Genomic DNA, 69,331 nt, shown 5'->3' on the forward strand with positions numbered 1-69,331 from the left:
CTGCACTTGGACAGCATTCGGAAGGTGCTAAGTGTCTTTATTTATTGCTGAGCCCAGCGCATGGCATCTCATTCTGCTTCTGATTTTTCTCCATTAACTTCTACATTATTCTGAAATCTGAATTTAAGGGACAAAATTGTTGTCAGCACTTAGAGGCATAACAAATAAATCAGCTACTCGGTTAAGATGCGATTCCAGTTTTCCTCCTGCAATGAAATTTTGAGCAACACTGACTGCAATAGGGAGAAAGACGTTGGAAGCATGAGCACAGCCTTGTCTGGTGTGAAAGGATGCTGTTGTGTGTTGCACCAAAGAGAATTTCGGTTTCTTGTGCAGTCATAGTTGAGTTCAGTTGCAGGTAACGTGATTCCAAACATAAAAGTTTTCTATTTTTTGTCCGAATATTTAGACTGTTTCAAATTCAGCTTCCGATTTTGCATACTCACTTTTGCAAGCTCAGCTGCGTGCGTACTCAGACGCGGATGCGCACCAGTGCTACACATGCAAAGCTTTCAATTTCATACGAAAACTGTGCAGCTCGGAGCTCGGTTGTCTGATTTGCATATGCAAATGATTATTGGTGCTCATCCGTTTTGCAGATGAGCACATTGTGAGCAGAATCCATTGCACCTGCAAAATTGGAAAGAGGGCGGGAAATCTGTCACTGAATGAAATAAGAAATGCTCCAGCCCCGAGAGTAGGCTGCAGTGGGTGTTCCATTATCACTAGAAACAGACATAAGAGTGCCCACGGGTTTGAAAAGCAAAATACAGAATGGGCAGATAAAGGGACCCTATTTGTACTGTGAATGCCTGCCACCTGTGTCTGGCTGAGAGAGGCATGGGATTAAGGAAGAAAATCCTGCTCTTACTCATAGCTGGTTTCAGAGCAGCAGCCGTGTTCGTCTGTATCCGCAAAAAGAACGAGGAGGACTTGTGGCACCTTAGAGACTAACAAATGTATTTGAGCACAAGCTTTCGTGGGCTAAAATCATCTTCCTACTGTATTTTCACTGCATGAATCTGATGAAGTGGGTTCTAGCTCACGAAAGCTTGTGCCCAAATACATTTGTTAGTCTCTAAGGTGCCACAAGGCCTCCTTGCTCTTTTTATTCATAGCTGGGTGACCATGCTGGGTGACCTCACTGGCTAAAGCAGGGCTCTGTCAGTGCACCAAAGGGCGGGGCGGGGCCTGGTCCCATTCACTGGTGAGTTCCCATCAGGGTGGAAAGTGAAGTTTTGCCATTTTCCCTTTCTCTTTCTGTGAGGCTGCTTGCCCTGCTGCACCGAAGACTTATTGTCCACTAATCATCATGCTGTGGAGACAGAAAATCATCAGGAAATGGAACTTAATTCAGGCTCTACATCTGGAGATGTTCAGAGCTTTAAGAGGAAATGTATGCTCTCATTGCTTCTTCAGGGCATGATTTAAAGACATTTGATTATGCAATAAAAGATCTTAGCAGGTTTCGGCCATTTACATGTGATTATACAACTTCGGTATCCAGATTCCTAAGACAGACCGTTAATATGTATGTTCCCTGCATGTCACTCAGCAGGTACGGACCAGCCAGATAAGAGAACACCTGGCAGGACTGGGCTCTCAGTACCTAGGGACAAGGATTCCTACCGGTATTCAGTACGCTCACCTATTGGGAGGCTTTGTCCATTACCTTAATTAAATTATAATCATCATATCTAGCTCATGTAAAGCATGTCTCATCTTTTGATCTCAAAGTGCTTTACGAAAGAGGTAAACATCATTATCCAGATTTTACAGACGGGGAAACTGAGGCATGGAGCGTTGACGTGGCTTTTCCAAGGGCACCCAGTAGGCCAGCAGGAGAGCTAGGACCAGAACCGGGTCTCCTGAGCCCCAGCCCATCGCTTGAGGCTGCACTGCCATATGCTTGTTCCACACTGCTGGTTTCTTGTTCCAATTGTACTTGGCTAAAGGCAACCAGTGCTCATGTCTCTGGCTGTAAAGTGATTGTTGCCAGGACTGGGGAGTTTTCCTCCGTGTGCCACTAGCTGCAGCTAGTCACATGATCGTAGACTTATTCTCGCTGCCTTCTGAATCTCTGCACACGCGGGGCAAGCTTCTGCTTTCGCTAGACCCTGCCCTCCACCCCCGTATTCGGTGATCTGGTCAAATGCAGCAAATGCGCCACGGAAGTGGGAGTCTATTGAAATGATTTAAAACTAGTGGGATTCCTGCACAACGGGACTGATGCAATGGAGATGCCCTCACGTTTCTACAGCCAAGGCCTCCCTTGAAGTTCGGAGACAAGTGACTCCCAAGGTTTTGCCGTAATCTGCTTAAAACTTCAAATCTCCCTAAACTTGCTCAGGCTGCGGCGAGGTTCCAAGAACCCGTCCACCGGGAACTCCTTACGCTTTGCCTTTGATGCTGCTGCACTTTTGATGTTACAAAGCAAGAACCTTCTGAACGGCAACCAGCTGTCTGAGCATCATAAGATACAAAACTATAAGCTGGCCAGGATGATCAATTACTGTACTTGATTCCTGCCCCCGACACCCAAAATCCTAGAGGGAGTAACGAACCTGAGTAGAGATCAATGCTATCTGGTCTGTTCTTATGGGAGATTTATTCTGACATGTGGAAAACGTTGCAGAATGCAGAATTTTTTTTAAACCTATTGATCTGTAATGTTGGTACCACCCTGTCAGTAGTTACACGGGCTATAGTACAGCGCTGGTTTTAGCCAGACCTCCAGGGACCTGGCCTTCCAGGGTGGTAATGTGAAAAATACTCTTGCCACTCCTGCAGGAGAAATCCCACCGAGCGAGGGGTGACGAAATACTGTTGTATTTTCAAGTCCAATGTGAAGAATCTCTTTGAAGAGTGGGGGGAGGTGTCTGTCATCTCTCAGCGATACCGGACATAATCTGATTCTGCCTGTTTAGCGGGAGAGGAAATGTCATTTGGATTCCTGTGCAGTACACAGAGACCATCATAGCCGTGAAGACAGTAGCTGTGACTTGGAGAGGAAGCTTGGTATTTAGAGGGGTGATATTTTGCCTGCCGGCTCCTATTTGTGGTTTCGTTACCTTTTTTGAGCAGGTCGACAGAAGTTATAGGTCAGGGCCCCTGAGTGGGCCTGATTCTGACCCCTTACACTGGTGGAACCTGGGGAAACGCCACTGATGTCAGTGGAGTTACTTCTAGATGTACGTGGGTGTAAATGAGATCAGAATCAGGCCCATTGTGTTAAATAATTTCCCGAACATCTTTTATATCAAGAAAGTGCCACCGTGCAAAGCGTCCCTCCTTACTCACCCGGGCGTTAGAGTGTATGTGACCCACACCTTGCGGCCCTGATTCGGACAGCAGGCCCACTGCTGCTGACAGGAGCCTTGTGAGGCTGAGTGAGGATTTCAGGATCGTACCCTTGCCGTCCCCAGCACCATTACAATGCATTGCAATACTAGTTACAGAACGGCCGGGCTAGAGCTGTTGGCTTGTGCTCAGCCCCAGTGCTGGCTGGGATCATGCAGCATCCCCAGGGCTAAAGCAAACAGGGGTGCCTGAGTTATTGCCTAGTCTTTGTGAGAGCCTAATGCTGCCTAGTTATCTTATTTCACTATAAATAATATATTTTCCACTGTGGGGATGGGAACGTACATCCAATGGCCTGTCTTCCTGTAAAATACCATAATGAAATCATCAAAACAGGATTTACTTAGATTATGGCTGCTTGGTAATACACAGTGGATGGAGAATACTTCCAGCCTTGCATTAGAGCCTATTAAGCTTTTTGTTATGAAGAGGAACTTGCTGGAGTCGTGATATGTGACACACTTTCAAACTTCCAGGAGAAATCCTTCCTGCAAAAAGCTGTGGGTGCTTCCTGCAAACAGCCTCCGGTAATGCAGTGTTTAAAATCGCACGCCCCTCTCTCTGAGGGGATCCGTTTCTATGTGTTACTGCATTCACTGTAATAGACTGAGCCACATGTGACGAAGTGGGACTGTTCTGAATGTTTCTTCTGAATAGTGTGGGGGTGCCTCAGTTTCCCCTATGCAGTTCTTAAGTATCTAGGTGGTGGGATAAGGGTGTCTGATAATTGCAGAGCCTTAGAGGGCAGGTGTGTGCAGGGGTCTGGACACAGAGAATAGCCGACACCCTGTTTCCTGGCACCTGATGGCCTGGCCCTTCACCCCTGCGAGGTAAGAGCTAAAGGGTTGGAGAACAAAGGAATCCGGTGACCCCCTGGCCCGGGAAAGGAACAAAGCCCAGGGGAGGGGGGCTGGAGGGGCACTCAGTTGGGGGCTGGCTGGGGATGTGAAGTGCAGACGTGGTTGTCTGGCTCACTGCCCCCAAAAATGGACCCAGCTGAGGGGTCCGGTTCTCTGCACCTACAAGCTCTGTGTTAGACCATGTTCCTGTCATCTAATAAACCTTCTGTTTTACTGGCTGGCTGAGAGTCCCGTCTGACTGCGGAGTTGGGGGGCAGGACCCTCTGGCTTCCCCAGAACCCCGCCTGGGTGGACTCGCCGTGGGAAGCGCACGGAGGGGCAGAGGAGGCTGAATGCTCCGAGGTCAGACCCAGGAAGGTGGAAGCTGTGTGAGCTGTGTGTCCTGCAGACAGGCTGCTCCCAGAGAGGAGACCCCACCAGAGTCCTGCCTGGCTTCATGGGGAGCAGTTCCAGAGCATCGCCCGGCGACTCCGTGACAGTAGTATAATTGGAAGAGTTTCCTCTCCCTCCCCTGCCGCTGGAAAACAGAGGATGGGATTTATCTCCAACTTCCCAGAACGATTTCTCCTTCAGGCACAGCCCCACCATGGAAAACGTTAGACCCAGGGGAGGGAGTAGGTTAGCAGCGTGTGCACACGGGGTTTTGCTGGAAATTTTGGTAACCTTAGCTCTGGTGGGTGTGGCTGAGCATGCAGAAAGGACTTGGTCCTGGCCTGTGCTTCACTCTTGAGCATGATACTAAACTGGGAGGAGTGGTAGATACGCTGGAGGGGAGGGATAGGATACAGAAGGACCTAGACAAATTGGAGGATTGGGCCAAAAGAAATCTGATGAGGTTCAATAAGGATAAGTGCAGGGTCCTGCACTTAGGATGGAAGAATCCCATGCACCGCTACAGACTAGGGACCGAATGGCTAGGCAGCAGTTCTGCGGAAAAGGACCTAGGGGTGACAGTAGACGAGAAGCTGGATATGAGTCAGCAGTGTGCCCTTGTTGCCAAGAAGGCCAATGGCATTTTGGGATGTATAAGTAGGGGCATAGCGAGCAGATCGAGGGACGTGATCGTTCCCCTCTATTCGACACTGGTGAGGCCTCATCTGGAGTACTGTGTCCAGTTTTGGGCCCCACACTACAAGAAGGATGTGGATAAATTGGAAAGAGTCCAGCGAAGGGCAACAAAAATGATTAGGGGTCTAGAGCACATGACTTATGAGGAGAGGCTGAGGGAGCTGGGATTGTTTAGTCTGCAGAAGAGAAGAACGAGGGGGGATCTGATAGCTGCTTTCAACTACCTGAAAGGGGGTTCCAAAGAGGATGGCTCTAGACTGTTCTCAATGGTAGCAGATGACAGAACGAGGAGTAATGGTCTCAAGTTGCAATGGGGGAGGTTTAGATTGGATATTAGGAAAAAATTTTTCACTAAGAGGGTGGTGAAACACTGGAATGCGTTACCTAGGGAGGTGGTAGAATCTCCTTCCTTAGAGGTTTTTAAGGTCAGGCTTGACAAAGCCCTGGCTGGGATGATTTAACTGGGACTTGGTCCTGCTTTGAGCAGGGGGTTGGACTAGATGACCTTCTGGGGTCCCTTCCAACCCTGATATTCTATGATTCTATGATTCTATGCTGGGGTGTGTGTTTGGGGGGGACCATAAGGAGTCTTGTCCCCAGCAGAGTCAGATCTTGCTACAGTGCATTAGAAAGTGGGACTAGGTAGCAGGGCCCTGGCCCACCTGTTAGGGGCTCGAGCAGTGGTGAAAGTAGTGGCCAAGAGCCAGTGCACCGTACTGGGGCAGCCCGGCTTCCCCGGGGGCAATTAAATTGCCTCCAGAGCCCTGCTGCTGGAGCCCTGGGGTAGCGGCTGCAGGGCTCCGGGGGCTATTTAAAGAGCCCAGAGCTCCCCTGCTTCTACCGCCCCGGCCCTTTAAATAGCTCCCGGAGCCCTGGGCTGCTGCTGTCACCCCGGTGGGGGGGGGGGGGCGGCACTTGCGTAACAGGATGGTCTGGGGCTGGCTCTGACCCCCTCAACCCCGCCCCTTCCGGGGGCCAGAGCTGGCCCCAGCGTCCTGGTAAGTCACTCGACTTACTTTCACCCCTGGGCTGGAGACCGGAGATCTCGTTCTGCTGCATCAGAGCAGTGGTTCTCAACCTGTGCTCCGTGGACTGCCAGGGGGCCACGGACTATGTCTAAGGGGTCCACAATAGACTTAGGCTGCAGACTGACTGAACAGACGTCAACTCTATATACAGACAATAGATTTCCAGAGGGGGCCGCACCTCCACTTGACATTTCCAAAGGGGTTTGCAAATGGGAAAACAGGTTGAGCCCCCATGCACTAGGGTCTATATTACCACCAACAGCAAATGCGGAGTTTGCAGATAGAGCCAGGGCCAACGGAAGGTTCCCTAACTGTGGGGGGGGGCCACTGGTGCCTGAACTGTGGCCCTATCCCTGTGCCACCATGCCCCCCAAGGCCCTGCCCCTGCAGCACCCCTTCTCCGTGAGGCCCTGCCCTGGGACTGCCCCTTCCCCTGAAGCCACGGTCCTGCCCCACCTCTTCCCCCCAAGACCCCTCCCCCCATTCGCTCGCTCATATGGCCGGTAAAAGTGGGAGGGGCCATTGCCCCCTGGCCCTCCTGTTCCGGCACCCCTGGGTAGTGATGCACACGCTGCCCCAGTTTTGAGCAGCAGCAACGTGCTCCCTGAATCCACAGGGTCCTGGCAGCAGGATCTCGGGGAGAGAGTGACCGGAGCTGCTCCTCTGCTTCTCCTTGCGGCAGCAACCAGGGCAGGATTTGGCTCCAACCCCCCAGCAGCTGTTAAAGGACAAGGGAGAGAGTGGAGATGGGGTGACTGCAGACCCCTGCTGAGAGAGGGAACTAAAACCTCTGGCCAAGCTTCTCACCCCTCAGTGCCTAAAATTAGGCTCCTCAATCCATCGGTAGGCACCTTAAGGAAGTGACCAAACGTTTGAAAGTGCTGAGAATTGACCATTTCCCACTGACTCCACGAAGCAGGACCCTAATTTAGGGGTCTAAATAGGGACTTGAGGCCCACTTGAGGCCCGCAGGTTTGGGGGGCTGGGGCTTCTAGTTGGAATGGCTTCCTGAGGCCTGTAATGCTGAGAGGGCCTTGGGTATCGTGGTGCAAAGCAGTGCATAGAACTAGGCAGGTCTAATGCTCTTCTTGGGATAGTCCAAAGAGTTCTCATTAGGATTGTGTATTATTCTGGGCAAAGACAAATTTAACCTGGACACGCAGGGAACTTCCCCTCCTAAGGAGGTTTGTGTGACTCAAATTGGTCCATAGGAGAGCAGCACAAATCCTGTTGCTTGCAACATGAAAATACATTAAAAATGAGTCATTACACTAACTAAAAACTATGTCCCCATGCTAATTTCCCCCCTACTGTTACTCACACCTTCTTGTCAACTGTTTGAAATAGGCCATCCTGATTATCACTACAAAAGTTTTTGTCTCTCCTGCTGATAGCAGCCCACCTTAATCGATTGGTCTCATTAAGAGTTGGCAACCCCCATTTTTTCATGTTCTCTGTATATATATTTATATCTATCTCCCCACTGTATTTTCCACTGAATGCATCCGATGAAGTGAGCTGTAGCCCACAAAAGTTTATGCTCTAATAAATGTGTTAGTCTCTAAGGTGCTACAAGTCCTCCTCATTCTTTCATTAAAATATTCTAACCCCGAGTGCAAGCTAGCCAGACCTGCTGATTTTGACCCTAGATGTACAGTACTTTCCTTCTTAACTTGTGTAAATTTGATTTTAAAATTAGCGTTAAAAATTTTAAATCTGCTCTTTAAGATTCCCCCTGAGGTGCTAGTAGAATGGAAACCGTGTTGTTATACAACCACATCATCTGTTCCTCCCACCCCCAATACTGGACAGAAATATTTATTGAACACATCTGCCTTTTCTGCCTTATTATTGATAATTCTAGTAATGCACCAATAGAATTGCTGGGATTCTTTTTGTTCCTAAAATACTTTAAGAATTCCTCATTTCCTTAACTCTGCAGGCCAGAGCTTTCTGTGTCCCTTTGCTTCCCCAATCAATTTTCTACACCCCCTACCTTCGGATTTATATTCATCTAGGCAAAACAATAAATCCAGGCTTCCAGTCCCTGCCTTGGTGTCTTCAGCACTCTTGAGTGTTCTCTGGGATTTGGTCAGAGTCCCCTCCGGTTTCTAGCTCCCCCTCCTAGACCTCACTCTTCCAGCTCCGGGCCAGAATCTCCTCTTTGACCTGGACAGCCAGACAGCTTCCTCCACTTCGGACGACACCGCAGTCAAAGGGTCCCCCTCGCTCAGGAGGCATCTCTCTCCTTTCACTTCTCCAGGTCTGCGTTCTTACAGGCCTGCACGCACGCCTCTGTCCAGCCTTCCCCCTCCCCTAGGGAAGCTGCTACAGCCACCCTTTGTTCTGGGAGGGCAGGGCCTGCTCAGCCCCTCTGTTGCTGGTCTTCACCCCCAGGCCGCTCAGAAGCAGGCCCCCAGCGCCGGAGGAACACAGCGCCGGCAGCCACCCGCACCCACGTTCAGAGAGTCCAGAACATCCCCGCGACTCCAGAAGCCCAGACTTCAGAAGAGTGTTGTACAAAGCCAGAGCCGCCAAATCGTCGCAGCCCCTGTTCCTGCCCCGGGCCCGGAGGGGCAGAGTCTCGAGCTGCCTGCTGGGACTGGGGTCTCTGGGGTGATTTCCCTGGAAAGCCCTAGGGACAGTGGGATGCTGCGCAGGGGAGGGCGAGCGGGGTGAGCCCCAGGATTTCATCCGGGCCCAGCCCCCCTTTCTCATTCACAGCAGGTAATGAAGGGGGGAGGCCAGGCCCCGCCCCGGGAGTGAACTGGGAAGCGGTGGGCTGCCCGCTCCTGGCCCGCGGCAGCCGGGGCCCTGGGGGGATCCGGGGCCCTGGGGTGACCCCCGGTCCGGTGTGTGTCCCTGGGCTGGGGCCAGGATGTTGCACCGCCGGTTCGCTGCCCTCCAGTCCCGGGCCAGATGAGGCTCCCGGAGCCGGGCTGGTTTCGCTCTGAGGCCGGCTCCGCGGCTGCCGGGGCGCCCGGCCTCCCCGCACGTTAACGCCCGCGGGCTGGTGCGCGGAAGCCGGGTCCCCGGGACGGTGCCAGGCCACCGGCGGAGCCCAGCGGCCGGGGCCCGGGGTGACCGGTCGGGCCCTGGGGTGCGTGGCGGAGTCGGGATTCCCAGGACGAGCCCCGGGGCTGCGCGGGGCGCCCCCTCCCCAGCTGCGCCCCCGGCCCTTCCCACGCATGGCGGCGGGCGGCGAGCCGGGGCGGCGGGCGGCGAGCCGGGGGGGGCGGGCTCCGAGCCGGGGGCGGCGGGCGGCGAGCCGGGGGGGGCGGGCTCCGAGCCGGGGGCAGGGCTGGCCCCGCAGAGCGCCGCTGGGGCCCCGGGCGCTGTCCCTGGTGCTGAGCGCGGGGCAGGTCGGCGGGGACCCGGGGCCGCCCGCCCGCCCGCCCAGCTCCCCGGCCTGGGGGCGCGCCCCGGGGACCCCCCGCTCCGGGCGCCGCCGGGGGCCGGAGACGCGCACGGGGCCCCACAGCCGGGCCGGGCGCGGGGGTCCCTGCCGGCCGGTGCACGGCGCAGCGCGGGGCTCCGCACCCCGACCCCCCCGGGCCAGCTGCCGGGACGGAGGGGGGCGCTGCAGCCCCTGGCCGGGGGGGGGTAAATCCGGACCCCCGGGCCAGCGGGGCTGCCCCACGCCCCCCCCCGTGCCTTGGAGCCCCCCCGCTGGGACCCGGCCCGGCTCGGCTCGGCTCGGCTCGGCCGGGCCGCGGACACCCTGGGAAAAAACTTTGATGCTAAATCAAGCGCTCGGATCCCTCCGCCGGCGGGGGGAGGCTCTGGGCGAGCCGCGGCACCGCCACCGAGCGCGGAGCCTTCCGCGGCAGAGAAGAGTCCCGCAGTCTCCGGCAGCGGCGCGGGAGCAGCCCGGCACCGCGCCCTGGCCACGGCTCTGCGGAGGGGCCCGAGCCCGATGTGACCGGGCGGACGGACGGAGCCCCGAGCACCATGGGGGCCCTGGGCGTGACCCTGGGGATTCTCCACTACCTGGGGCTCTACCTCCAGCTGGGCGCCCCGGCGCGGGCCCCCGCGGCCAACGGTGAGCCGGGCATGGCGGGGACCGGGCACAGACCGGACGGGGGCGGGGACCGGGCAGAGACCGGACGGGGGCACAGACCGGACGGGGCAGGGACCGGGCACAGACCGGACGGGGCAGGGACCGGGCAGGGCAGGGAGGAGGCCGGGGCGGGGGCAGCCTCCGGGGGGCAGCGCGGGGCTTTGGAAACTTCTCCTCCCGGGGCGGGGGGCGCAGAGACCGGCCGGCTGGGCTCGCCGGGGCTCGCGGGGCGCGAAGCGAGCTCGGGGCGCGGGCTGGGGGTGCTGCGCGGCCGGGGGCGGCCGGAGGTGCCGCTGCGCGCTGAGCCCCGGGCAGGGCCCCCGCAGCCGGTCCGGGGCGCTGGGCTCCGCGCTGCGAATGAGCCGGTCCCGGGCTGAGCGCGGAGCCCGCGGGGCAGGGACCCGGCACAGCCCAGTGGGCCAGAGCCGAGCCCCGGCGGGGTCCCGGAGCGGGTTTGCTGCCCGCGGAGGGAGGCTGAGCTCCCGGGCGGTAAGTTTGTGGGCGCGCCCCTCGCTCCAAGCCCCGCTGTGGGTCGGGAGCAGCCGAGGGCGCCCGGAGAAACCCGGGGACCTGAGTCCGCCGGCGCAGGAGCTCGCGGGAGACCCTGGTCTGCCAGGAGATTAGTGAGGAAAAGTTCGTGACCCTTCTCCGGGGCTCAGCCTGCAGCCCCTTGGCAGCTCTGCCTCGGGGTCAGGGTGGGGCGGGGGGCAAAGAGGCCATTTCCGATCGCATAGTCTTATGAATGTAGCTTTGGCCACCTGGCACCCTGTGTGTCCACACGGACACCGGCAAATGGTCTGGAGCCACTGCAATGCCCCGTCCTCGCTCCTCTGTAGGTTGCTTCATCTTGATTGCCAAGCACAGCAGCCCGGAAACCCTACCTCCCCTGGCCTAGTTCCAGGAGCTGGGGCTGGCTGGAGCAGGGGAGAGCCCTGTCTGTGAACAGCTCCACACATTCATTGTCTGGTTTCCATGAGAACTTCCCAGGCAGCTCCCACCAGGAGCCCATCCCTCACCGGAGAAGGAGGAAAGGAGACACTAGCTTCTGGTTTCTCCTGTCCCCTTTGGAGCCAGGGAGCTGGATGTAGGTTACATTCCTCGCCCTTCACTGGGGAGAACCAGGAGCTCACAAATCCAGCCATGTCAGGTGGTGGTAGCCTCGTCTGCTAGCCTGTCTTAGTTATTGGTCTTCCGGCAGTGCCTGGAGCCTCCGTCAGAACTGGGACCCCAGCAACCTGGAGTGAAAGCTGGTCCCTGCCCTGAGGCACCTCCAGTCTATGTAAGAGCCGTGTACCATGACTGTCTTGCTGTGCAGAGGGTATTGTTACCATGCCCTGCGGTCTAGAATAGGGATGAACAGCAATGTGTTGTCATACTTCAGGAGTAACCTGTCATTCGTGCTAGTGCCTGGAAGACCAGGAGCATTTCCTGGAATTGCTGATCTTCCTTGGGTGCTGTGAGAAGGGGGTGCTAGAGACAGAGATCTGCCTCCATTACCTCCACTGAAATTCAGCAATAAACAACTAAGTACTGAAATGGTTGCTGTAAAGGAAAAAGATCTGAGTGGCTGAGTGCATTTAGGAGCCTTGTTACAGGGCTTTGTAGCACGGGCAGTTCCGCAGCAACTCACTTAATCACAACAGAAACCTTTATTAAGGATCCTGAAATGCAGTGAATAAGTGGGTCATGTATAATAAGCCATTTGTGTTCAGCAGGTGAATACCAATTTGATAAAACCGGTGTGTGCTGCAAACCTGGATAAATTGCTGTTTAGCAGATTGGAGATTGATCATTTCATTAGTCACTGGTACAGCTTTCCCCAGGCAGCGGGAGAGGATGGGGGAGGGAGGGGAGAAAAGAGCCCTGGAAGCCTCCCTGAAGTGAACAAGTGATCCTGCAGGGCAGGGCTGGAACCAGGCCTCAAGCAATTCAGGGGGCACGTCAAACTGGTTACTCCACAAAATGTCCTAATTCCGGGCCCTATCCTCCATGTGCCTGTTGACTTCGGTGGGTGCAAGCCGGGGCCGTGTAGCCTCTGGAATGGGAGGCCTGGCTTCCGAGAAGTCCATCCACCTCTGACCTAAGTTGAAGCACAAGAGGCTTTTGGAGGAGGGACCAGCAGCCCGAGTGCCCCTGTCTGCAGCTGAGCGTTTGAACCAGAACATGTGCTCTTGTGGATGCAGAATTTTAAACCTGTCCCCAAAGGCATCAGCTGGGCGTCGGGATGAAAATACGCCATGCACTCACCAGGCTTCTGAGAGGTTTGTTATGAATGGTCCGTGACTAGGGCTCCCAGGAGCGATGGTAATACACACAATACGTCTTCCTTTACGGGGCTATGTGGGTATATTTAGTCCCCCCATCCTCCTCTTGGTTGCGAGCCTGAGCAACGTGATCCCAGCCCACCTGGCTGAAAGAGGCTGTTCTGATCAAATCTCATTCAAACTCCCTCCCCATGCCCTCATCACAAAGGGTTTGCTTTGAGCTAGTCGTGCCTGTCTTTGTGCGGAAGCCCGCCCTGGCACCCCCAGCAGGGAGCTGCTACTGCATTGTACGTCCCTGTCACTCCTCCACAAACAGCACGGCCTCGCTCTTCCTCAGCTAGTTCCTTCAATTATTCATGCCCCCCATTGCAGACTGTTTGCACGCAGGGCTGGTGCCAGCGGCTTTCAAACGTGCGTTCTTCCCAGTCTGTCTGTGTGCACGGAGCCGGGAAGGAAAAGAGCCAGTTGGTAAACAGCGTGCATTCCAGAGCATGAGAATCCAGCGTTCTTCTTTGCATCAGCTGCAAATGTTAGTGTCTTACATCAATAAGCCAGTTAGTTTAATGGCTGAAGGATTAAGGGAGCGCTGCCCTGATTCCCCACAGTGCTGCCCTTCTCCTTTGTCACACACACCAATGATTATTCTAGCAATTACTTTCAGAAACACTCTGCATTCTTCTGGATTTTTTTCAAGCTTCCTGGTGGGAATACTCCATCCGATGTGTTTTTGCTGCTGCTGCTTGTACAGTCGTTCAAGACAATTACTTCTGACACCCCTTCCCCATCAAATGTCTGTGCTTGCCTTTCCCTGGAAGAAGGCCGACATATAATGGGCAAGACAGTGGGAATTATCACATTAGGATAATGACAGCTAATTGCCATTTAAAAATTCTCCATGAACCAGGCAGCGAATCAACTAGAGGAATGGGTGCCTTTCTCAAGAATCTGGGAATCATGAGGCAGACAGGGCTGGGACCTTGATTTAACCAGGACCTGGAAATTCCCTGCTTCCGTCTGTGTTGTCTCGGTCATGCTGCTCTTTCAGGGTGGTGTGACTTGGGTGGTGACTGGGACAGGCGGCTCTCTCACTCTGGCCTAGTCCGGGTTCTCTCTGTTCACATCCCCGGGAGTGGAAGAACCTTTTCTGCTGAATGGTGCAGCCTCTCCCTGCGCTTGGAGAGCGTGCCCCTTTCCAAACCCAGACCATGCCACCTCGTCTGCCTTAAATTTGGCCTTAAGCCAAGTTCGCGTTCCTATCTCCCTCTCCCATCCCCAGCAGCCCTTGGGTAGAGCTCTGTGCTCTGCAGCATGCTGAGGCGGAGGCTGTGATAACGGTCCTTGGTCTTTGGACTCACCAGGGCAGAACAGACCAGGCCAGTGGTTTCTGGTCCTTCCTTTCACGCTGACTTAGTCCTGATCCGCCCTGGACAGGCACGCGCCCCCCAGCCAGCTGCACGGACGGACGTCGGGTGGCGCATGTTATTTCCTTCCCGTCACCAGACTTGGTGGAGCGCCCAGGTCCCGGGGACAGGACGCAGCAGGCGCTGGTGGGACCAGAGGTGCTAAGAGCAGCGCTCGGAAGGGGCTGTTGATATCTGGGCCCTTGTTCATTTTGGGTGCCCAGCGTGAGGTGACGTGGCCCTGGCTTTCTTCCCCCACCGCTGCACTGGGAATAATGTGGCTCTGCGGGTGCCTGCAGCTGAGCTTCCAAATCAGAGGCAGCTTCTGGCGCTTTGGCTGGAGGAGTCTTGCCAGGGGCCCCTCGAGAGTCACTGGCAGAGTTTTTGGAACAGTCCCAGGTGTCCTGGTGCCCCGTTTTCTACTCTAACTGCTTCTCCTCTGCCTCTTCTGGAAGCGACTGGTGGGAGAGACGGGAGCGTGACCCCCAGACTAATTCACGTTCAGGCTGCTGGGTGTCTCTTCCCTTGAAGCATCACCTCTCAGGAGGGCCAGAAACAGGGGGGACAGGGATGGTTTCGGCCATGCATTCCTTCCCTTGCAACGGTGAAGCTGGGCTGGGAAGACTCCCTTGGGGACAAGAGGACTTTTCCTCTGTGCGGGTAGCAACCCAGCCAGGAGCAGTGAACTGTTAGAAATACACACCGGTTCAGGCTTAATTCCAACTCTCTGGCAAGGTGCTCTGGCTCTGGTCAAAATCCCCAGGTTAGTTGCACGTTTTGGGTTTTTGTTTTGTATAGTGCATATCACAAGGTCCTCCCCTTGCTGTAGTCAGTGGGAGTTTTGTCATTGACGGTGGTGGAAGCAGGGTTGGGCCCTGTGGTAGTAAGGCATTTGGGGATCTTTCTGGGTGACAGGTGTGCTCCACAGCTGAGATTTTATGTTTTCCTCTGGGGGCCTAGGGCTAATTTCAAGATTTGCGGTCTGTAGCTGGAACTGTTTGTGTGTGTGTGTGTGTTTGTGTAGCCTTGCACATCATGGTATTAATGAAGCGAGTGACTTACAGATCACTGAGCAAGGACTTCTGCACAGGGACAAAGGAGAAAGACACCTTCTGTTTACTGGTCACTTTCGGAGCTGAATCCCCTTTGCCCCACTCACAGCTTTCGGTGCCCCCTCTGCTCAGGCCTGTGGCATAGGAAGGCATAGTGCTGTGTTTGTGCATCCGGCTTTGGGGCTGTGATGCATTCTTGATGACCCAGCGTCAGCGTTCCCCGGGAGCAGGCTCATTAAAAACAGATTCATTCAGAGATTCTCGGGCCAGACAGCAGCACTGTGATAATCTAGTCTGACCTGCACAAGGCAGGCCAGAGAACCTCGCCCAGACCGTTTAGGAGAGAGCACTGGCACAGCATGCTGAGTGTATGTGGAGAAATGTCCCTAGCTCAGATACCCTGGGTGCATTCTGGCATCAGACCTGCACGCAGCCCCGACCCCACTTCCATCCCTTGGTCCAGGGAGAGAGGCTTGAAGCAGGAGTGAGCAGCGTCTGCACAGGCTAGAGGGTTAACTGAAATTCACAGCAGAAATAGGGATGCATTGCTTTAAATGTGCTATACCCCCCTCTGCACACGCCTGCCTAAGCACCTTGGCTCTTCCCTTTGCTCATTCCTTCCCCGTGTTTCATGTGAGCGATGCACGGCAGACGTACACCCAGCCCGTGAGGTGTCTGCCCCTCGGACGCAGAGCCATCTCTAGCCAGAGATCAGGGAGTCCAAGGACTGGGTACCATGGCAGAGCTGTAGGGCAGAAAAGGCCCGTGGTATGTGGCTCAGAGTGTGCTGTATTTACTCCTTTGGCAGCCCCCCGGGTTCACAAACACAGCGCTGGGAGCGCTGGCTGTGGGATCAGTCCCGCTCCTGAGGAAGTCAAGGGAGTTTTGCCATCGGCAGTAATGGGAGTAGGAGCAGGGGCTCTGAGACCAGCTCCTGTGAGTGATGAGTGGCCTCCCCTGCCCCAAGCGCACTGGGGCTGCAGGTGAGCACAGCCCGTCAGGATCAGGTCGCTGTGCTCGACGGGAGCAGGGGAGTGGCGGCGACAAACCCATTGGATTCCCTCTGTCAGAGTTCGGTATGTGCCCAGTAGCTCCAGGGGTACTTTGAAGAATATTGAGTGTGCATGGGGTGGGGGGGTGCCTGAACCTGAGCCATGTAATAATGAGCACCTGGCCCCTGCTTGCTGATGCCCCCCGTGAGCTGCCGGCTAATGGCTCCAGCCCAGGAGCAGCTGCAAATCACTAATTTAAAAAAATAAATAAATCAGGCTGCCAGACAGATGTTTCCTCCTCCCTCCAAACGTGGCAATTCTCCCCCAGAATTACCCAGCTTATGGGGGAAGATACAGGCCTGGGCCACTGGGCATGAGATTGTCCCAGCTTTAGATTGATAAACCCATGCGTTATGGGGAGCATAGGGCTGGGGGCTGGGATTGTGGTGCATCATGGGTAATGGGAGCCCTGTCTGGCTTCCCTCTCCTTCAGTCCCGGAAGAGCACTAGAGAGCTGGCCTCCGGACAAGGGAGGCGCCTGGCTTTCCAGGTGGAGGGAATGAAGGGTGACCCTTTCTGCAGTGAAGGGTGACCCCCGGGGGTGGGGAGGGAATGGCTTTATGGGCACTCGTGCAGAGCTCTCGGCTGTGCCCCTGGTCAGTGATGCTGCCACCCCAAGCTCCCGCTGAGAACCCTTTGTCCCAGCCCTCGCTCGGGGGGAGGGGCAGGGACGTGCACGCGCGTGATACGTGAATATCTATAATACACCGAGTACGCTCCGGTCTATCCCCAGGCAAGTCGCTGTCTGTGTGTTTGGGGGCATAGGGGTTGCTTGAGGGGGACTTGGGGGCGGGTTCATTTAAAATACGAGTGCTACAGTTTGAGGCATGTCGAGAACTGGTGGGTGACTGCCCCTTTAGCACTCCTGTGAATCGCTATGTAAGAGCCCATCACGCTGTCAGGAGGTGGGTGGGAGAAGGAAGCAGAACTAGCTGTTTGCTTGCCGTGGTTTAAAGCCCAGCCCCCCCACGGTGGCAAAAAACTCCCAAGCTGGGTGGGTGCCATGTGCTGGCTTCCAGGTCTCTGGTGAGAAGCATGGCATGTCACGACACAGCTGTGCGGTCCACGCTGGCGCGCAGCTGCTGGGATGCAGGGTTGTCTCTCGCGCTGTGGAGTATGCGGCGAATCAGGATTGGGTCAGGTGTCTCCAGCGCAGCAGGTAGATTGGGCCAGGCAGAGCTGATGGCCGAGGGGAAGAGCAAAGGGTTTTCTACCCTGGGTAAGGGCTTGTCTAAGGACTGAGAAATGTGGGGAGAAATCCCCTGTTGGGAGTTTGGGGATGGCCCTGGAGGGAGCTCATGGCTCCTCACCAGCACCTGCCTTGACTCCAGCGCTCCTGCTCCGTGCCAGGGAGAGCAGACCTAAGGCGCAGGTTCTCCGATGAAACACCCATGGATCTCCATGGCACAGTCCGGCCCCAGCCTCGTCCCTTGAACAGCCTCCCCCCACAACTCGCGTTCTGTCTCCTTCCCACAGCACTGCTGGCTGAGAGCGGCAAAGGCCCCCTCTCGCGGGCCTGGGGGGCTCAGTGGCGCAGGTTGGAAGTGACCTGCACTGGGCTGGGGGAGTGGAGAAATGTGACCAGCCAGGACTTGGAACCGATGGGTGAAGTCAGAGTGGTTAGCGGCTTGGTTAGTTTTAATTAGACAGGCCCAGGCCTGGCAGTTCCTGCAGGCTGCTGATGTGATGATCCTAGGTGTTTGTGCAAGTAACGTGTAAACGTGCGCACGCACGCATGCACACACTGCTGCAGAAGCCAGAGCCAAAGCCCCTGACCCCTCTCTGCAGAGGGGCCCCTGGAGGGAAGCTCTGGCGCTTCTCCCCAGGCCCGGGCATGGCCCAGAGGGGCAAAGGGGCTGAACTGCGAGGTGATGGCGTCACGCCTCGGCCGGGAAGTGGCGGGGCCCAGCTGGCATGGCTGGGCTGGAGAGGTTTCCCAGGACTAATGGGAAGGTGTACATTAAATCGGGCGCCTTCCCCATGTAGACCCCAGGCAAACATTTTCCAAAGAGCTGAAGTGGTGGAGCAGCCTAAACCCCACTGATTTCTGGGAGACCCAGGCCCCCGAGTGCCCAAGTCACTTTCAAAACCGGGACGTAGGCTCCCGACTCTCTAGACAGGGTGGGCGATTTTACCCGATGCGCTTGCTCAGCCCTCAGCCGCGTGAGCTGCCTCCGTTCAGGCTCCCTCCTGGCCACGTCCGGCTGCGTGTGCTGGCTCACGCAAAGCATTGCTGTGGAACTTGGCCCTAAACACCTGGCCCCAACTCTGCCCTCATTTACCCCTCTGCCACCCCAGCAGTAGGCTGCCGGGTGCAGCAGAAGGCAGAACATGGACGCTCTGGAACGCAGGCCCCAGGGGTCACTGGGATATTGATGGGCCAGCACCTGGTCAGTGGTACCTCCAAGCCACACTGGGCTTCCCAGGGTCCATTCGCACGGCCCTTGGCAGTGTTGGCTGGAAGGTATAATTCAACCGCAGAATCCCAGCTGTCGCTAGGGAGCTTTGCTTTCTGACCCCCGCCGGGAGGAGGGTCAGCCATTGTCGGACGGAGCGGTTTGCTCTGGCTGGTGTGACATGGCAGTAGTGCCCGGGAGGGGGGATAGCTCAGCGTGCAAGTGAGACTGAGCTGGCAATTAGTTCTATGAGCATCATGACTCACTGAACCATCATAAACCGTGAATTATGACAGGGAGTTCTGTGAAAGGAAAGAATAAGCCGCACTCAATCACAGCCCAGCACATAATGACCGAGATCAGCGGTACAGAATGTACGGAGAAATTAGAGAACTACTGATACAAAGTCCTGCTCCACCTTGCTTTGTGTCTCCCCGCTCTTCCTCTCCTTTCCTCGGATTAGCCTGCCTCCCTCGCTCCCTCCCCTTCCTTTCAGAAACCTTTCCTGCCTCTGCATCTCCAGCTCTGTCTACATGTGAGTCCTTCGTGGTCCCTGCTAAGGAAACGCTCAAGGATGTCAGCCTTGAACCTTCTCTCCGAGTGGCCCAGGTGCCTGCCTTGTGCTTTCCCTACAAACCTGTCAGTGGCTGTCTCTGCTGCTGGAGTCAAAGGCCTGTTCGTTTCATTCGAGCCCCCTCTTGTTAGGGCTGCTCCGCACCGCAGGTTGCCATCAGCCGCCTGAGCCAGGGAGCAGCTTTTATCGTCCCAACATGGAAAAATACAGTTCCCCGGCTCCCCGGCTGGCTGTAAGTTTTCAGCGCAAATGGAAGCGGACGCAGCTCAGAGGCTTTAGGGTCTCTGTAATTCCGACTCAGCTTTGTTGTTATTTAGCCTGCAATGAGCCTGTCTCATGATTCTTTTTCCCCTCCAAGTTCCCACTGACTCCAGGAGGGCCAGGATTTCACCCCGATATTCACAAGTGCTGAGCATGTACATCTGTACGACTTGCAGGGACTCGGCACCTCCCTACGTAGTGGGCACTGGCGGCTTTGGGCATTTCAGAAAACAGCACACTGAAAACCAGACGCATTTGTGTAAGAAACCCAGTTCCCTGTACAACCGCCACGCTTCCCCAGGGACGGCGCCAGTTCACCATGACACGGGTCTGTTCCGGAAGAGGTTTCCATTGCAGACTGCACACAGCTCCAGAGGAGAAGCTGTCCGCTCATGGAGATGTAGCATGATACATATGATTGACTAGAGTTAATAATGGTTCATCGGGGTAAATAATTCACAGGGCAAGCTAGAGCTCTAACTTAGTAATTAATATGCCTTTTGCAAATGTCCACTACATCTTTAATTGTCCTTCAATACGTGTTTACACAAATATTAACCTGTGTCTGTCTGTGTTTGTCTGAGCTACAGCGTTCAGAACACATCTGCCCAGGGTGGTTATTAAGGGCTCATAGGAGGCTCTGGGATGTGTGTCTGTCCTCGGAGGAGACACCGCAGAGCATCAGCTGTGCATGCAGCCCCCAAGCTGTCCCCATCTGGGTGCCCAGACTTGAGAGAGGGGCCAGATCCACTGTTTCTTCCCTCCTACCAAACAACAGTGTTTCATCGAAACCAAAATGAGGTCAGGTTCGAAGTCTCTTCTGACTTGAAACGTTACTGGGGGGAAACTTTGGAACTGTTGAATTGTTGGTTTTTGAGTCAAAAGAGTTTTTGGTTTTGAAATTTTAGTAAATTCAGACACAGGTTAACAAAAGAGAAGGTCCAAATCAAAACTCATCACTTCAAATGACCCAAAGGGAATTTCTAGTCATTCATTTGTTTATTGGAATTCTTGCTTTTTGAACATTTTCAAGATTTCAACTTTTCATCCCAATTCGGACCAGGAAAATTTTTCACTATCTTGAAAATGTTTGTGGAATGGGAAACCCATTTTCCACCGGCTCTGGGGGGCAGGGGTGGACACAGAACTGCTGCCAAGCAACTCCCAGACACATTAGGGCTGGAGCTGACCCTGAAAACTGCAAAGCCTTTAGCAGCTTCCTGATGCCCGCACTCCCACGCTGAACAAAGCTGGGCCCAGAGGCAATCTAGTCTTTGTCTCCAGAGTCCGCCCAGTCTTGGGCTCTCTGGGAAGGCTGCTGCTAAGGGCCCCAGTTGTGGGGAAGGATTTTGTGCTGTGAAACCGGAGAAGTGCTCAGCCACCATAGGGATGGGAACAGGCTAAACGATGGGCACACACTGGAATCACCAATTCATGTGCGCAGGCCAGCACGCTGCTGTCCGATGTCGCAGACCCGGCCTGGGTTGAAGCCGGGCACTGAGAATTGAAAGATCTCCAGCTGGAGGCCCCTGCTCTCCCATTGCAGAGTCTGAGTACTCACGCTATCGTGGAGGGGATTTCGGTGAAAGGCACAGGTGGGGCAGGGCCCTGGTACTGTCCTCAGAATTCCACCCGCTGCCCGCAAAGCTTGTTCTCAGTAATACAGACAAGCCATTCGATTGCTCCATGCACTAGCCAGCCTGTGTATGTCTCTGAGCACTGGCTTCTCTGCTCTCACCCCGAGCTGGACTGGCCACCGGCTGCCTGGGGACGGGTGTTGATCTCGGCAACAAGGGCAGCTGCTCCCGCCCCAGGCTCCGGGGAGGGAAGAGGCCGAGGAGACAGTGAACTGGATTTGTTTTCAGCTCAGCACATTGAATCTCTGCCCCCAGTTGATCTGTTGCCAATGCCAAGTGGACAGTAATCAGAGGGGACCCTGTGGCTGCTCAGAGCCGGTTCCAGCCAGGCAGGAATGTGTTGATCGAGCGAGTTTTTCTGTAGACCTGGGCCTGGCTGGGGGGTTTATTGTTAGGGTGGAAAGAAGCCACAGCAGCAGAGTGGTGGTGAGTTTGGTGATTTCAGGCAAGGCCTTGGCATTGCAGGGGCTCACCTGTCTCTTGGAGCATCCCCTCTCTGCAGACGCTGGTGGACTCCAGTTATCGCTGATTAAACCCACCTGTGTAGGATGAAATCAGTCGCCCGGAGGGAGCCGCAGCAGCTCTGCTGCCTGCTGCTGAAGTCCGGTACGGTTCTACCCGAATCCCCCCTTGCGTCCCTCCGCCCTGCTGCTGTGCTTGGCTTGTGATCGGCACCATCCTCCCTTGCTCTGGAATTGTGAGCCTCTCACTCCCTGGGCTTTCCGGTGTCCCTCACGCCCCGGCTTTGCCACTCCCTTCGCTTCGATAGCTGCAGACTTTCCCCCTGGATGGTTTAGTATTAGGGCCGGGGCGATAGATTTTTCTCCCTCCCCGGGCCTGCTTTCAGCACCCCCTGGAGTAGGATGCCGCCCAGTAAGAATCCCCTCCCCCTCCCCCCTGAGCCTGTCCAGTACCGTGGTATGAAATCCCACTGGGGAAGCCTGCTCAGTGAGCACAACCCTGCAAGTGCCTGAGTGTTTCCCCCCTTAAGGCTCCCTAGGTTTGTAATTCGCCTGCAGGGCTGAGAATGCTCCTTCCCCTGCTGCGTCCTCCCAGCCATTGCCGTGCGTCTCCTTGCTTGAGGAAGGGTGTGGGGCTGGGTGTCCCTCTCTCTTACCCACTCGCCCTCAGGGGACTGAAGCCCCCAGGCAGGGGGGTTTGTATCTTTCTGCTTGGATCCATGAGAGATAAACCTGCCTGGTGAAGCTGAGTCCGTCTGTGATGCTCGTTTACAAGTTTATGGAACAAACCCCAACCCTTGACCCCCTTGTGTCTCCAAGTTTCGCCCCGTCCCCCTTGCATCTCTAAGCTCGTTGACCGTGCTGTTCACGGGTGCTGTCTGGAGTTCCTCTCCGGGCTGGTTTCCGCCCCTCGCACTCCACTGGGGCCGCTCTCCTCAGAGTCCTTTCCCTAGCCACATCGCAGAGCCAGTGCTCAACCCGCATCCCCGCCTGTCAGCTGCCTTGGATGCTGCTGGCCAGGCTCGTCTTGCAATCTGGTGCTCTTCTGGCTTCCCTGGCTCTGTCCTCTCCTGGTTCTCCCCCTACGTCTCGAATCACTCCTTCAGTGTGTCCTTTGGCAGATCTGCCTCTTCCCCCTCCAGCTTTCTGTGGGGCTTCACAGGGCTGGTCTTCGGTCCTCTCCTCTTCTCCCTCCCCACCTTCTGTCTGGGTGATCTCATCCACAAAGTCAGCGACCATTTCTCTGCTGACGCTCCATAGCTCTACCTCTGTACTCCAGACCTGTCACCTTCCGTCTCCCAATCTTCCCCCCAAAGCCCTGCCTGCTACCGCCTTTCTCCACTGTTCTGCCTGTCACTCAGCCCTCTCGCTAGGGCGGCAGGCTATGTCTAAGGCTTGCCGGCTTTTCCTGCGGACCGGCTGTAAGGCAGGCCCTTCCCCTCCCCTCCACACAGTTACATGCTCTCCTCATCTTGTGCCTCAATTACTGGGGCATGTTTCTCTCTGGCCTTGACACATGCAGTCTTGCCCTGCTCGTCTCCTTGCAGAATGCTGCTGCAAAGATCATGTTCCTGGCCCGTCACCCCTCTCTCCGCATCCCTCCACTGGTCCCCCTCTCGACTGCATTGAACATAAGCTGCCTGTCTTCGCTTTCAAGGCCCTTCACAGTCAGTCCCTGCTCTCCCTGTCATCTCTCACTTGCTATCGTGGCATCAGTGGCCATTTTGAATTGGCCACTGGCACCAGCCTGCATCGCCCGCTGGTTACATTTTGAAACAAGCAGGCTCCTGTTTTCTGCCATGCTGCCCCTCCCGCCTGGAGAGAGCTCCCCAAACATCTGCAAAGCTAACGCACTCGCCTCCCTCAAAACCCTCCCGAAAACTTTATAGCTGGGCAGAGCCTGCTGCCTGTCACTCTGACCACTAGTCTCATTGCTTCCTTGTGCTCCTCCTTTGGTCTGTCTGCAGCCATCTGGTGTCACCTGACTTAGACTGAGATTGGAAGCTCTCTGGGGCAGGGATTTTCCTTTTGGTCTGTCTGTACGGCACAGGGCACAGTCAGGTCCTGGTCCAGGCACTCTGGTAAAATGAGTAACTAATCATACAAATGCTACGTGATGGGCTACCGCTAGCTGCCTAGACACGCGAGAGTTAACCGGGGATTAAGCAGCTGACCTTACAGCATTTCCATTAGCCAGGAGTGTTGAAAGCACCTCGGGGCCTTTCACGGTGGGTTTTCAGCTGTTTTGAGTGAATTTCTGTTGAAGGGAATGTGAACCCTAAAACTGAGCAATGGCCCACGAAACCCTTGTCCCACGCTCATTCTGAAACCGTGAGACTTGCTTTCATATCCCAGCCAACAGACTAGAATTCCGAATCTACCCCACCATACAACGGTTTTCCACCTTTTCAATGCCGTCCCCCTCCGTCCAACTGGGATCCAGCCCAGCCCCCCCTCGCTGGTAGCAATGTGAGAAGGCAGCTGGCTGAGAACCCCTGCCATCATAGACCTCACCCAGCATGGGCCCTAGGAGTCTGCTGGAGATGGAGCTGTATCTTCTGAGGTGCCACCTCTGGAAAATGGTATCCAGGAAAGGAGGCTACACCTTGCTGTATTTTTCCGAGTATCTCGGGAGTCTAGGCACCAGATGGGAGGTTAATTTGTGAAATGTGAAGCTTCCAGGCGGGTTATTAATGATGAGAAGAAAGGTTATTTAATGCATGAAAAACTTCTAGGCCCAGGTTGTTAGAAAAGGACACACGCAGCTGTGGCAAATGCCAGCGCAGTGAGCTGCTGGGTGTTCATTTGCACAAGCATTTACTACAGTTGCGACTAGAGCCGTACAACTTTTATTCTGTAAATAGTAAATTCACAGAAAAATACGGTTTCAGGGCACTGAAGCTTGGTGCATTCAGGCAGAATTGGGTGAATAGTTTTGGTTGAAAAAAACCTGAACAGCAGAGGTTTGGAACTGCGGCTTCGATTTGCCGTTCCCCTGAGCAAATTTTTTTTTCATTTCATGGTGGGGAAAAAGGAAACTTTAGCGTTGGTTTGAAATGAACGGACTCTCTTTGGATTTGTCAGTTTGTCACCCAGCTGAAACAAAACCCGGCTCAGCAATAATTGTACCAACTGCATCCACCCTGCCGGGGTCACTTGGCTGTTGGGGGAGGGGTTCCCGCTGGCCTCTTGTGGCTGATAATGGCCACTTGGAAAAGTCCTTTGCCTTCTAGGTAGCTCCAGGAGTAGCCTGGCTTCTGTTAGTTCCTCTGACCCCTGCCTCGGGGCAGCTTGCCTTCTGTTTCGGTTTTTCCTGCTTTTCACGCAGAGCGTTGCTCCAGAGTGCAGGGGGTTGACGTGAATTTGAGGGTAGGGTTCACGCGACTTACAGGTTCAAACATGTAAATTAGGGCCTCAAACTTGGTGGCAAGGTTGTCCCTCCCCCAGCTGGGAGGCTGAGTGTGAGCGCTGGTTTGGTCTGTGTGCGTAGGGCTGTCAACAGCCAGCGGGCCAGTGTCATGGGTTTATTGCCTCCTGCAATGACCGAGAGGCTTCTGTGTAGAGCTGAGCATTGTCTTTGCCTCCTGGCCTGGAAACCGAGACAGACAAACTCCTCTCTGACCCACCGGGCCGGGGAAGCGCCTGGAACAACAATTGGGTGTCGTTACTTTCAGGAGAATTTAGCTCTGCCTTCCCTCCAGGGTATCCGAACCTGCGTGGGGGACGATAGGTGAAATGCAGGCACAGCACTTCGGGACGCTGCAAACCCTGCCCTCTCCCCCGGCCGGCCGCAGTTATGCTCTGCAAGGAAAATAAGTGAGCCAAAAACCTGACTGGGAAAGCAGTGCTGAGAGATTGCTGTACCTGAGAGAGAACGGGCCGGAGAGCAGGCCCCCAGCGCTGCAGGCCTTAACGAGCTCTGCTAATGAGCCTCCAGACAGTTTAGCCTCTTGGAACTATTCGAGCCCTTGGAATCTGTGTATTGGCCTATAGCAAGTAGCCTCTGCCACGAGCTGGGCTGCCGGGCTGGGGGAGGCCCCATTTGTTTCCTGCGGGAGAGACAATTACAGGGCACCAGCACAAGTTCGTTGTTCGCTTTCCGTCCGCTCCCCCCCCAGTAGAGCAGCGATGTGACGATGGCAAAGCCCTTCAGTTATGAAACTGTCCTTCCCTGGGCTGCTTCAGCCTGTGCTTTGTCAGCTTGGCAAAGGCAGTTCGCAAGCGTCGCCCAAGCCCCTGCGACAAGCCGGGCAGCCGGCGGCTGGTGCCCCAGCTGGTCCAGCGGGGATCTCATTATCTCCGAAGGAGGCTCTGCTGTGCTGCCTGCCGCGGAGCGGGGCGCGGCTGGCACGTAGGCGCTGGCGTGGGGACTGGAAGCTGTCTGTGCTCTGGTAGCCCCGGAATCTGAATGTTGGGTCCCCAGGTCTGCACAGGTCTGGCAGGCCCAGGGGGCTGCTCCTGCTGAGAGTTTAGGTGGAATTGGGAGGAGGAGAGCTCTGCCCACTCCCACGCAGGGCGGCCGTGTGCCCAGCGCGTCGCAGAGCACAGGGCAGGCTCCGAGCTGTCACCGCCTGCGTCCCGGGAGCAGCTCCACGTTTACTCCTGTGCAGCTGCGAGCAGAACGGGGCCCACTGCTGCTGTGAGATGGTCCCTGGCCCAGCTGTGGGCCTGTTTAGGAACATGGCGAATCTCCTGCTAATGTCAGAGGGAGCAAGAGCCAGCCCGAAGGGAGATGGACGTGGGAGGAGCAGGCAGTGTCGCTGTCGAGCGAGGACCCGCTTCCCCCACACAATGGATTCGGGGCCATTTCTGGAAGGCCGAGAGCTTGGCCTGGTCTCTGTGTCCCTCCCGCTCCCCCTTGAGCCCTCAGCAAGGGGGAGCTGGTGTCGGGTCCTTGTGCTCACCGGGCGTCCCGTCTAGTTGAGAGGCGAACCTGGCCTGGATTGCGGATCGCCCCAGGAACAGAGTGAGGGGCAGCCTCTGCAGGGAGAAGTGTGGCTAACCACCTCCCAGGAAAGTGCTGGTCGCCCCCCCCCAGCTTCTCCCCGGGGGTCTCATTCTGCCTTAGCTACCAGGAGCTCCTGGCTGTGCTGAGCGACCCCGGTGGGTTGGTCTGTGCTGCCCTCCCCTGTCGGGAGTTGGGCTGCAGAACGGATGCTATGCGACGGTGGGGAGACAGCGAGCCGACCGGTATATCTCAGGTTTATGACAGCACCAGGCTGTCCCAGCAGGCGTTTTCAATTCCGTTTATCTGTGTTTCCCCATTGAGTTCATTTTATTTCCCCTGATTTTTGTTTCCTGGGAGATTTATCGATCCTGGTTTCCTCGGTTTATGACAGGCAGTGGCTATAAACCATCGGAGCACTGAGCCCGTTAAAGTCACTCTCTCCTTTGCCTGCTGGCTAAGAGGACACAGCAGCAATGTCAGGGGAGGGGGAGCAGCGCAAGGTGCAAAGGGGCCAGGGCTTCGGAGCTAACCGGGTGGGAAAGGGGCAGTGTGCTGGGCACTTCCAGATCTTGTCAGGGAAGGGCTTATGGCTCAGCATTTCTGGAGCGCTTTGCAATGTCCATGCACCATCCTCACCCATCTGGCCCTCCGGGCTCCCCAGGGAAAGCAGCCTTCCCCTCTCTGCCCTGGGGAGAGCAGGGGTAAGGACCTGCTGCTGTTTGTGACCCTCCTTATGAATGGGGCTACTCACAAGAGGAAGAGCCTTGCCCCAGGCTGCAGTGGGAGCTGGGATTAAAGCACTGAGGTTCTGGCTCCCACCACAAGCCAAACCTGCGGACACACAACACCACAAGTCAAACATACAAACCATGGCCAGCAACTCCATCGGCTGTAAGGAACAGCACAAGAGCGGCCACAGAGGGTCAGCGCAAAGGCCCATCTGGCCCAGTATCCTGGCTGCTGACCGCGGCCAGGGCCAGGTGCCCCAGAGGGAAGGAACAGAGCAGGGAATCACCAAGTGATCCATCCCCTGTCGCCCATTCCCAGCTCCTGGCAGTCACAGCACCCGGAGCGTAACAGCCAGTTCTCCTTGTTGGTGACCGGCCACTAGTGGGAGACCGTCGCACCGGCGAAGCTCGTGCGTTACACTTAGTCCACAGCTCTGCAGCCTCATGCCGGGAGAGGAGCATTGGCCTGCATGGGCATCCCACTGAACGTTTCCTTTTCTGCTCTGCCCTGGGCACAGGAGTCGGAGTCTGAGAAGGCAGGATCCTGCCATGTCTGTTCTGGGAAAACCGGCTTGGGCTGGAGTGAGAGCTCTGAGCAGCTACAGAGTATATGTGGGAGGAAACCAGGGAACTGTCGGTCTCAAGCTATCCGTAGTTTTTAAGCCGAGGCGTCCAGCCCTTGTCTCCGCCTCTGGCCTGTCACGAGTGGCAGCAGGTTGGGAGCGTACATCCGCACATGCCATTCGTTACACTGCAGATGATTGCAGCTCCAGTTTCGTAATGAATTGGCTTCCCCCGTGTTCTCGCTCAGTGGACACTTGTGCGATCCGTTTTCACCAGGCCAAATAGTCCTGGAAAGTGAATTTCATGCACAGGCTTTTGTGGAAACTGAATTTTAGATTCACATGCACAAGTATTTGCAACAGGATTGCAGCAGAAAAACAGCAATGCCAAGTGCTTGAACATTTATCTAGCCGAGGAACTGCCCCCGAGCACGACTAGCCAGCATGGCCTGAGCAGGGAATATCCCAGATACACGGGGACCTGCCTGGGAAAGACCAAAGTTCCCAGCCAGTTTTAATGGATGAATCGGTGAATTTCTGACCTGCTTCTAGACCTGAGCAGAACGAGAAGCGCCTTTCCCTTGCTGGCCACCGCGATCTGCCGCTTTGAGAATGTGGCGGCTTCCCCCAGCCCTCGTGTAGGAATGGCACAGGGAGGTCTCTGCTGAGCAGCCCTGGGCTGGGCTGTTGATCCCAGAGGCAGGAAGCAAAGGCCTCGGGGGCTTTTCTATGAAGTGCTCCCACTTTTCTCTCTCCCGCGCCGTGCACTGTGTTTTCGGAGTGCTGGTGGCACAGCAGGTTCAGCGGAGCCGGAAAGGGCTGTCGGAGAAAGAAGAGTCCGCGCTGCATTGCTATAAAAGGCCTCGCAGTATTGCTATAAAAGGCCCCTGCAGTCATCCTTATCGTCGCCTCCGAAGGCTGCGCCACTATCAATCTTTCCTAGGATTTCCCTCCAGGGGGACCCCAAACTGTTTATCACTTGCCTGGACCATTCTCCAGCTCATTGCCAGGGGCCAACTTCGCTGAAACCGACACTGATCAGAGGCAGTAACATCATAACCCTCATTAAAGCAATTCTTTATTTTACCTCTGATAGCAGCTGTGTGATGTGATGTTCCTGCCCTTTGCTTCCTCGTCTACCACTTCGTGTAACTGGAACACTCCATGTGGGTCTTTTGGGTTAGTTTACGTGTGTGTGTGTGTGTGTGAGAAGAATGCTGCAAATCCATATTCACACATGTTTGACTTTAAGGAGTTTGAGCTTGTGCCCTGGTCTGTTTCATGTTCCATGAACGTTTGAGCATCTAGCTTTTCATCTGGGGACCAGCTCTGTGCCTTTCAGTGCAGACCCCTCCGCTCCCATGGGAACCAGTGCCTTTGCACATGAATATAGGGAGTCACGAGCCACACTTTGGGTTGGAAGTGCTTGCACAATCAGTAGCAACACCGTGTAATTTAAGTGACCAGTCATCCTGCAGATATCAGTCAGTTTATGACAGTCCGCGGGCAGAAATATGTCTGAAGAAATTGCTGGAACAACCGAACCAGCCAGGAGATGCCTGCTCCCTAACAGGAGAGAGGGCTGAGTTTGTGAAATCGGTCTGTTGCTTCCTGTGAATAGTCAACCCTAATCCAAAAGGAGTACTAGTGGCACCTTAGAGACTAACCAATTTATTTGATGCATCCGATGAAGTGAGCTGTAGCTCACGAAAGCTTGTGCTCAAATAAATTGGTTAGTCTCTAAGGTGCCACAAGTCCTCCTTTCCTTTTTGCAAATACAGACTAACACGGCTGCTACTCTGAAACCCTAATCCAGTGTCCTTGTGGTGTTCTGTATTTCCCATTGTGTTTCCGAGACACCCGTCCCCTCCGCCCAATACCAGACCCACAGATACAGAGGCAAGACCTGCGTGTGCATGCATGTGTGTGTGTGAGCGTGTCCATCCCAGCATCTCTCTGTGCGGTACCGACGTGGTCCATCTCCATAGACCTGGGCCTGTGGATGAAGCTCATGTACACACTCTGAATTAGAAAAGCAGAATCCCTCCTTGTCTGCGTCTGGCAGCCCCCAGCCATGTACAAACACTGCCAGCAGCGGGCGGCTCATCCACCGCTGGCAGGGTGGGCTGGAGCCCTCCCCAGGCACAGGGCCTGCAAGGGCACCTCTGTAGCCCAAGGGGCCGTGGCTTCCGTTATAGAAAGCTCTATTTAGCATCTGCCAATATTGCCGAAAGGTTAAATAGCAACTAACAGTGAAAAAGGCTCCAGTGAAACGTTCCTCTGGAAGGCAGGGATTGCACCCTCTGACTGACCCTGACCCCAAGCCCCCCTTGATTTATTGGGGGCAGCATGGGACCCTTGAATAGGTGGGTCGTTTGGACCCAGTCTATTTTTATTTCTTTTGTTCCCACCAAGAACGGCCCCCCCAAATACCCAGCTAACCAAGGGGGACTTTGACCTACTGAGAACCATCTCCAGTTTATACCACCGTCAGCAGAAAGCCCTTACAGAACATGGTGTCTGCATCCCAACTGCGTGCATTCGGTCTTGCAACACCGCTGCAGCCCCCTTCTGCTGCAGACTTCCTGGCTTTATCCTTTAGCCAGCTGGGCTTGATCAGCCACTTTCTGAAATGCTATTCTCTGCTGGTTGTACCTACTGGGGATTGCAGTTCCACACCCTCTGCCCGCACTGGTTCCCAGGGAGGGTGGCTAGATAAAATATCACCTACAGTATCTCTCTGTTTCCTCTGTCACTGAGCCTTCATCCCGAATTTCTCTCTCTGTCCATCACCTTATCACTAATCTAACACCCATGCTATTGCGCTGCCTTCCTTTCACTCACAGACACAGTGTCTCGCTGTCTATCTATCAGCCAGACTAGCGCGCTCCATCAATCTCAAACTGAGAAGTCCTGATGTGCTGGGAGTTGGGTGGAGCGTCACTCCCCAGTGCTCTGCAAAGGGAAGAGCAGAGAAGCCCAGGGCAGAAAGACTGCATCCAGCCCACGCCTTTGCATCTCGTCTCTGATGCCAGTTTCTTTGCAGTGCATTATGGGTAGTTGGGACGGGATACTTGGGGTGCTCTGGTTGGGTCTGCGTGAAAGATGATTATCTCTAGCTGTTAGCAGTGTTTAGACTCAGACTTTGCTTTTAAATGTAATTTGACAAATGGCCCTTTTCAAATAAATGTGAATTTCTCATTTCTGGAGTCCCCTTTGTGTTGGGCCTGGGCTCCTGCTCTTCTGAAATAGCGCCAGTTCTAGCAAAAACCAATTCCAGAAAGAAGGCAACATGATTTCCAGCCCGGCTGGTCTCTTGTGGAGTTTGTAATGAAATGTGAGAATTAGTGCAGTTAGTCAAGGCCTTATGAGCAGTTTAGATTTTTAGCTGCTAGCCATTTCCCTGAGCCGTCTGCGCAATCCCACAGAATTTAAAGGGACCTCCGGTGATTCTTTCTTTGCTTCCTTTGTTCCTGCACCAGTGACATTAGAGATGCCAGCAGAGTTCTGCGGCGGGTATTTGGTGAATGACTTGCTGTTGCAATGCCAATGCGGGGAGGGCACTTTACTCGGCATGCCCAGGAAATATGGCAGCTATTTTATACTTTTCGAAAAGGACGGCTAGTGCGCTAGGTCCAGGCTTTCCGAGTACTGCCCGTGCAAACAATGCACGCACAGCTTTGCACACGCCGTGACGGTGACTGAGCACACACACGTGATGATCGTGTGAGCAAACGGTGAAGTGCAGTTGTTCATGTATTTACTGTACTTACCACGTTACCCGCCCGTGGAAAGGAGCTGCATGCCCGCAAGTCAGAGTGCAACGTAAGTCACCTCACGGGGGTCTGGGTGTGACCAGCAGCTGCGAGCTGGCCAGAGTGCCCGACGCTAGGAAGTGAGGCTCTGCCATCCCCTGCAGGGACACTGCCCGGCTGCGACGTTCAGCCCTGTGACCCGGGACACACTGCGCTTTCCCCAGACATTAGGCCACATCCAGCTTTTGTGACCATATTAATCTTCCTGGCAACGGGTTATGATCTAATGAGCAGACAGTGCCCGTGGAGCCAGATCGACAATGAAATGGACGGGCCGTCTCTGCCACTGAGAGAGGAGATGGGGGCACGAGACAAAACCCTCAGTTCGGAGGTGGGGGTGGGAATGGAGGAGATGAGCACGGAGGAGAGTGAGACGGGGCAGAAACAGGGAGTGGGAAAGGTGGGAGCCAGGATTAATGAGAGGCTGAGAGAGGTGGTGGGGGTGAGACAAAGGGAGACTGGACTGGCCAGATGTGGGGGTGGGAGGAAGCCGGGGGGAAAGGAGCAGAGAATGAAGTGCTGGGGCGTTGGGGCAAGCAGGGCTGCAGTGGGGGGAGGGGGAGGAACTCCCCTATTCTTTCCCTGTCAGCGATTATTTACTGCCCGTTTCACTCTTTGTTGCCTTTTGATGGACGATTTCCAGCTGGCCGGTCACTCCAGTTTAGCCTCCCCTCCTCCCTGGCCCTGTGGCTTGGGGCCCAGCTGCAGCCAGCAATGTGGGGGTGGTAGCCAGTGGCCAGGGGAAGGTTTTAAAGGAGCCGTTGCAGTTGTTCAGACCAGCGGTGCTGCGAGCATGTCCCGTTAGCCGGGAGGGACAGTCGGGGAGCTGCTGGGCTGAGAGCAGAGGGCCTGTCCATGCTGTCCGTTGGACGAGCGAGGCTGGAGTGGGTGTAGCAGACGCACACTCAGCTGCAGCCGCATCGGGCGTCGCACGGCGTTCAGCAGCCCCGTGAGAGCAGCAGGTCTCTGTCTGCGTGTCGCAAACGCTTGGCCCGGGTCAGGCTGCTCCCCACCCCCCAACAAGCAGGGCCCCCCGGCTCCGGCTGTGGGTGGGTGTCACAGGGCTCACTCACTGCTGCAGCCCCCCCTCCTGGCTGCGTCTGGGGAATGGGCGCTGCTCTGGTCCGGCCCCCCCTTCCATCGCTGGCTTGCCCCGGACCCTCTCTCTGCAACTCGGGGTGCTCTCTCCCGCGTCATGTCCCAGCCCTCCCGCTACGTCACTGTACAGTGCCCCCTTCCGGGCTATCTCAGTCCCTCCCGACCAGCTGTCCAGTTGGCATCTCCCACAATCCGGTGCCACTTCTGAGGGCTGGCAGGGGAACCCAGGCCTGCCTGCTACTCTGGTATCAGCCCAGAGACCCCATCAGCAGCCAGGTTCTGTGCAATCTCCACTCACGCTGCCGTTTCCCTGGGCTGCTTCCTACTCTGCCCCCCACAGGCTTTCTTCTCCCCGTGCTGGGCAAACCCTTGCCCCAGGGCCAGGATCCCAGCACGTCTCTTGCTGCCGGGCTTCCTCCTTTTCCCTCTCTAAGCCCAGAGAGTGACCACCGGCTTCCACACTGCAGCCCCTTTCTGCTGCAGGCTTCCTGGCTTTATCCTTTAGCCAGCTGGGCTTGATCAGCCACTCGTCATCGTCAGTCAAGCCAGACGCTCCGCCGGATCTGGTTAATTGGCCCTACCCGCACCACCATGACCCCTTCAGGGCCGGGGTGGGGGGAACGTCCATCCCCGTAGGGCTTCCTGCTGAGGGGAACGTTCACGGCCTTGCTGCCCAGCTTGGAGGAGCCGCTGCGGCCATGTTGGATTTGGGAGCAGTCGAGGGGCCAGCGTGGCCCAGCCGCACCCTCCGTGACCCCTGAGCACTGCAAGGCACCCATCATCGGGGGCTGTGGGGGTGCGGTGGGGTGTCTGCATGGCCACCCTCTGCCGGGGTTACGCCGGGTCATTTCACTGGGGGCGTCACACGGACCTGGAAGGTGCATGGTGCTGAATTAGTGCATCCCTTGGCCGGTGCCGTCTACTCAGGTGGCGTCGGGCCTGGTCCCACTCTAACCCCCCCGCCCCCGGCCCCAGCTAACTATGGCATTGGTGGGGGAGGGGCTGCATGGCTTTCAGCTCGTGGACTTCGCTCACGGGTAGCACCAAAAGCTGGAGTGGCGACGGGGCCGGTGGGGCTGAGAGTTACAATGATCAAAGCCCATCACGGGGCAAGCGCAGGGTTGAGGTGGCTGTTCTGGGGAAGTGTCCTATGGAATGTCCCCATCACCATCACGTGGTTTGGGGACGGACTGGTGCCAGATCACTGGCTTTCCCGGGCACCAAACCAGCCCTCTGTGCTGCAGCGACCAGTTATTGTATTGGCCTCAGCTTGCCTGAAAGCTGAGGAGGTCACAACCCGTGTTGAGCCTGGCCCAGGACAGGTTTGTAACAATCCCAGCACCCTGCTGACAGCCCGTGTTGCCTCGTTCGGATGGCAGCGTGCTTGCTGCTGATTGAGAACCAGCTGCTGGTCTTGGCGGGACCTCAAAGGGGAGCAGAAGGTCAGCTTTGCCGAGGGCTGCTCTCAGCCAGGCGGTGAGCATCTTGCTGGAGCAGATATAACTGTCGCCTTTCCTTTCCTGGTACGTTTCAAGCGTGCCGGCCGTGCGTGCCAGCACTCCTCCAGATGGCGGGGGCCCCTCTCAGCAAGATCCTCTTTGGTGTTTGCTTCTCCAGCCTGCTCTTTGTTGTCACAGAGGGACCCAGGATTAGAGGCAAATACAAATCCATTCTCAACGCCTGGGCGTCTTGGCAGCAGAGGCCCTGCACGTGTTGTAGCCTGTACTCGCCGCGCCTTCCAGGTGCCTTTCTCGCAGGCTCATGTTAATAAGCCGCTTTACGGTCTTAAGCTTCTGTTACACCGATTTTGTAACAGACACAGTAATGAGGATCAGATTATTTCCTCTTTGTCCTCCTCCTCTCACCACTGCAGGCACCATCAGCTCCCAAAGCTGAGACCAAGTCCTGTGAGCCAACCTGCCACTCCTGGGAATCTCTGTGCTCCATTTTACATGGTGGGGCGTCTGCGGCAGGCGGGGCCTCGCTGGGAAATAGCAACATCTGCATCGGGCTGAAATGGTCCCCAAGGCCAGCCCAAAGTGCGGCTCCCCCCTGCCCTTCATAGCTGTCGTCTACGTGTAGCTCCAGGGAGCAGGCTCCCTCCAGTGGCCAAAGCTGCCCCCAGCGGTTAAAGCAGCCGTCCTCACCTAGCAGAATCCAGCGTGTCCGCTCCACCTAGAAGAGTCATTTGCACCTGCTAGTCCTGTCACCCCGAGAATGTCTCGCTTATGCATTGGCTGGGGGCCTGTGGAGGGGGGCTGGTTGTGATTCAGTTGGGCATCATGGGGTTAACTGCCCTACCCAGGGGTAATGCAGCCTCCTGGGCTTGTTGCCCCGCCCCCCTCCCCCTTAGTGTTACTCAGGCTGTCTTGAAAGAGACTTGCTCCCCCACTGAGCTTGTCTCCCTGTAGCCATTCACCAGGCCCTCCTACAGGGCTGACTTGATGGGGACGGTGATGCTGCAAGGATGAGGAACTCCGGGAGATCTCACAGGGGAGAGATCCCGCTAGAGCAAATCTTTGATCTGCAGGACCTGCCGGTGCTGTCGGCAGAGCTGGCAAACGGAGGACGTCTGCCTTCTGGTCAGCACCGGGCTGGGCGTGCTGCTGGTACCAGAGTCAAGGAAGAGGCTTGATTGTAGAGGCTGCTCCAGCCAAGGCTCGGTCAGATCTCCTTAGTGACTAATGATGGGGAGGGGGAGGCACCTATGCGGGGGGCAGGGGCCTGCATTCCCACCAGTCCAAGCCTCTGGGGCCTGCAGCATAGTCTGGAACAGACTTTCTCATGAGATCTCCAGTGGAGCCACCAAGCTCAGAGTCAGCCCTGGATCCAAATCTGAATTAACCCCAGTTTTGCAGATGGCTGGCTTGAGGGAGGGAGGATGGCCCAGCGGTTAGAGGACTTGGGAAACCTAGGTTCAATTCTCTGCTCTGTCCAGACTTCCGGAGGGATGTTGGGCCAGCCGCTTAGCCTCCCTGTGACTCATTCCCCACCTGCACGGAGGGAGTACCTCTGCCCTGCCTCGCGGCGGCTCGGCGGATAAATACGTAACAGACTGAGGCCCTCAGCTGCGTCCGTGGCCCCAGCTGCAGTATCTAAGGCAGTGAGTATGGAAGCCCCATTGCAGAGAGTGCCCTGAACTGTGGTGTCTTGATGCAGCTCTAGATCCTAGCTACACCTGAATTCAGGAAGGGGAGGCGCCGACGTTCTAGATCTCTGCTTCGTGGTACTGCTGGAGGGAACCCGGAAGGGAACGAACATAGAGGCCAGATGAGGGTCTTGGTCACACCACTGTAAATCTGCCCTGTAACCCTAGTAGAGTCAACAGAGAGTGACAGCAGCGCGTTGGGGACCATGTTCTGTCTCACTGCAGAAGGGCCTGGTCCCGTCTCGTCTTGGCATCCTCTGCAGTGCTGGGGAGGCTTCAGAGAAGGCAGTTGTTAGGGAACTGCCCTTGTCTCTGTACGGGGCGTCTCAGGGAGTCTGAATTTTCGTTCTCGGTTCCATGTGGTGTTGTGCGCGGGGGCTTTCACGGCCACTTTCCTTTCGGAGACACAGTCGCAACAGCGTCAGACCTCCAAGAGATGGAGCAGCGGCCCCTAGAAGCTCTCCTAAAGGCTGGTGTCGCCTCCAGCCGGGATATCTCCTCCTCCAGGTTCCAGGTGGAGCTGAAGAGGAGGCAGAGGGAGCCCAAGGGAGCGGCTGCGTGTTTCCCACGGGTGAGAAGTTGGTTCCATGGGGGTGGACGTCCTATTGACCGCAGAGGAGGGGAACGGTTCAGTGCAGGCAGCTCTGGTTTTGGTTCGGATGCCCTTTGAGAAGGCCGAGCCCTGAGGTTAATTAATACGCACACTTCCCAGTTAAAACCGGAAAGAAAGAAGATGTTTGATTCAATCAAACCTTTTCTCTGCTCATCTGCCAAATTCTAGTCTGTGGGAGCTGATTTTAATTGTGTCCCAAGTAATTTAGACATGGGCTTGAGCCCTCAGGCTACCCAGCACAATCTACACCCCTTAAACTCTATAATTAAAGCAGATTCCCTTGGAGGATGTAGGTTAGATCGCACTCCCCAGGGCGCTTGGGCAATACGTGTCCTGGGTGGACAGGTGAAAAGCAGCTGGGGAGGTGCGTTTTGTGATGAAAGGCGCAGCCCTGAGGTTTCTTGCCTGGATTCCACTGGGGATAATTCAGCCTCAACATTCCCCTCCAGGGTCACTAATTCTGTGTGCACAGGGGAACTGGGGCATGGGTAGTGCTAGGTGAGGATGGGGCCGTGGTCAGAAAGCAGGGTTCTGGACAGCTGGGGGCAGGGTCAGCCGGCGTTATGACCGGCTCTCGTTGCTGTGTTGTGCAGTGTTTAGAACAAATAATGCAGATGCTGAAAACAAGCTGCTCAGCATTAATAAGAACTTACGTGGCAGTGAAATCAGGAGTCCCGGTAGGATGTACTCATTAAGGAAAGTGCTTCCCACTTACTTGATAGTCATTTACTTTTACATTGCATTGTTTAGTGTTGGGGGAACTGCAGTTCCCCGCCAGAGAGAGGCATAAATCGCAGCTTCTCCTGGGTATCACTGGGGCTCAGGGTGTGAGCCGGGGTCCGGCCCAGGGCTTTGTGCATGTGAAAAAGCAGGACTGTTCTTAATGTTTCCTCTGCATTCTGTAGGAGTGCCTCAGTTTCCCCCATGCATTTCTTAAGTCTCTAGGTGGTGGGATAAGGGGGTGTAATTGTTGCAGGGCAAAGGGCCACGGTACATAAATAGCCGACACTGTGTCTCCTGGCAACTGATGGCCTGGGCCCTTCCCCCCTGCAAGGTGAGAGCTAAAGGGTTGGAGAACAGAGGAATCCGGTGACCTCCTGGCCTGGGAAAGGGACAAAGCCCAGAGGAGGAGGGGCTGGAGGGGGAGTCAGTTTGGGGCTGGCTGGGGACGAGGAGTGAAGTGCAGACGGGGTTGTCTGGCTCACTGTCCCCCAAAATGGACCCCACTGAGGGGTCCTGTTCTCTGTGTCTACAAGTTCTGTGTTAGACCATGTTCCTGTCGTCTAATAAAACTTCTGTTTTACTGGCTGGCTGACAGTCCCGTCTGACTGCGGAGTTGGGGGGCAGGACTCTCTAGCTTCCCCAGGAGCCCCACCTGAGCGGACTCGCTGTGGGAAGCGCACGGAGGGGCAGAGGATGCTGAAGACTCTGAGGTCAGACCCAGGAAGGTGGAAGCCGGGTGAGCTGTGTGTCCTGCAGACAGGCTGCTCACAGAAAGGAGACTTCCCCAGAGTCCTGCCTGGCTTCGTGGGGAGCATTTCCACAGCATCGCCTGGGGACTCTGTGACACCCGCCTGGGCGGACTGGCTGTGGGAAGCGCATGGAAGGGCAGAGGATGCTGAATGCTCCAAGGTCAGACCCAGGAAGGTGGAAGCCGGGTGAGCTGTGTGTCCTGGAGACAGGCTGCTCCCAGAGAGGAGGTTCCCCCATAGTCCTGGCTGGCTCCATAGGGAGCAGTTCCCGAGCGTCGCCGAGCAATGCTGAGGCTCTAAAGCAAGCTGGTGCCCTCTGTCCTTGGAGTGGGTGCTCCAGGCCTGGTGAGCCCTCGCTGCCACGGCCAGAACTTGTTCAAGCCCCTGGTGGACAGTTTCCACCTCGCCAAACCCGGGCTCTTTGCTGTCGAGAGATTGAAGACTGGGATAGCAGGGCTTCTGCTCCCAGGACTGAGGTGCAGGGCAACACAGCTTGGGGACCCCCTGCCTGGGCTGCGACAGCAGAGGTTGTGCAAGTCGGAGGAGAGCAGCATTGGCAAGGCCCTCTGCCATGGCCAGGACTGGAAGGGCAGGAATGCTGGGGCTGGGATTTGGGGCACTGAGGGCCATATAGGTGGGGCTGTGGGCGAGGATTAAAGCACACCGTCAGAGCAGTGGGAGGAGTTTGCACCATACGCTGGCTGCCGGTGGCCCTTGGACCCCGTGAGCAGGAAATTGACACACAAGCTGCAGACAGAGAAATCCATCGGTTGTACTTTTTGCTGATGTTGGAACTGGAGGGCGAGATCCTGATTAGGCCATAATCTGAGAACGTTAGCGTCATTGTTGTTTAATTGTTTCATGGTAATGGCCCCAGCACTGATGTTGCAGGAGCAAGAAGCGCAGCCCTTGGCTGTGTGTCGTGGAGTAGCTGGAACCAGGAGACGGGGGCCATTCATCCTTTTTATGCAGCCAGCTTGAATCAAGAGAGCGCTTTCACGCAGACCTGTAATTCGCACTTATTTCCAGTGCTTGGATGTTATGGAATCCCTGGGATCCCTTCCTGCGCTGACTGAAGCCTTTGTAATTCTTTGTGTCTGGGGTCCCTTAGTTGAATGGGTGGCCTGGGAGGAGCACCGCAAGGAATTCAGCAAGGAGACGGGGATGCCTGTTAAGCCCCTTATGCAATGTATTTTCCTGAGCTCCCCTGCTAAAATGGATTAAAGGAAAGCGATAAGTCTACGGGATTTCCATGCGTCCAGAGGGACGGAGAGATAGCAAAGGTATTAACTTTTCTGTCTGGGCTGATAATAATTCAGTTTTCAGCCTGGATCAGAACTCTGCAAGAAACCCACGGGGAAGCGGCACACGCAGTTCTAAAGAAATCAGCTCCCGAGCATGAATCGCAGAGGCAGGAAAAGCCATTGGGGCAGGAGTTGGAGGATTTGAGGGGCAGCTCTGGGGATCTTGGTGGCTGGAAAGTCAGCACAGAGCAGGGTGGAATGAGCTGGTTCTGATAAAGTAGCTGCCCGCGTTTCACCCAAATGAAACACTCCTGGGAGGGAAGTTACCTGTTCAGTGTGGAAGCGTGGGGGCTTCCAAACTCTGGAAGGCTTTGAGTTTTCAGGTGCTAAACCCTCAGCCCCGGGGAGTCTAACCAAAGAGGGTGGGGACGGGGTGGAATCTCCTGACAGGATAGAAGCTGTCGGTCGGATATGTCATTGATTGTGACAATAGCATTTCCGGAATGACCTGCCCATTGCAGACACTTGACAGGGGAACAATACTCTCCAGAGACGAGGAAAAGAATTCTAATGACACCTCTGAACAATATTTGTTTTGCGAGAGAAAAGCAAACCATATGGCGTGTGGGAGACTGTTTGGGGCAGCATTAAATGAGGATTTGTTTTTCATTTATACTTCGATTTAGGCAGCGCTGGGATTGTGTTGGATTTACTAGGCAGAGATCCCGTAACATAGACATCTTGCATGTCCTGGAACGGGAAGCACCCGGGAACAGTCGGCTTGGGAGAGCAGGATCCGAAAGGCCCCTTCGCTCTCCTGTGCATGCTGCTGGGTCTTTCTCAGGCCGGATATTTCTTCTTTTAAAAAGCCCATGGGTCTGGTGCTGATCGCACGGGCAGGAGTCTGGGGAAAGCGCAGGGGAGCCAGTGAAGGTTTTCAGGTGTAGAACTGGCGAATGTGAGAGGTGAACCAGGCCCAGCAGACATCTTTGACTTGAATGACCCTGTTTGTACGGAAAGGATCGTTCCCAGGATGGGATACGCTGGGGCAGACTCTCCGCACAGAAGCTGGTCTCTTTCGGTCCCTGGGCTAGGGCTAAGCCGTGTAGCCCAGAGTTAAATGAACACGGAGGCTGCACAAGGCAGATGGCTTCGGCTTGGGCTGACGCCCACTGGTGCAGAAAAGCCTCAGTGGGTCTGAAGGTGGCGGCCAGTCTCCGTTCCTCAGCCCCGGGGGATGGGATCTTTCCAGTGAATACCTTCTGCTGACGGGCCTGGACGCAGGCTGTGCCGTGGCCAGCAGAGGCCGGGGGCTGTGGGAGGGGGTCTGGCCAGCTGAGGATGCGTGCCCTGCAGTCCCTAACGGGGGGCTGGCTCTCCCTTCTCTCTCCCCTGCAGCCCTGTTCACAGAGACCCCGCACGACATGACGGCCCACGCCGGGGAGGACGTGGAGATGGCCTGCTCCTTCCGAGGCAGCGGCTCCCCCTCCTACTCGCTCGAGATCCAGTGGTGGTACGTTCGCAATCACCGGGACTGGACAGACAAACAGACGTGGGCTTCAAACCAGGTAACCCCCCCACCCCCGGCGCTTGGCTTCTCTGCCTCGGAATTAGTCCCTGAGATCTGTTGGCATTTGCCTTTGGCAAACCAGACCTGCCCTCCCGCAAGGCCAGGGGCTGGTGGTGGGGTCCTGCTCACGGGCACTCCCCTGCCACCAGCCTCCTGCCCCTCCCGTTGCTCCTGCCGCTGCTGCCGGCAGCCAGGCAGTGTTCCCGGTCAGCTGGCATCTCTGGGATGAGCCATTTTATTATTGTTTGCCCAGGGTGTGTGTGTCTCCAGCAGGCTGAATACAGAGACTTTATCCCAGTGAGCCCCCCGCCCCTGGAGCTAAGGGAACTTCCCCCTCCGTGGTGCTGAGCTGCTTGGAGGAGGAGCCAGAGCCACGGGGAGTTGTAGGAGCCCAGCACCTTGTAGGATTGGGCCCTTTCCTTCTTTATTCAGCTCCTCTTTCCCTGCTCTCCCATCTCCTTCCCCAGAACCCGAGTCTCGCGGTGGAGTCTGTTTCCCCTTCCCTCCCGAGACGGGAGGAAGGATTCTGGCCGCGGGTCCCTGCCCCGCCATCAGGGATCACACCAGGATGATGCAAGCAGGGAAGGTCACTTCCCAGGGTCCTGCAGGCCAACGCCCTGCACCTTGGCTGGGCTGGAGCAGCCGGAGGGTGCGTGGCCTCCCCATGGTGTGTCTCTTTCCCCAGTTACCTCTCACACCAGCTGGCCGATCCTGCTGGGGTTTGATAGTATCGCAAATGGCTTTGTCTCTGTGCGCCTGTGTTCTCCCCTGCCTCATGCACTGTCCATCCCCCCACCGCCTGCTCCCCCTTTGTGCTGTATATCAGTCCTGGCAAACAGCTGTCTCTTTATTTCTCTTTCTGTTCACACAGAGATAAGGGCCAAATAATGGAAAGGCAGCTTTAGGTATTTTAATGAGGCTGTATTCTTGTGTCTTTGGCAGTCCACTGCTACCGGTATTACCATAAATTGAGAGAAGTGTCAGAGAAATGCTATCACTCGACAGCATTGCTATAGAATGGGCGGGGGTGGGAGATTGTGACTCTCAGGAGTTTGCAGCAGGGCATGGAGGCTTCCAGGGAGGAAGCTGTATGCCATGCCGCAGAGCTCGGACACCTGGGTCCCAAACACTAGGGGAGCAGACGGAGAGGACCCATTGCGCTTGAGGATGCTGCTGCACAGCTTAGTAGAAAGAACAGGAGGACTTGTGGCACCTTAGAGACTAACACATTTATCTGAGCATGAGCTTTCGTGAGCTACAGCTCGCTTCATCGGATGCATTCAGTGGAAAATACAGTGAGGAGATTTATATACACAGAGAACATGAAACAATGGGTGTGACCCTCCACACTGTAACCAGAGTGATCAGGTACGGTGAGCTATTACCAGCAGGAGAGCGGCGGGAAAACCTTTTGTAGTGATGATCAAGGTGGGCCATTTCCAGCAGTTGACAAGAACGTCTGAGGAACAGCCAGGGTGGGAGGGGGGAGGAATAAACATGGGGAAATAGTTTTACTTTGTGTAATGACCCATCCACTCCCAGTCTTTATTCAAGCCTAAGTTAATTGTATCCAGTTTGCAAATTAATTCCAATTCAGCAGTCTCTCGCTGGAGTCTGTTTCTGAAGTCTTTTTGTTGTAATATTGCGACCTTTAGGTCTGTAATCAAGTGACCAAAGAGATTGAAGTGTTCATTGCTGCTCCTCGGGGGAAGTGCTGAGCTGTGAAGCAGCGCAGAGCCCAGAGGGGAGGGGAATGGGGACGCAGGAGGGTCGTCCCGACACTGAAATCTAATGCAAACCCCAAATCTAAAACCCAATTCCAGCCAGGAGCCTTTACCGATCAGTCCGGGCTTATCTCTGTGGGCCCAGGCTGTCAGAGACTCCCGCTTTGCACAGTCGGCCCCAGCACCCAGGCCTTCCCAGATGGCCCGGCAAGCTGGGGTATCACGGCCAGCCAATTACAAGAGCAACGTGCTAAAGAAGTTACATGCAAACTGTGGCCGCGATATTTGGATTTAGGAGCGGAAGATAAAAGCAGAGCCTGTAAGCTGCAGGGCGTCTCCTGCATAGTGCTGGGCAACCCCAGCGCCCACCGATGCTGCTTGGCACCTGCAGGCTGAACAGTTCTGTGCCTGGACACTCAGACAGAGCCCAGGGCAGCTGAGTGGTCACTTAGGTACCCACCTTGGAAAATTGTGCTCAGCTCCTGGAACAGCTCCCCCTCGTGGGAGGCTTGTGGTGGGGTGCGGCTCTCTGCAGCAGGGTGAATGTCACCTGGAAGGGGTGAGGAGAGAGAGGGCAGAGAACAACCAGCTCAGCGAATGGCTGGCTTCTTCCCCTCCCGTCCCTTTCTCCATTTCCTTTATCCCAGGCCCCTCTGTGCTGCCCAGACGGTGCCCGGGCTCAGCAGCGGCCTCGTCCCCATGCAAAGAACGTCTGTTCACTCCTAGATGCTCTGTGTGGCAAGGCTCCTGGGGCTGGGGCAGGGTCCTGCCCGGTGTGTTCTCCAGGGCTCTTCCCAGACCACCCTTAAATCACTGGGCCCAGTGACCCCCTTCCCCTGGGCGGATTATTCCCTGCTCTGAAGTCTGGGTTTCCAGACATCCAGCCTGCATTTTCCTCTTCCCAGACTGGTCCTGTTACTCCTGGCCATCCATCCCAGTGATCCCTGCCTTCCTTAGCCACCATTTAGCCCAGCGGCATGTTGCTAATCTCTCCTCATAAATCATTCGCCCCAGGCCCTTCATTCAGCTTTTGCCTTCCTATTTGTCATCATCTGCCTGGTGCGGAGGGGCCCAGAGCTGACGGCAGCATCCTCGGAGTGCTCCCAGCATGGAGCATCTCCCCAGTCTCTGGCCTGGTGCCTCTCTGCCTGTTGCAGCCTGGTGTCATCACCTTGCATTGCAAACTCCTTTCTAATCTGCAGTCTGCCAGGTCTCTCTGGCCGGGAGCAGCCAGTGCTAGCTGGCAGGACTGGTTCCTTTTCCAGGTGCAGCGTTCAGCGCTGAAAGGCTGAAGCAGGATAAATTTTTCCTCTTTTCCTTTCACTGCTGGAACTTTCACTCAGTAGCACGCTTGCTTCCCCTCCTCCACGCTACCTCCACCACCTAAACGCCAGCTCTCCCCGCCAGCCCCTCTTCTCCCGTCTGCCTTTGAAGCATCCATTACGGGCTCAGGTGTGAATTAGTCTGATGGGTTTTTCTCCCCTTCCAGCTGAACTAATAGGTTCTCTTCTCTCTGTTCTCTCCCCACCCCCATTCCTCCCTTCCCCACAGCTAAAAGCATCTCAGCAGGAAGAAGCTGGGAAGGAGGCGACAAAAATAAGCGTGAGTTTGGATAATGATTTCTGGCGAGGGGCTTTAATTGAGGGTGCAGCTGTAACTTTGGTCCCCGAGACACTGGAAGCTTGGGCAAAAATTGCACGGTTCTGTTTTTTAAAGACCAAAGATTTTTTTCAACTCGGTTTGAAAAGCTGCCGGTGGGAGAACCAGTGCATGTTGTGGTCAGGAGCTGGTGGCCACTCCGCAGTGAAGGCTTGCACCCAGGGCACTGTGCGGAGTGAGTCTCTCCCGGGGGCTTTGCTTTGGAATCTAAGCCTGAATTCTGGAGAGCATTTAAGCGTGCACTCAAGTCTCACTGATGTACAGTGCAGTACGTGCTTATGCGCTTTCCTGAATTGGGGCCATTAGAACAAAATGACTCATTTAGGCCTTGAAGCAATTATGTTTTCTGCAGTGTTTTAAAATTCTTTGGGGTCTTCTTAAGCGCCTGCTGTCGGGCCCGGCGGAGCGGTGCCCTTTCTCTGCCCAGTGACCTCGTGATAAATCCCGTCATAGGCCTTTGCCAGGGAGGGCAGTGAGAGAGAGAAATGGTTTGGGCCAAAGACTCTGGCTTCCCTTCTGCTTCCATTGAGGCTGCTAGACGGGGCGCTCTCGGGCTGGAGAATCCAGAGGGAAAATCCGACTGAGGGATACACTGCAGCAGCGCTTCTGAACTGGAGCATTGGGACCGTTCGGGCTGCTAGGCACATGCCTGCTGGGTCATCCCACGGCTCCAGCTAGCCCCACAGCCAGGTGTGGTGTCCAGCCAACTTGGGAGCTCAGTCGCTGCACAAGCTGATGTGAAGGGTCCAGTGCTGTGAGGTGCTGAGAGCCCTCCTTCCCCAGTGGTGTTCATGGGCGGCAAGGGACGTTGGATCCTTGCAGGAGCGCTCAGGCCTGTGGCTCTGGTGGGGCTCCTTGCATGAGTGCGGGTTGCTGGCATGAGGAGGGCTGCAGCCTTGAACCTTCGCACTTGTTTATGAGCATTGCCTGGGCACCTGGATGTGCTGGCTGCGAGCGGGGCCCCAGCATGCTGGGGGTGGCACAAACATGTAGCGAGAGACAGTCCCTGCCCCCGAGAGCTCACGGTCTGACCAGACCAGACGGCCCCACGTAAGGTTTCCAGCCCTGGGTTACAGGCGGGGAGCTGAGGCCCAAAGACCCGAATTCTCAGTCCTACTACGGCCCCTGTACGCTGCCTGCCGATGTTGAGGAGAACCTGGCCCCAAGAGGGAGCGACTGGCTCCTCGCACACAGGGTGTCTGGGTCACAGCTGGAAACTGATCGCCCGAGTCCCAGGCTTGCACCTTCGCTGCAGGCCCCCCCCTTCCCGTCACCGCCCCAGAGCACAGCTGCTTCAGTCCGAGCTGGCCTGAGCTCTGGGAAAGCCCCGAAACTCATCACCAGCCCGTTGTCGAACTCCCCGAACGGAGGGTGTCAGACAGCCCAGGATAGATCTTCTTTGAGTTCCTGAGGCATCTAGGGAACACATTTACACTAAGGAGAAAATAATCAAATTGACTTAGCGGATTCGGAGGCCAGAGACATTTCGGCTCACGTGAACAGAACGAGGAGACACCAATTAGTTAAATAAAATACATGGTCCTGGCCGCCTGCTGTCACTGGCGTCTTCGCTCCCCCCCTGTCGGTCTGGCTCCCGCGTGCGCTCTCGCTGCTGTGGCTCTGATAAGACAGGTGCGTCACAGAGTCTTGCTTCTCAATTATCTCGCAGCTCAGGGTGGAGGCGGGCTTTGCCCAGGCCGGGACTGACAAAAATAACATCATATTTTAACAGCCCTGGTTCTAATTGCCATTGCTCTGCCTGCCTGGGATTTTCAGAGCCCCGAGCTAGCACGGGGAAGGTCCGAGCAAGCCCAGCACATCACTCCTGTGTTCTGTGCCGAGTTAAACAGCCGAGCTCACCCCCCGAGCTGTGGCACTCCCCAAACTCCTGTCTTCTTTGGCAGGAGTTGACGGTGCTCAGTACCTCACAGGATTGGGCCCTGAAAAGACAGATACATTCTCAGGCTACTGGAAACCCCCAGGCTGGTCGAACTCCAAGCCTCAGGACTTGGGGGCGTGTACTCTCATTTCAGTGTGTGGGGACTAACATGGGTAAATCTTATGACAATAATGACGTCCCCCCATGGAGTCCAGCACACAGAGTGTATCCCCCCGGACCTAGTCAGACGGGTCGTCTCCAAAATGTCGAGCCCACATTCATCACCCTTCACACGTTGTCCCGCCGGGCATTTATTTCAAACATGTGGACATGTTTAAACCCCTGATCTGGCTGAAATTGCTCTATAGCACCCGTCGGGCTACTGCCTCGGTGCTGAGATTAGAGCAACTCGCCTTCGTGAGAGTCCTGCTGTTTCAAAAGTTCTCAGGGCCCGATTCAGACCCGGCATCCAGGGACTCTGCTACGTCAGTGGGGTTGCACAAGTCTGAGTTTGGCTCAGGTGTGGACTCTGTGTAACAGCCTAGGGCCGTGCCCCCTTGGGCTATGGTCTCGTGAACCCTCTGAAGCCGACTCGCAGCGAAGGTTGCTCACTGTTCATATGGGAGAGCTCCGGGAACACCCACGTCATCGTGTTACTGTTGCAGACAGAGGGGCTTCCCCTTCTGACTCAGCGTCTCTGGGAAATAGGGTGTCCCTGTGCCGTTGACGAGAGATTAAACGGCGATCCCAGCTACTCGTGGTCATCCGAGCACACAGAACCTTTTCATAAGACTCAGGGACGTTAATCCACGTGCCAGGGCCAGATTCCAGGGAGAGGCTCTCCCTGTTCCCCTGAAACGCCTTGTGTAATTGTGCCCGGGCTTCGCTCTCCCCTGCAAACCCCGGGGGCTGTCGCAGCTGCTGCATTCAGCGGAGGGGAGGTGACTCCTGGACCGAGTGTCAGCAGGCTGCTGTGGGCGATGTGTAAACCACCATCACTGGGCTCGGAGACGTAGAAATTAAGGCTAGTAGGGGGACCACCAGGTCAAGTCTGAGCTCCTGTGTATCACAGGCCACCAGCACCCACCCACTAACCCACCACGGTCTCACAGCCCCCGGGGGCTTAGCTTGGTCTGTGCACAGGCGGAGAATAGGTGGGGGTGAGGGGCACCATGTCTGAGGTCCCTGTTGTGGCAATTCAGTGAGCTAAACCCAGCTAATCCTGGAAAGTGACCTTCATGACCAATCTGACCTGGGGGGAAATTCCTTCCTGACCCCATATTACGGTGAGCCTTGACAGCACACCAACCGGCTACGCTGGAGTCATGCTAGAGCGTCGCACGATGCACCAGCCTCGCGCGCGCCCTGAGGTGCTGTCACAGCCGGGGCTGGGAACTGTGTGACGTGTGGACACTGCAGAAATGCACGATTTTGTATTTTCAGTCCATTCGCCGGTTTGGTGGTTACAGGTGCAGTATCGACAAGGCACACAGTGGGGAATGGCTCCAGCTAGTGTGGCTGTGTCAGACTGGGTTGAACACACACTGGAAGAAGTCCTTGATGGACTGGAGTGATTGTACAGGCGAAAATATCCCCATCTCAGCCCCCAGTGCTTTCCTCCCCTGACACCCCGGCAGCGCTAGCCTGTGTGAGAGGCCTGGGGATGCCAGCCCAGTCGGTTTGGATCAGCTACCTGCCCGGGCAAGGGCAGTGGTGGGAGGGTTACACAAAATGGCACTGGGTCCAGCTCCCTGCTCCCCTCCTCCAGTGGGGTCCCAGCCTGTCCCGGTAACGCTCGCTGGCGGGACCTTTGGAAACGAGCAGCTCAGGTACAGGGCTCCCCAGAGGTGCCCCTGCTCTGGTGGCTTTGGAAAGCCGGGCGTGCGTGGGACCGTGCAGGTTCGGTGGGATACGCTGCGTCACAGGGGTGAGCTTAAAAACAGCAGCATTGCCAGGCAAGCAAGCTCTGCAAAACGCCAGGCCCGCTCCTTTTGCGACTTCCCTTTTCTGGGCTGGTTTCGAGTGATTCCAGAGCTCTCTGGAAACTGCCAAGGTTTGGCTGGTTTCCACCTAAATCCAGCACCAGCTCTGACTTCCTAGCTACTCGGCCCAAGACGGCCTGGGTGAGCCTGCTCCGTTTGGGGGTGCCAGTGTTGTCTGGCGTGGGGTTTGCTTCAGGGCCCATCAGTCTGGCCCCTGCCAGTCCAATGTGTATGGACCCGGTAAATGCTCGCCTGGGGCCATGCGGCAAATGCCTCTTGGAGGTGCTGAGCACCCTGGCTTCCCTGTGGGGGACCGTGGTGCCTTCACGATTTAGCGGGGACCCATGGGCATTTGGGACAATCCGCAGCTGCTCACTGGCCTCATGCCCAGGCCGCCAGGCATGCGGCTGCTCCGCTCTGCGTGGTGAAGACTGAGGGCGTAACATTACAATGAAAGAGAAGCTCACCGGCCCTCCCTCAGCCCCAGCCAGCTGGGACCCCCGCCCCCCACGGCGCCACTCCCAGCTAGCAAGAGGAGTGGGGGGAGCGCAAAGGGAATCAGCTGGAGGCCACGAGGGCAGAAGCTGTGGAACGATCCTGGGGCCGGGGTCTTCTGTTTAACTGCGCAATTGCATTTCCCAGCATAATGAGGCAGTTACTTGGATGCCCGAGTGTGAGCAGCGCCTTTCCCTGCATAACTACGCTTGATTCCCAGGCAGGCTGGGTGTGACACTCCTCCAGCTCAGGCCACGGGGAGAGATTCGCTTTTGAAAACATTTATTGATTGATTGTTGTTTTAAATGCCCGTGCTTATTAAACGTTTCGAGACTGGGAAAGAAATGCAGGGAGATGAGCCGTCCCTGCAAGTGACCGTGGTAAATTGTGTGCAACGTCCAAAGGGCAAGTAGAGGAAAAACTAACGGCCCCAGAAAGCAAAGCAGGGCTCTGCGAACGACGTGCGGAAGACATTGCACTGAAAGCTCCCTGAGCCGGTTGTGGCCCGCTCAGACGTAGTCAGATCATAAATAAGGTTCTCGGTCTCAGAGATTCTGATTGCATTACAGCCCAGGAACCAGGAACCACCTTCGGAAGCTGACTGCTTCAATCCCCATTCACGTCTTTTCAGCCAGGATGAAACTCAGCCCCGCGCAGAGGCCAGCTCCAGACCTGTGCGCCCGGGGGACTAAGGGGGACTTCAGCCTTGCACTAGGCCGCTTTCAAAGGAGTCTGTACGGGGGGGAGGTTCCAAACTTTCAGCCCTGGGTGGCATTTCAAGGTGCTATTCCAGCTGCTTGGGAGGCAAGAGCAAGTGCCCATGTCTCTGAGGTCATTAGCAAGCTGCTGGCTTGGTGCATTCGGGCTGTCACCGAAGGGCAGTTATGCCCATACAGCGACTGCATTTCCCTAGGAGGGCAGCGTTGGCCATGCCAGGAGAGACTGCTGGGCTACCAAGGCGATCGGTGTCCAGCTGCAGCATGGCCAATATCCAGTGCATCAGAGAGAGGGTACAAAAGAAACCCTCCAGCATCTAGCCCAGAGTCCAGTGCTGCACCAGGGGAGAATACTCCTTCCTGACCCCTGTGGCGGTCACTTCACACCCTGAAGCATGACATTTCATTACTTTTATCTCAGCCTGCATCACTGCAGATATTATTAGTGATCATAAAATTATCCAGCCCTTTTATAATCCAGCCCCAAAATGGGACTCTAAGACCCACTAGAGCAGCAAATTCCACAGACTGACTGCAAGATTTGCAAAGGAGGTTTCCTTTTATTAGTGCTAAATTTGCCAGCCATTAATTTCTTTAAGAGACTCCTTGCTCTTGTATTACAAAGTTAAAAGGAGGAACTGATCCTTTCCCATAACACCCTTCAGAATCTCCCAAGCTTCAGCAAGGACCAGCTAGCTCACCTCCCTTCAAGGCTGAATAATCCTTGGGTCTGCAATACTTGGTGTCGTGTGTAAATTCTAGCCAGACCTCTAGCCTTCCCCATCTCAGCAGTATCTGTCTCAAGGGGAGACAGCCAGGGCTGGACACAATGCTGTACTTGGAGAAATGGCATTGTCCGGTGGAACAGGGCAGCAGACTGGGATTCATGCCTCCTTGCGTGACCTTGGTCTCCAGTCACTGGGCCTCAATTTCTCCATCTGTAAAATGGGAATAATGATCTTTTGCTCAGCTTTGCAATATGCTCTCAAATCTGCGGATGAAAAGTGCGATATAAATGCAAACAGCTATTTAAATTCCTTCCTGACCTTGCTGCCATCAGGAGCATGAGAGTTGCTGACCCTTTCCCCCTAGTCTGTGCGGCTACAGCTGTGAGTTTTGGTCACAAAATTATCCAGCCCATTCTAAAAATTCATCGATAGTATTTGACTCCCTGGCAGCTTGTTGCCCAGCTAACTCTCATGTTGCATTTTGAAAATGCAGGGTGAAAAAACTTAGCGACAGCTTGGCATTGCTGTTCTGGTTCCTTGCTGCCCCACAGGGCCTTCCACCCCAGCAGAGGGCAGGGTGAGATTGCATGCCAATTCTCCGCTGGGTTTTCAGCTGGAGTGCCCATTGGCAGCTCTCTAAGATTCCCATTAGCAGACGCTGCTAAGGGGATGTGGCAGAGCAAGCTACGTGTTGCTACCCTGCAATCTGCAGCCGCCTGCAGGTCTCAGGAGAGCCCCATCCGTGGCTGCTGTCGAGCTGCGTAAGGCCAGCTCCCCAAACTGTGCGTCCAGCCCGACCCCCTTGCTCCCATCTTAGGGCATCAGTTCAGTATCTCTGGCTCCACGGCTGCAGCTGCAGAGCACATGCAGCCCTATAGTGAGTCCATTCGTTAGGCCACTGACAGGTCTCGCCCGCTCTCTGAGCCTGCGGCTGGGTTTGGTTCTGCCCTGTTGGTTCTTCAGCAAGGGGTTCACGACTCCCAGGCTGCAGCCTCCAGGCCAGTCGCTAAACCCCGCCGACTCCTCAGCTCACCAGTGGAGTGGTAAGGAGAAAAATGGCCTTTCCCATCCAGTGTGATTAGAGGGAACAGAGCCAGGGGCCTCAGGGCGGGTTATAAATCTGATTTATTGACCTCACCCAACAGCAGCAGCAGCTTGGACTAGTGCGTAAGTCTTAAATTTCATTGGGTGATAAATACTAAGAGCAAATCAATTTGGTAGAAAAGCTAATTAGCCTGCGTGGTTCTGCATCGATCTTCAAACACAGCGCGGTGGAGAGTGCTGGGGATTTCATCATCTCGGGACTGAGCAGCTGCGGGCTGAAGGATCCCATCGTGCACAGCGGCCATGCCCTGCTGCCTTGGGAAGGCTGGAGGTGAGGGGGGTGCATTAGAGGAGATGGCGTTATGTCCCGGCCAGTGGCTGAATAGGATTGTTTCTCCTAGGACTGGCCGAATGGCATGTACCACAAGCGTGGGCTGCTTCATCTCCATGCTTGGCAGCCGGGCGCTGGGGGTCACTATCTCCGCTGTCTCATGACGGGCTGTAGCAGAGACCCAGATCCCGTGCCCCCCGTATTTCTTCTTCTCCCTCTAGCTATGACGGCCCTCCAGGGCGCTGTGCAGCCAGGGGGCAGACGGAGCTCGTGTGGGCCGGGGACTCTGGACCTGGGGAAGGCTTTTCAAGGGCTGCAGCAAACGATTTGCTCTGCCCAGAGCAAGAGCGGAGCAGCGGTGACTCTGACGCCTAGGGCCCCACCGAGCCCTGAGCTGTTGGCGCCCTTCTTGGGGGCAGAGGCAGATTAGGGATTTGTGGGGCCCTGGGCCAGAGCAAGTGGGGGCCCCTCCACACCCCTTCCGCCTAGAGTCTCCCGCTTCCCATGCTCCTGCCAGGGAAATGGGGTTGGGGTGCAGAGGCTTCTCCTGCCCATCCAGTGCTCCTGCCGGGGAGCGGGGTCGAGGCGCAGGAGTCCTGTGCCCCAGCAGGCAGGCGGACAGAGCGGGGCAAGCCCCTGCACCCCGACCCCACTTCCTGACGGGAGCGCCAGGCAGGCAGAGCGGGTTGGGACGTGGGGTGCTCATTTTTCCAGGGTCCCCCGTTGGTCCAATGGTTAATCCACCGCTGCTTGGGGGCATTGCAGAGAAAGGTGTGACCGGAAAGTGGGAGGGCTAGGGACGGGCTGCCGCGCTAGGGGCTGGTGCGAAAGCAGGCGCGTAGTGGGGGTTAGGGAAGCTCCTTCCTGGACCCCTTCTGCACTCAGCCCTGTGCTCTCTCTCCCGCTCCCCGCCAGGTGGTGAAGGTGGTCGGCAGTAACATCTCCCACAAGCTGCGGCTCTCCAGGGTGAAGCCCACCGACGAGGGGACGTACGAGTGCCGGGTGATCGACTTCAGCGACAGCAAAGCCCGGCACCACAAGGTCAAGGCCTACCTGCGGGTGGAGCCGGAGGAGAGCTCTGAGGCGCACCGCCACGGCTCCTCCGCCGGGCATGTGCAAGACACCCAGCTGCTGGGCGGCCAGCTCTCTGACCACGCCAGACTGAGCGGCACCCCCTCCCACCCCCAGCACCACCACCACAAAATGGGCAAAGAGCTGAGGAAGCGGGCGGCAGACACCTCCTGCCTGCTGTAGACTGAGCCGGCGTGGCATGGAACGGGCTGCTGGATTCCCCCCCACACACATCCCTCCCCCCCCCCCAGACTGGGCAGAGGAGGAGTGCACGAGGACCAGCAGCAGCTGGGCCACCGGAGCGGTGCCGGGTCGATGGAAATCTAATGCTCCGAATCCGAGACTGACGTGTGCGCACACGCTGTGACTCTCGCATGTACCCCGCTCTCCCCACCCTGCCATGTAGCTGTGGATTTTTTAATTTCTTTAAGTACCCTCGAGCCGATGCAGTGCCATTTCCAGGATTCGAATGCAGACTTGAGACCGCTCTATTCCCAAGAAGGGGGTGGCCAGAGTGGGGAAGACAAGTCTGGCTTCCCCTGTGCCATCAGCTTGTAAGGGGGGCTCTCCCTGCTGTCTGTGCCCAGGGGAGGGGCTGGGGTTCATTTCCATGGACGACAGCCACAAGTCACACTGTTTCCCCCTGGTGTGCCGTGTGCAGACAGGGCTTCCAGCTATGTGCCAGGTTTAGTGTATGCAAACTGTGCTCACACCCGTTTCACATTGCTAGCTTTTTATCACTTTAGTGAACCCATCTGGCTCTCTCTGTGTGTGGGAATCTTGCAATCACTCCCTTTTGCTTTGCCCCACGAGTCCCGTCCTCCCTCCCTCGAGAGATCCAGTGTAGTTACTCTGTTTGGATCCAGTTGTGCGGATACAGGTTATGTCACTCATTCCTATAGACTGTAAATAAAGTTACCTCTTCCAGGCTGCCACAACCTGCCCCCCGGCCGAGAAGGCCAGTCTCTGTGGGAGGAAGAGAGGGGCACTCTGAATGGAAAGCCCAGCTGGTTTTAAGAAGCCATCACATAGGTTGGCGTTTTCTGCCCCTTCCCGCCAGCCAGCCTTGATTTCATTTGGATAAAAGACAGGCCCTGAGTCGGCTGGTTTGTGGCTAAGTGGGGGAAGCGCAGGGCTCTGCCATCTGGAGTTAGCCCAAGCCTGGGGAGGAAGAGCTCTAGGGAGGTTTTGCACCCATTGCCCCCCCTTTCCCCGTTGCGTTTCATGGAGAAGTGGGGAGGAACTCGGGCCTGGCTCTGGCTCGTGAGGACAGTTGATTGTGCCCAGCCCACTGTAGGGCTCAGGCTCCCCCTCCCTCTCTGTCGAACCGTCCCTCTGTCCAGGGAGGGGGGTGGGTGCAGCCACAGCCCAGTTCCGAGAATTCCTGCCCTTGGTTGTTCAGTTCGACAGGCCGAGCCCAGCCCCCATTCCCGTGGCAGGCGTTCCCATTTCTATGTGCTCCGATCACCCGCGGGGAGGGCGAGCTGCCGCCCGCCCGCAAGAGCAGCCCTGGCGGGGGCGGGAGGCCCAGGGCCCCCTGACCTGTAGTCACACAGGAGGAGGGGAAAGGGGAACTCAGCTGCTCCCTCGCTCTAACCTCCCCATGCACCACATGATCCAAGCTGTGACCCGCTGAAGCGAATAAAGCTCTTTAAATGAACACGGCCTCTGCCTCTCTGTTCATAGCAGCGTTTTGCAGGGGGCCTTTCCGTGCACGCTGGGCGCTATAATTGAGCAGGGTGCCATTGGAGACAGCACCCTTCCGCCCGCCCTGGGACAGCGCCCCCCAGAGGTGCCCTGCAGCCGTGACGACCCGGGTCCCAGCTGCCGGCCCTGCTAAGCTGCAAAGCTGCACTTTAAGCCCAGCCCCAGCTGGGCGATCAGCGGCAGCTGCCAGTCCTTAGGCTCAGAGCCTCACTAGGAGGCCCTGATCCGGTGCAGGGCGCTTGGGGAGAGAAGAGCTGCTCTCTCCGGGCTGGCTTGGGGTGTTTGGCTGTAAGCTGTGGGCAGGGACTGCACTGGAAGCAGGGTGAGTCTGGGGGTTGTTCTGATGTCACCAGAGCCCTCGGGAGGGGTTTCTGCTCAGCCTAGGCCTGCCGGGAAATGCCTCCTGAGCTGTGCAGACCCCAGCCCTGCCCCCGTACTGCCTGGCGCCCCGGAGCTTAGCCTGAGAGGGCGGCGCTGGGAGGTCCCCCATCACGTGCGCGCTGTGAAAGGGGCTGAGGCCACGGACCCTCAGCTAGCGCCTCGTGTCCGAACTCCTGCCCTGCCCCCATTTCAGGGCTTGGCCCTATTGGTAACAACAAACTCCTCCAGATCCCGCTCTGCCAAAACGTGCTCCTCCCCCCCACTTCAGCGCCTAGCCAGGGTGACCTGCCCCACCAGCCTGACGCGGGGGTCATTGCCCAGGGTCTTTGAGCCCCTGAGCCCAGCGCGACCCAGCCGTGGAGCTCTGCGTCCTCGCACCGGGGCTCTGGCCTGCCACCACCGTACGCGTGCTGGTAGCACTTGCCTTACAGCAGAAGGGAGGGAGGGGAGGCCAGGACACCAGGGTTTTCTGCTGCACTTCTAGCTGTGCCCCGTGGGCTCTCCAGTCCCCAGTGCAGAGAGGCCCTGGCTTAAGGCTCTGCGAAGGGCACTGCGGTTGCTAGCCGGGGAGCAGTGCTGAGCGGTGCTGGGTAACGGGAATCACTGCAGAGGGCAGAATTTGGAGCCGTTGTGGAGAGACCCAGCCGCTACCCTTAAAACCTGACCGGCTGCTGGGACCAGCCGCCGCACAGAGCCCTGCGCCGCTGTTCACAGGACAAAGTAAGAGGCTCAGATTAATTTTCTTGCCAGTTAATTTTCTGCTGCATCTGGAGAGGTTTCCGTTGGGTCCCTTCCCTGGGACCCCTCAGCCTCGCCATGCTGCGTCCTGCAGCCAGACCCTGGGCTTTGGGAGCTCCCTCCAGGCGCACAACAAATGTCCTTACCTCAAAGTGGAGCAACTCTTCAAGGCCTCGTGGCCAGGGAGGGTGGGGAGGTCAGATGAGGGGTTGGCCCTGGACTGTGCCAGGTGGCTACAGAAATCCAGCTGCATGAAACTTAACTGCCTGGAGGGGCCGTCTCTGCCTTCGGCACCAGGGCAGGCTCCTGTAGGAGCCGTCTGGATCCGCGGATTTCCCGGCGTCCTCCAGACTCGGAGCTCTTTGTAATGACCGAAGAGCAGCTCTGAGCCCTGCTGGGGCTGAAGCAGCCGCCTGAGAAGAAGCCATTGCAGCAGCAGGTGTTGGCGAATGTCAAAGGCTGCGGGCGACCTCACAACCACCTGAAATGCAAACTGCAGGGCTCCCGGTGTCCTGATGGCCCTGCTAACAGGGTCACATAACTGCACCTCTCCAGCGCGCTAGGGCCATGGCTTAGCAAAGTATATAATACATTAAAAATCCCCCAGGGCCAGTGTCAGTCAGTTAAAGCCAGACAGAGAGGAAGAGCACCCGGCCCGCAGTCAAGGACAGTAATAAAAGCTATGCCTTCCCTCCTCCTCCCTCCCTCCCACCACCCAATCAACTTTGGCATGGTCCACAATAACACAGGAGGAAACTGTGCAGAACCCTACAAATACACAGGATACTTTGTCAGGAAAGAAATATTAACTAGCTCCCAGGACTGGTAGTTTTTGCAGGAAATCCAGCTCTCCCACTAGCAATAAGAATCGCTAATCTGTCTCTCCCTGAGCAGCCCCTGGTGTGTTTGTGTTGCTCTGATACCTCTGGTCAGAGGCAGGCGTCTATCCCGTGGGGGGGGAAGCACATCCCCCCACCAATAGTGAAACTAATCGACCAAGGCTGGAAAAGAAAGCCAATCAGAGCAGCCTCAAGAGCGACCCAGGGCTGCGAATCCCCACAGAACAAATGAGAATAAATAAATGGTGGTGTCTGGAGTAATAGCCTGAGAACCCGGAGGTGAGTTAGTAAAACCAACAACTGGTTGTGTTAGGAGAGATTCATTTCCCTGGGTTTAATTGAACCTGCAGGAGCAGGAGAGAGCGTGCCAGCTCCCGGACCGCTGCCCCCCAGGTCGCTGAGGCAGGAGGGCACAGTACAACCCCTAGAACATAGGACCAAACTCCTGTTGGCCAATGGCTGGGCAGCTCCACCAGCACCTGGTAACCCTGGCATGCCTGCCACGTGCATCGCAGAGGTCCCAGAGCAGAGAGATGCCCCAGGCCGGCTGCCAGCCAGCCTTAAATCAGGGCTGTGTCTGAAACTGGGCTGGTGGAAAACTCCCTGCACCTGCTGCTGGGCTTTGGCGAAGGAGCAGAGCAGGAAGGATTTTCCTCCTTGCCTGGTTTAGAGTCTCTGGGGGACAAGCGGGTGCAGGAGCTGCCTGCCGTATTGCTCGCCTGGGGCACCGTCCGTAGGCCTGTGCACTGACTGGCGTGGGGGGGTCCTAGGACTAGCACACCCAGCCCCTGCAGCTCCCGACCTGAGGACACTGCCCGTGCTTCGCCCAGGCCAACCGGGAACCGACTGCAATGCTGGGGGGAGGGGGAGGAGCTCTCCTGCGGCTCGCCACGGGGGGCTCCTCTGTGCCTTTGCCACACCCCTGAGACACCCAGCTGGAAAGGGAGCTCCCGACAAGTCTGCAGGTCTCCGCGTCATATCCCTGGGTGGCCACACCCGCCTTTTGTTGGCGGATCCAAATGGTGTGTCCGCACAGGGCTCCACGGACACGAGGTGCCCCTGGAGGTGGGAGAGGTCTCTGTCTGTGGATGGACTTCCAGTGAAATCAGCCCATCTGGAGCTGGTGCTGTTTCCAGACATGGGACTCTCTGTGATGCTGCTTTAGGGCTCTGGAGCCCCCCGATACCCCCAGGGCTTTAATTCCTCCCTCCCACTCTCCTTTGCTACTTCTTCTCCTGGCCGGCCAATGGGCCAGCAAGCTCAGGAGCTGCACGTGACAACGGGCATGCTCAGGGAAGGGGCTCTAAAGCATGGCATCCTCCCGGTGCTGCCTCTGCGCCTCAGGAGTCAGAGCAGAGTTGTCCCCCCCCCCCCCCCCCCCCCGAGAGCTGGCATTGCTGAGCCCCACCAGCTGGCATGTACAAAGGTCACAACAGCCCCGGGTGCTAGGAGGAGTTAAATCCATTTTACAGCTGGGGAGACTGCAGCAGAGGGGTTCAGAAACTTGCCTGTGATCAGGAATGAAATCCAGTCTCCTGAGTCCCCATCCTGTGATCCAGCCCCACTAGCCTTTCCCCTTCTGCCTGCTCATTGCTATTCTGCCTTGTGCATCAGCATCAAAACTACCAGCCGAGTTCTAGCTGCAGAGTTATCCTCCCTGGTGCCGGCTGCTGCCACTGTATGAAGCAGAAAGAGCTCATGTCAGGTACTAGCAAAAGGGCTGAGCTTAAGTGCCAGCAGTTAGATAAAAAACACCCCCCTTCCCCCCTTCGTTTGGCTGGTAAACTGAACAAACTTAATATGCAAGTCACTGGTGGGGAATAAATAGGCACCATGAAAATGTCATTTCCACAGAGTCACATTTCTGACCATTATCCCACTGCAAACAAAAGCAATTTACTCTGCCGGTAATAAAGCAGGGGTGATAGCGAACCTGAGAAGAGCTGCAGGGCTCTGCTCCAGAGAACGGCCAGCCTCCCTGCCCGGCAGCCACTTCCAAAGAAACACAGGAGGCTGGGCAGAGACTGCGAGCGGGAGGGAGAGCTCGGTGGCTTGAGCACTGGCCTGCTACACCCAGGGGTGTGAGTTCAATCCTTGAGGGGGCCATGTAGGGATCTAGGGCAAAAATTGGGGATTGGTCCTGCTTTGAGCAGGGGGTGGGACTAGATGACCTCCTGAGGTCCCGGATTCTATGCGGCCACTCAGAATTTCCAATAGATCCATAAAGCCCAGAGAAACCCCCTTGTGTCACATACACCAGCGACCTGGATGGAGAAGCTGGCTATGAAAATGCAATCCCCTGTCAGGAGACACTTCTGCAGAACATAGAGCCTCCGAGGCATTGGCGAATATGTGTAAAAGCAGCCCTGCTGCCCTCAGCTAAGGGCGCTGCTCCATTCACCCAGATGCTCGGCGACTGTGGCCCAACCAGTCAAACTGGCTGGAGCCCACCACCAAATCTGCACCCGCCCTTTTGCACATGCAGTGAACTTGGGTGCACAGCACTGGCATTTGTGCGTGACACTTTGGAAGTTGGGCACCGAACTGCTTGGTCCTTTATGCAACTGCCTCTTTGCCTGTGGAATCGTGTGTGTGTGCAAAGGTGCGTATCTATGTGTATAGAGGTGATGAAATCAAGGCAGGGTGTAAATTAACAGCCCCGTTCAGGTTTGGCAGTCGGTGTTTGCTGTCTGCTTTTCAAAGACCATTTCCCCATTGACTCCAGTGCAGTTCTACACTGTTCCCGTTTTCTGCCCCAATGGCCCTAGTAGAAATTTTAAACCACAGCACCGTTTGCAGCCCTGTGGGTTGTGCTGAGCTGTCCCCCATCTCTGCCACTAGCTGCGTCTACCCACAGTGGGCGGATATTAGGGATTATTAAAAACCCTTTTTGGTTTCTATTGAAAGTGTCAGAGCAGCATAAGGCCCGTGATCCAGAGAACCCCCTCCGAGCCTGGCACTGCGCATGCTGCTGGTCTTCCCCTGTGGGGGGCCTGAGGAATTATTGTTAATGGCAAGATAAAGTTAAACCTTTCGAAAGTGGCCACCTGAGGACCAGCAAGAATCACTTGCCTGGTACAGCTGGTCTTTAACTAAAGGTCAAAGAAAATTGTACTGGAAGCCTTGGGGAGACCTTAAAGTGGCCACGTAAGCTCAGGGCCTTGCCTAGCGGAGGTGGGACAGAGCCGGTTCTAATGCCCTGAGTTATTTATAACCTTTGTAAGTTTAACTGCTTGCCAGTTTAGGGCTTTAATGCAGCGAAAGGTGCATGGGACTTTGACAGGGCAACCAGTGGGGAGAGGCCACTAATTCAGACAGCCTGCATGCATCTCCGGACAAGTGCTGTAGCTCGGGCGAGGGGCCAGGGAATGACGCTCAGTGGCTCGGTTCCATAGACAGTGAAGGAGACAGCACTTGTATTCTGCTAGCGGGAGGCTGTCAGGGCCCTAGAGCCAGGGGTCCCGCCCTCTGATATTGTTGCTTACGCTGATATAGCAAGAGTTTGTCCCCCCCCCCCCCCCCCCGCTACTTTACTAATGAGCCTCTACCCTGGCCCCAACCCGCCTGCTCCACCCCACCACAGAGCCTGGGGTTTGCAGCAGCCCCTCCTCTCGGGGGGTGTGGGGGGGGGGGTTAGTTGTAGTCAGTATTGCCAAACTAAGGCAACAGTCTAATTTGATGATCATGGTTGCACCTGTGTTTAAAGCGTCTTGACCTCCTGTGGCCCCGCGCTGGCTGGGCCATTGCTGCCGGCTGTAGAGACGACTGCAGCCCGTTTGCTGCTCAGACGTGTCTGCTGAATTCTTCACAAGGCGAGCGGCTGGGGAGCTGTTCAGGGACAGGGGCAGAGCAGGGAGGTGGGTTGATGAGCTGGCAAAACCAAAGTCCTGCTCTTCCCCAACCAAGCCAGGCCTGGCCATGAACACCCGCGCCCAGCAAAGAGGCTGCTGCGGTGGGTCTCCGTTAGACTGACGCAACCGCCGGGTTTGGCTGCGCGTGACGGGCCACTGGGCTGCTGCTTTGGACACAGTGATTTGTGGCAGCCCAATGGCCTTTAGCCACCCTGCCCATGAGCAGCACCTATGGGACATGGCTCTGACTTAGCTCCATGCGTGTAAGATAGGTCACTGCTGAAGTTGGTTCCTGGGGGAGAAATCCTAGTCGAGGAGCGATGCTCTCCCGACAGCTAGGGATGCAGAGGATGGGCGCCGCTCCAAACCAACGGCAGCGTTTCCATGTCAAACGCGCGTCACACAGTCTCTGTGCCTTCGCGCAGCTCAGTGGGTTTCCAGTGGTAAATGTGAGTTTAACCTACAAACCAGAAGGCTGTTTCATTAGGTCACCGGGAAACCCACACTAAAATTACAGCCTCAGGCTTCCGGACCTGCTTGGTGCAGTGGGTCTGGGTTTTAGCTGTTCCTCTGCCAGCAGCATTAGCCCCTAGGGAAGGCAGACGGTAATTACCAGAACTTTTCCCGTTCCTTTTGTCTCACTTCAACCCCAGTGCATCAACGCTGCACCTTCCTCCCTCCCCCAAGCTCGCCACCTGGGAAGGGAAGATTTACTGCTGGTTCAGGCTTCCCCTGCGGCAGCCGGTCAGCCCAGACCATGGACCTGGTGCCTGGCTCATGCTGTTTCTGACAATTAGCGAGTGCTAAGGCCCCAGGCGCTTTAACCCCAGAAGAATTCTTTGCTTGCAGCACCATCTACAGGAGCCCTGGCCAGACTCTGCATTGACTCTGCCCACAGAGCCTGGCGTTTGGCGCAGCGCTGGCCATGGCTTACACATAGGGCCAAGGGGCCCCGTTCTCCCACTCGCCCCAGTGCCTGACTCTCACCCTGCGAGAGGACACTTGGGCCTGGTGTGTTTAGCACATGCCCTGGCTTTCCAACGCTCAAAGGCTCTGCAGTAGGCAAAGCATTGTAGTGTTTCAGGGCCAGCCACTGGCAGGAAGTGCTCACCCTCCAGCCATCTTCCCTGGCCCTGGCCTTGAGCTGACACATGATTCAAGGCACCATCTGCCTGCGGCCACGGGGGAGAGGGCACCACACTATGCGTGAGCTTGACTCCTCTACCCTTCCTGCAAGCTGAAACTCACACACGGCCCAGGCTCCACTTCTGGCCCCTGGACGGTGCCTGGACCTTGTCCCCTCCCTCTGCCCAGGGGGGAATTTCACCCCACAGACAGAGCAAAGAGAGTCAGCTGATCAGGATGGTGCTGGGAGCTCAGCTCCGTAGGCAGAAGATCCCACCTTGAGGTTCGTGTTTCTTCTGTGTAAAACCAGCACAGCTGGGTGCGAACAGGGCTCGTGGGCCACCTCAGACACACCCTGCCGGAACGAAGTCCCCAGGAGTGTGCAAGGGAATTATTTGAATTATCACAGCGCCTAGGAGACGGTCATGGGCCAGGACCCCTCTGTGCTAGGAGCTGTACAAACACAGAACAAAAAGTCAGCCTGCATCTGCCCAGCATCCCCCACACTATGCCTCGCCAGGCCTCATTCCTTCTTCTCCCAATTGCTGGTTTGTTGTTTCTGGCTTCCAAGTGAGCAGCCTGGGCTCTGCGTCCTGGTGAGAGCTGTGTACCCACTCCGTCCACAGGGAGTGCTCAGACACCCACTACTCTCTGCCCTGGCGAACGCTCCTCTCTCAGCCCAGACAGCCTGGCACGCGACAGCTGAGTGGCCCTGGGAAGATTCAAAGACATGCTGAGGGTGCTTTGTGGCGGGCGCAGAGAATTGGGGGGGGGGAGGGGGGGTGTCAGGAGATAAGTTGCTAATCAAGAAAACTGGCCAAAGGAAAGGGAAATGACCGCTACAAATGCAACGCCCGGCCTTTGTTCTTGTAAAGTGCCCCTGGCAGGACCTGGGAGCCCATGAAGGCTCCCCTAAGAACCTTTCAGAACCTTCTCACCCAACAGGGAAGGGAAAAAAGTGTCATTTATAAAGTAATCAGCCTGCCGCTGGACTCCCAACACCTCTCTGCATTATCACCTGCAATGCAGCCTCTTTTCTGCATTCCTCGGGAATGGGGCGGTGCTGACACTCTGCTTCCAGTCCAATCACATGGCCCAGAGGGCTGTAGAAAGGTACAGAATTGGAAAGCATGCCATGTATTGTTTGGAGTGCAGACAGGTCTCAGCAGGAGCCACACTAATCATCTGCAGGGCTACAGACCTCTCAGGCGGTAGGATCTGACTGCACTTTATCTGTGCTGTATGTACAGTCAGTCCGTCACTTCTGGGTTTAAACTTGTATTTTCTGTTTTAGATGTGTGCACAACTTGGTCATGAGACTTGCCAGAGGAAACGATTCCTTGCACCTTGTGTTTACGTCATGTGGACACCACCAATGCTGCTGCTACCTCTAGCGTGTGTGTTGTGTGTTGAATTCACGAGTGTTTCCAGCCACTTTGCACAGGTGGTAAGTTATTGCACAAGCTGCAAAGCAGTGGAGAATCAGTCCTCATGGCCCCAGTCTAATACATGCAAAAGGGTAGGGCCAACAGCGCCCAACACCTCAATATGGGATTTAGAGTGAGCTCTGAGGTGTCACTACCCAAATGTGACCTACAACATGGCCAAGCTGCATAGCTTCAGAGTGTGACCTATTTAGAATAGAAACAGCTGGCAGGAATTCTAAACAGCTGGATGTAAAAAAATGCAGAAGACTGTCCTTGAGAAATTGAACAGAACCAAGGGCTGGGATGTGGATTAAAAGAGAAAAGAAATAAAAGGCACAAGCATTTTATAGCATTTTATTTCCTAACAAATTAATGGTGCAGAAAAACGAGCTAATGCCAGGTGTCGTTTGGAGCCTCCCCCAGGCAACATCATGAGCAAACAAATCTGTCAGACTTGTGCAGAGAACAGTAAAAGTGAGGTTCCGACTAGACTGCGAGTGGTATTAGGCCACGCTACTGGGTTACCTGCCACTCGCTAGTCTAGCTGCCAAACCTAGGGCTAAGAAAAACCAGTGACCAAAACCCAACATGAATCCAAAAGGTTTTGTTCAGGTTTCATTAATGCAACAGGTCTTTCCTCTTATTTTAACGTCTGCCTGCAATGCTGTGAACCTAAACACTGCATCACTGGGCTAGTGCAGTAGTGTAGGCCCTAGGGTAAACATAACAAGGCCTTAGCCAGGTTCCTTTCCTCCTTAAACTACATCTGTTTTTGCTTCTTTGAATCTTACGTCTCTCCTCCTCCTTTCATGGTAACAGAATGTGGGATGTAGTACAATGCTTGCAGGGAATCTGCATGCTGTTTCTGAATGCTCAGTGTCAGCTGTGATGCAGTTTGTATCAGTAATGTTCAATTTTTTCCCTTGAAAGGCCTCAGTCTTTCTGATTAAGAATAATTTCTGCAGTCTAGCTGCTGCCTCCAGGCACCCGTGCAAGCACACAAAACAGCGGCGCAGAAATAGTACAGCCCTCGTGGCACAAACAGCACTTCCGAGTGCTATAAAATAGTGTGCACCACTGTCCTTGAACTACTAAGAGCTTACCTAGGACCCATTGGCTTAGAATGCTGAACTATTTAAAGGGGTGCACAAAAGAACTACAAGAATGATTTGAGGCCTGAAAACAGGACTTATGGTGAGCGCCTTAAGACGCTCACGCTAGTTTATCCAAGGGAAGGCTAAACAGTGAGTTGATCACAGTCTACATATAGCCTACCTGGGGAAGAGACTGCTACTAAGCGATGGCTATTTAGCAGAAAAAGGCCTAACAACATTCAAGGGCTGGAAGCTGAAGTCAGACAAATTCAGACTAGAAATATCCCACAATGTTTTAAAGGGCAGGGTGATTAACCCTCGGAGCAACTCACCTTGGGCTGTGGGGGGTCCTTAAACACTTGCAGAGACTGGATATTTTTCTAACACATCTGCTCTAGCTCAACCACAAGTTATGGGTTTGATGCAGAAATTGGTGGGGGATGTTCTCTGGCCTGTGATGCAGGAGGTCAGATTAGATCAGTGGTTTTCAACCTTTTTTCATTTGCGGACCCATAAAAAATTTCGACTGGAAATGTGGACCCCTTTGGAAACCTTAGACATAGCCCCAGGCTTCCACAGACCACAGGTTGAAAATCACGGGACTGGATGATCAGAATGGTCCCTTCTGCCCTGAAAAATCTAGGAAGAGACCTGGGAAGTAAAACCTGCCAGTCTCGTTTTATTGCCCTAAGTGAGTGAACTGCAAAATATAAACGACCCCAATGCTGCTAAAAGGGGCTTCAGGAAAATCCCTGCTGGTTTGATCATCTCAGCTCTTATCAGAAGCGCAGGTGAGGGATTTCCTTTGAAACACGATTTTTTTTTTTTTACATTGTTTCTTTAATACGAAGCACTGCTAGGGACAGAGTTTCTGCCATACTGAAAAAGTTTAAGGTTAGCGAGGGGAGGAAATTTAAATTGAAGTTTTCAGGCGATCATTTATAACCAGTGAAGACGGGGATGTGAGTGTATGATATGGGGAGGGGAGGAACCTACTTCTCTGCTGCTGCCTTGTGAGCAGGGAGGGATGCAGTTGCATTCTCTGGCCTGGGGCAGCCCTGGCAGGGCCATTCTGCCAGGGACCCCAGGCAGCAGCCAAGTGTTTTGATAATAGGGACAGGAGCGTCTTAACAATCTTCTTTAGCCACAAAAGAGCCTGAGATGCATGTGCCCCTTCGGCCCCACGTGTGTGCAGGGGAGTGCAGGCCCGGCCGTGTGCTACAGCTCACTCGCCCTCAAATGCCTTTGGAAACGCTACCTTCCGGGGGCTGTGGCTCAGTCCAGGAGCAGCTCTCATCTTCCTCCACAGCGATTCCGTCTGAGGAGATGGGCTGTTCCCAGACAGCATTGCATTTACACCAGCGGTTTCTCGCTTCCCCCAGCTGCTATCCCAGTGCCTCGGTCAGGGAGGGGGGTTGCGGCTCAGGTGCCTCTTGGGGACCGGCTTGAAAGGCTGCTGTCTCCCGTCGCTGCAGCTCACCCAGCAGGCCCAGCACGTTGTCCGTGAACTCAGTCCGTTGCCTCCCCATTCTGCCTAGCTTCACCGGGTGGAGGCTGGGGTGGGGGGGCTCACATGGGAGAGGGCAGATCTCGTTCAGAAAGAGCCAGGTGGCGTCAGGGTCCACACACATCAAATGGAGGAAAACGCTTCAGGGAGGGAGTGGGAAGAAAGGAAAGCAGCGTCAGAGGAGGGGCTGCCTGATCTTCCCCCACCAGGGCAGGTAACCGGTAGCTCTGCAAAGCTCTGCGGGCAGCAGAACCAGCCCTCCCAAGCTCAGCAATAAGCAGGGCCACAAGATGGCTGCTAAGCCCGACAGAAACATAGTTCAACAGTTTCACGGTTATTGGCAAGAAACCACGTCCCTATTCTAAGCAAAACGATATTAACGAACAAGCGGTCGGTGAATAATTGGTCTCAGGGCCGGAGAGCTCACAGCATTACAAGGGGAGGTGCTAACCACACAGCACCAGCTCCTCAGCTGGTGTGAATTGTTGCAATTCAATTGAAGTCAATGGAGCTATGGCAAGTTACACCAGCTGAGCATCTGGCCCCATGGGAAGGCCAATCCCAGCCCCGGTGTCAGCAGGCACAAGTGGAGGGAGGTTGCTGAGCGGATACAACTAGCACATGATAACACAGAGGACACCGTGGATTAAGCCAAACAGCACGTTGAGTTTCCAAGAGGAAGTGTGCTGCTGGAGAGACTTTATAAATAAGCCCACTCAGATGGGGCTCAAACGCTGCTGAGTTTAGCCTAGAGTCCTGGACGCGGGTTATGTGTTGGGTACGTCCTGGGCCTGGTCTCTTGTCAGTTTAAAGAAAGCATGTGAGATCTGGTGCAAAGGTACTAGCTGGTCCCTGGAGAGCAAGGGGTTAACCACAGCTCAGCTGCCCCCTCCCCTTGCACAGGTGCTTAGGAGCAAGGTGAGAAGAGTGGCTGCTCGGGAAGGGAGCACTGCAGAGCAGGAGGTGAATGTTTTTTGCTACATTCTCCCCCAAGGCAGAGACCTTGCTGGCTGCCTCTGAATTTCTCCAGCTGCCTCCCACATTTCGTGGGGCAGAAAACTGTAACAAACTTCATTTTACAGAAAAGTAGCAATTTTCTGTATTGCTCTTGCAGCTTTATGCCTGGCTTCCCTCTTGAATTTAATATGAAAGGTGAGGCAGGGGAGTTAAGTTTGGTGTGGGAACCTTGCATGAAAATTTCTTGTGGGTTCAATGTCAGAGGCTCTGACATGGGAAGGAGAGGCTGAGCGTGATCTTGTTGGAGAGCAGGAGCTGCTGGGGCGTGAAGCGGGTAAGTCTTCATTTGTGTGAATCCTTGTATTTATTTATTTATTCTGTTAATTCTCCTGCTGTCACTCACCTTGGGTTTGACATGGTTTGTGTCAGGATTTTGATGCATGGGAGGCAGGTTTGGTTTAATTGGCACGAATCTCCATACCTGGGCCACAGGCTAGGCTAAAGGAAACGGGAATATACATGCCACATCGGCAGCACTGTTTAAGGCCCTCCTCCTGCGAGGGGCTAAGCATGATCTATTCCTAGGAGAATCCATGGCAGCTGAGGGTGCCCAGCGTCTGGCAGGGTTAAGGCCAAGGTTTTAGTGCCTAAAGATGCAGAGAGACACCTAATGGGGATTTTCCAAAGCGCCTCTGTGCCAAATTCCCATTGGAACCAAAGGGAATTAGCACTTCTGAAAATCACACTAGATGACTACATGCTTCTTTAGGCCACTCCAATACCTTAAAAATCTGGCCCTCAGCTCTTAGGCCTGATCCTGTAATGAGAGCTGCAGACACGGACCCCTCCTCCCGTGAGGATCTGACGGCAGGATCAGGGCCTTTGATCATAAGCTCTTTAGGGACTCTCATCTTTGCTTTCTGTGAAGCACCCTGTGCACACGCTAGATAAATATTAAATAAAAAATAAACTCAGCTTAAAGCCTTCCTAGCCTGATCTGGATTTAACAGTTGTTTTGCAGGGGGAGCATCGTGTATTTACGATATAGCCAAGGAAAAGATTGGCATGCCCAAATTCATCATTTCCACCTCGCCATGGGAAGGTGCGGAAAGAAGCTGGGTTGTGTGGGAGGAGAGCAGTATCTGTGATAATTGGAATGGAGAATGAAATTGTGAGAAAGCACAGAGAGAGATAAGTAGCTTCACAGTGAAACAGAAACCAACAGACACTGTTCCTGTCATCTGAAATGCAAACCCAAGCTTCTGTGCTACGTGATTCACACAAACACGAGCCCCACTTCTATCAGAAACGTCCCCTGCTTGGGCTTTTATGCCTGAAGTCAGCGCACTTCCTATGCAATTAAATCCGACAGAAGTGCTTTGGAAAAGCTCCATTTGCTGACGCCCCCTGTGCTCTGAAGGGGTAGCCGTTTCCTGGGTAATTTAAAACACGTGTAGGAATAAGCTGGAGATGCTAGGAAGACTTCAAAGTAATCCTCCTGTTGCTGCGTAACCCCCGTTACCCTACAAACCGCCAAAGAATCAATCTGTCTCACTAACTTATAACCCATCTGGGGCTCCAAAAGGTGTAACATCAGTATTACCTACACTGAACACCCCATACCGCTCCCTCACCCTCAGCATGGTACTTCCGGAATGCACCGTGACCTTGACTTCCAAACCACGGACTGGTCTGGGACCCACTGCATCAGCACCAGTGCATGGTGCTCTGGGAACACGCACTGGAGACAGCCAAATACTGGCCACCTGGTGCTGATCTCAGTCATCCCAGCTTTAGATTGGTGCAACCCCACTGGCTTAAACTAAATTGCTCCTGATTTACACTAGGGCAAGAGCAGAATCTGGCACTAGCCTTCTGGACGAATCACACAACCAGAAGTTAGACTGTAAGGATGCGGCAGGTTTGCTAGGGCAGACACTTGAGCAGGCTCTGCTCTCTGATGGGATTCAGTGCCATCACTCCTGTCTAGGGGCTGTCTCAGCCAGGCCCAGCAGTGACTAGAGTCCACAAATCCTGGGGTGCACCGCGGAGTCCACTGGGCCTTACCCTTAGCTTAACGATGGGCTGAAGCTGTATACAAAACATCCCCACTATCCCCAGCCTGTGCTGACAGGATGGATCAGTAATACAGTGGGGAACAGGAAGAAGCACAGAAGCCGCTGTCTGGAATATCACCCAGCCAGTGTCAGCTTTTCCACCCCGCGTGCGCGCGCACACACACGTCTTACCTCTTATGTACACAACAAAGACGTCCCACTCTCCTCCCCACTTCCCAATCAGCAGCTCCAGAGAGAGCAGCTAACACGACCGACCGTTCTCTGGCTCCCAGGGGACTAGAGGCACTCAGCTCCCGGGGCGCCCATAATGGCCCAAGGCCAGTGATTATCTCCGGATAACCTGCAGTTCTGTGCAGTTTAAACAACAACTTGACGTTTACATTTTAAAACTTACTCTGAGGTTGCTTAGAAACGGCCTCTGTTTCTATGGCAAAGAATCCTGGGGTTAATCCAGGGGGCTGGGTTTTTTGTAAACTGAAATGTGATTTTATTGAATTGTGCTTGGCACACGTGGCTCTTTTAGTGCACGTCAGCCCAGCCTGCGACTGACAGCTGTCAATACGTATCCCATAAACTGCAGCCATCCAGCCAAGGCGAGGGGGGGCTTCACTGCTCAGTCCTCCACTTGAGGAGAGAAAAGGTCCCAAAATAGCTTGTGGCAGTGGCACTGAACAATTTCTCATCCGGGTGCGGAGCAGAGCTAGGCTACTCTGCTGGTTTGCCTTTCCCCAAGTGCTGAGCGTAGCCCTGCCAAGCACCAGGGCAAACGTGATCAAGGCTGGCCAAGCGGAGGACTCCTCTGTGGTTCCTTGCCTGGCCTCTGTTGAATGTCCAATTAAAAAGAGCCCTGCCCTGCGCTGCAGCAAGGGCCCTACCTGAGAAGGAACAGGGAAAGGAGGCCTTCCAGGAGTCTCCAGACTCTTTCCCCACAGTTGTAGCAGGCCAAGGTGGATCCAGAGCCATGCAGCTTCCCCTATCCTTCCCCTCCTCTGTTCCCATGGGTATTACAAGGACAATAACCCCTGCCTGGGCATGGTCACTAGCTGACAGCCACCTTGTCATACTGTTGGCTGCCCTGGATCCCCTCCACTCACTTTTTGCCAGACGCTATTTCTGCCTGCTGGGCACTGTGCTAAAACGCAGTCACCAAACTCCCTTTATCCCACTAGTTCAACCACCGGCTCCCACCATAGGCTCAAACAGTGGGAGGGTGATGTTCCTGATGGACAGTCCTTCACTTGCTTTGTGCAGCTGCAGCAGCTTGGCCAGAGCTCCGCTTAACCCTTCCCTCTCCCACCCCACCAACCCCTGCACTCTTCTCTTGAG

The 69,331-nt window shown here is 55.5% G+C and overlaps 2 protein-coding genes across 5 annotated transcripts in view; one reads left to right on the forward strand and one right to left on the reverse strand.

The window, feature by feature from the left end:
* The first annotated feature begins 10,048 nt into the window (after positions 1 to 10,048).
* On the forward strand, positions 10,049 to 53,961 carry VSTM2L (V-set and transmembrane domain containing 2 like). Of its 3 annotated transcripts, none has more exons than XM_037877171.2 (5): positions 10,069 to 10,358; positions 40,501 to 40,670; positions 43,948 to 43,998; positions 51,123 to 51,230; positions 52,146 to 53,961. In XM_037877171.2, exons 1-5 carry the CDS (start codon positions 10,268 to 10,270, stop codon positions 52,482 to 52,484), a joined length of 759 nt encoding a protein of 252 aa, XP_037733099.1. In that variant the 5' UTR covers positions 10,069 to 10,267; the 3' UTR covers positions 52,485 to 53,961. The 3 variants fall into 3 exon arrangements, with proteins under 3 accessions (XP_043383374.1, XP_037733099.1, XP_043383373.1); XM_043527438.1 differs by lacking the exon at positions 10,069 to 10,358 and adding an exon at positions 21,433 to 21,618; XM_043527439.1 differs by lacking the exon at positions 51,123 to 51,230 and having other exon boundaries at positions 10,049 to 10,358.
* Positions 53,962 to 62,707: 8,746 nt separating this feature from the next.
* Positions 62,708 to 69,331, reverse strand: part of TTI1 (TELO2 interacting protein 1) — a 20,181-nt gene continuing 13,557 nt past the window's right edge. For both annotated transcript variants that reach the window (XM_043527437.1, XM_037877264.2), the window contains exon 7: positions 62,708 to 65,110. In XM_043527437.1, coding sequence (XP_043383372.1) covers positions 64,849 to 65,110 — 262 coding nt within the window. In that variant the 3' untranslated portion in view covers positions 62,708 to 64,848. The remainder of the gene's footprint in view (positions 65,111 to 69,331) is intronic.

This window comes from Chelonia mydas, chromosome 13, assembly GCF_015237465.2.
Source record: "Chelonia mydas isolate rCheMyd1 chromosome 13, rCheMyd1.pri.v2, whole genome shotgun sequence".
Taxonomy (NCBI): domain Eukaryota; kingdom Metazoa; phylum Chordata; order Testudines; family Cheloniidae; genus Chelonia; species Chelonia mydas.

Bases quoted from the DNA above. Each gene is read 5' to 3' on its own strand.
- VSTM2L (XM_037877171.2), top strand. From the start codon at position 10,268: ATGGGGGCCCTGGGCGTGACCCTGGGGATTCTCCACTACCTGGGGCTC. The intron at 40,671-43,947 runs GTAACCCCCCCA...CCTTCCCCACAG, and splicing joins AGACGTGGGCTTCAAACCAG to CTAAAAGCATCTCAGCAGGA. The intron at 51,231-52,145 runs GTGAGGGGGGTG...GCTCCCCGCCAG, and splicing joins CTGCCTTGGGAAGGCTGGAG to GTGGTGAAGGTGGTCGGCAG.